Here is a 72,089-nt window from a genome sequence, read left to right on the forward strand (position 1 = left end):
TATGCCTTACTTTGCTTCAGCGCGAACTGCATTTCAAAAGTATGGCATGATAATTAAAATACAGAATACACAACCACCCTCTCTGCCTCGCTGTCTATTTATTTACTCATGTTACCCCTAAATGCCCTCACGGGGAGAGAATTGCCTGGTGGTGGTGGCGGGGGGTGGGGGGGGGGGCAGATGCAATCATATCGTACACAAATAACAAAATTCAGGGGCTTCAGTTTACAATACCATTCATTATTCGTACATAGGCTACAGACTAACAGTCTACACTTCTGCAGTGGAAACATTCTACAGTGGTCGCAGTTGCGAAACCAAGCATGCTTCCTACTGAATGTAAAGCTCTGCGATCTTTCTCTCGGTTCCACTCTATCTTCGTTAATGTTAATTTCGCAGCTGGAACGTGGGCTCACGATTCACTTTTAATATTTGACATCTATGAAACTTTCGCTTGTACCAAACGAGGCGCGTAAAGAATGAAGAAAGGAACACTGCCCAATGCAGAATGCAAGTTTCTAAGCTGCCCCGCGCCTTTTGCAGATCCGGGAGATTTTTTCGGCTAGTATAAGCATCGCCGCGTTCAAAAAAACCTGCTATCGCAGACGCTGTGCATCTTACTTGCCCTCGGCCCAACCTTTCTTCCGCTGCGTTCATACCGAGCACAGTTGAACTGTTCCAATTTAGCTCCTGTAAGGCAGCACAATGCACTCGCAGAGAAATTCCCGTCGCTGCTCTGCAGCGCCCTCTGCTTCTAAGGGTACCGCTTTTCGCTATACTACGGAGAGTAGGAGAGTAAGTAGGAGAAGCCAATGGGCGAAAACAAATTGGGCGTGGGGGCATGGAGAGATAAGGGATACGTGAGTGCTACGGCCCACCCTCGCAGCTAATAACTTATTTTCTCCTTTTCTGTTCTTTATACACTTAGCTCGCCCGTTAGCCGTGACACACTTTTGAAATATACTGCGCGTCTTAAGAAAATGGTCTGCAGCCAGGTCAGCTTCTGGCCAGGCGCCACTTGCAAGCACGTGATGGGGAGCCGGCATAGGAAACAAAAGATCTTAATTTTCTAGCGACATTACGCGCTAAACGCGAGTGCTGCAGGCATATAGTCCCGGCTTCAGTTTTGCTCATCGGGCTTTCCTTGAAACACTGTTCTCCGGGGATGCCAAGATTGGCCGCAGGGGCCGCGAAGAGAGCAAGAGGGTGCAATGGTATACATGGCTTCACGAAAGTTAGCACGTCCACTGGCTTGCTGAATCGCCGTTGCTAGGCTACCCGAGGTACAAAACAAGACAAACTAAATGTACGTGGAAAAACGAAAACTACCCAAAGTTGGAGCATAAGCATGGGCTTTTGGTTCGGTGAACCGGGTAACCGGTTCGCAAGCTCGCCTGTGGTCGGGCTACGCTGGTTGCTGCTTCCCTGGAAGCATCTACAATAACTGATGGGCCATGTATCTGCACTGGAGTATGGCTTCGCGCACTTTTGCGCCGAGGCTTAGAGCAAGCACGTAGGTGCGGGCGGATACATTTACGTTCTCGCTGCTGCTCCTAAACGACGAGTATCGTATAGGCTTGCAGGAATAACGCGGCGTTTTCTGCTGTCCTGAAGTTGAACAGAGTGCCCGAACGGAACGGCTGGAGCAATAAAAATTGATTGAAGCCTCCCAAGGGATATGGTGGGTGGCATCCCCCATTCGGTATCGCAAAGTAGTTTTGGTTGCAATCAGTGATTTAGTTTTGATGCTATTTTGGCAGAAAGGACTAAGCATAGCTTGTTCTGCTGTTTAGATGTCCGATTTCGACGGAATAAAGGAGGGAACGGGCTTCGCGCATGTGGCCCTTTCCGACACCATTTTACGGCTTATATATCCGCCAAACAGAGATAGCATGCGCAAGGCCCCATGTGCGTGCTTGCATGTTACGAACGGGCACACGATTGCGATTTTTTTTTTACCGATGTGCGCGGCAGCAGAGGACATGTTGAAACCCATATTGTGTTAGAGGCCACCCACAGCCCCATTAAGTGTGGTGGTGGCCCTCAAGAGAAAGCAGCACCGATACAGTTGTAGATAATGCCATTGTTTTCGGGATTAGCAAGCGGGCTACGACCAGAAGAAAAAAGCCACTTCAAGCCAACATTGCTGATCGCGGAGCGTTGACGAATAGGATACATTGAACATAAGCGAAGCACATCAGAATTCAAGAATGCAAAAATTCAAAAATTGTAGGAGTACGTTTATTTTTAATGATTTAGATTCGACTGTAGATGATATGAAGTGAATTAATGGGGAAAACTGACCCAGCACCTGCGCTAGTAGCGCCCTGAGCTGGATTACTTAAAGGGCCACTAATGAAAAATATTACCTGGAGCAAGATTGAAACATTACGGTTCAGTAATAAAAACATCGCTTTTGTATACGCGAGAAAATAACGAAAATGAAGAATAGGAGTGGTGCCCCCTGTTTTGGACTATGATATTTCTCATGTCGTGTCAGCACTGGCTTATTTCACGGAGAGTGTCATAGAGGGAGGGTGCTTTGGCATGGGTGCTTCAAAATGAGGAGTAGTAGCGATACGTTCGGTGGCAATTTTCAGCACAACAAAGGAATATATTGGCACACACAAAAAATTGATAGGCGAATAATCTATCCTTCTACCCCAAATTAATAGCTTCATTTAGTGTTCCTTTAACTGTGCCGGTACAGCTCAAACGGTAGGACGATACATGTGGGTTCAATGGCTACAACCATTTAAGTTACCATGCATGACGAGCACTTCACTTAACCATATTCGTACCGGGGTTACAAAGAGCAATCACCCAACAGGTACTCTTCAATATTTAGAATATATTTAAGCAGTTGTGAGCCTGCCTGTTAAGGTCTTGCTATCTTACCGCGTTCCCTAAAGATATTTTTTTTTGCATAAGTAGCTTATGTAGATGTGCTAACGCAGTTGAATGAAGATGTGAGGCCTGGTGTCTATATAGATAATCTGTGGATTTAGAAACTTTATTACCTAAAATACTGTCTGTGCACAATTTACACATTAATAATAATCAATAGAAATAGTCTATAGCTATTCGGGAGATATGTAAGATGAATCGGCTCACACTCTTTGTGTGTGTTTTTTTCTATGCAAATTTGCGTATCGGCAAAGTAGATGCTTCTATTACTTCGCTCGTTGCATGACTACCTGGTGTCACTGAAGTTTTAAGGTACTTGTGGAGGGCTTCGCTACCTCTAAGTTTAACATAGGCATGTATAGAATACATTGTACAGCAAGATAATGTTAGATCTTAGTGTTCGAGATCGTGCAGTTATCGGGGCCACAGGGATAGGACGCTGTCCCAAGGGCTGCTTCGAAAAGGGCCAGGTTGAGGCTGCATGCAATTTCTTGGTAAAGATGGAAATATACTTTTTTTTAAAATCAGGGGCTTTACGTGACAAAACCATGATCTGTTTACAAGGCACACAGTAGTGAGGGACACCGGAATAATTTTCAACCATCTGTGGTTCTTTAACATGCACTCAGTGCACGCTACGTTTCGCCCTGGTCTGAATGCGGCCGCCGGAAATCGAACCCACTACTTCGTGCTTAGCAGCTCAACACCACAGCCACTAAACCACCGTGGCAAGCGAAAGATGGAAACATATCCAGTATGCTTACAGGGACGCAGACAAGTGCTGCTGATCTCTAGCTGCTGCTCAGTGCTATAGAGCAAAGGCGAGACCGAGCAATCAGAGATGATGACGTAAGAAAGAGGTCGCGCGCATTCACAATGCAGTTCACGCGCCAGAGCGCCTCGTAATAACAGGCGCCGGCCCTCCAACATGCGTGTGTATAAGGTGGTAAGTATGCTTTATGCAAGTTTATCAGTAAACGTTATTTTAACTTCATTTAACTTACTTGAAGTTATTGTGCGAAAAAACGGTTCCTAAACGCCCGACTGGACAGCGTTGTTTTGAATTGGAAACATTAGACGAGTTTTCTTAAAGTTAGCGCGTTAAATTATTGAGAATGAGTTAGGTATTAACTTAGTTATTTAACTGAAGTACTTGTACGAGGAAAAAAATTCTGCTAGGAAAAAACAAAGCGAAAAGGTATTGACAGTTCCGAAAACAAAAGTTTGGTAAAGGAAGGAAAATCATTCACTTGCGGCTTTGCTGACGCAGCGTGCATAGTCACATTTCTGTAGAGCAAAATGTCATTCAAAAGGCTAATAAAAAACAACACGTCCAAATGCGTTTCAATAATCGGAACTGGTCACTCCTATAGAAGCGCTTTATAGCATGTATGCGTGCTCGTAACGTTCTCTTTCTCTCTCTTTTTGCATTTCCCAATAGTAATGTGACCGGCCTCCCTCGGTGCGGTAGAGAACCGGATTCAATTGCACCTAATATCTTGCGTGTGCGAGCAAGTTTTGTTCTTATTCTTTCTCTTCAAACCTTATACGCGAATCTGCTAAGAAAACTACATTTGTCGCGTAAATTGCGGAGGGAGGCTTTCCGAAATGCAACTCGTCCGCAGGAAGCAAACGGTATTAACACTGCAGTGTTCTATTTTGGCACTCATACGCGGTCAACCGGGGCCCAGCCTAAATGTGCTCGCTTCCGACGGTGCAGCACGCAGCATCTCGCCCAAGTAAATTGGCGGAACCAGTAGGCTTGGATTGCGCTAGGGGCATTGACCGCTGACTCGGATTGAGATGAAATCAAGCAAACAAGCCAACCTGCTATTCGTGGTGCGTGCAAAGAACGCACGCCGTCACTGTGCTCACACGGTATTTATATTTTCAACGTTCGATCGAAAAGCAGAGCGCCAGTAACAAACCATGCAGACACTAGATGAAAGCTTACTATATTCTCTCAGGGCTACATGGGCCTGTTCTCTTTCATTATTACTAGGGCTACCGCTATAGCTGCTGTTGCTCTTCAGAAACTGAAGAATAGACCAGCACATATTATATTCGCTCTCGGGGTCGAAGTTGGCAATTCAGCTACTATTTAGTGGGGTGCAATCTCTGTGGCGACTCGCTGGCTGCACTCAAAGAAATCGCCAACAAAGGGATATAAGATGACGTATCCGTGGCTACATTCGCGTGTAGCTGCCACTGGTAACGAAAGAGCACACGCTTTTGACAATCAAGCGCTTTCAAGGCAGCCAACAGCGTTGAATCCTGTGACTCGCCAAATTACTTGATGACAGACCGGTGAGTCAAGAATCCGCGGCTACTTTGAATCGCTTGTGACATCGCCACGCCAACCCTGTGTTGCAAAGGGACTATACGCACGGAAGACACCATGATATACAGTGTAAGAACAGAATATACCTGCACTCCGGTATGATCGTTGTTATAAGAGATGCGTTGCTTTTCTCTGCTGCACTGAGTGCGGCGAAGTAGGTGATACGGAGCACTTCATTTGGTCGTGCCAGCGTATCTGTATTGAAAGAAAGAAGGTTCTGGACAGCTTGAAAAGAAGGCTTTCTCGAACACGTGCAGAACGGCATCTTCCAGGAAGGGCTGCGGATAGCGCGCATGGAGGTGTCGCGCATTCCGCTCATATGTATACGTCGCGGACTCAGGGTGACGTAAATTTTTGACAAGGAAGGAGACGCTCTTGCGGAGCAGTTACCGGCCTCGTCTGCCTGTTTGCCGAGACCATCAGGTTTACTGCGGAAAGCAATAATATCCAGACTGAGTTTGAATGTAACGTTAGTAGCCTAAACATAAAGTGTAAAGCTGCTGTGTCATCTGTAGTGTAATGCATCACTCTCATGGGCAGGCTAAGAGCACTACAGGGATTAAATTTTGCAGTTTAGGCTACGAAGGCTTCTTAGTCGACTAGTTGGTGCACCATTAATTGGCGAAATCCACGGCTTGGTTTCGTCGTCTTCTTGCTCTGTGTGCATTATGTTATAACCACTGGATTTAACCACTCAACTGAAGTGTTCTAGTGTCATTCCGTCGTCGTTGCTGTCTAAGTGATGTCGTTGTCGTCTTGTGGAATGCCTTGCTCAGGAAATGGATAGCGGTTGCCAAGATGTCCGGGTCCTTTTTCGCATCTTAAAGCGTCTCCTATATGACTCATGAAAAAGAACTACACAATGGTTTGATAACTAAAGGTGTCGCCAGCAAATCAGAGATCGTATTGGTGACATTTCGCACACGATATCCGTTAATCACCAGCGTCCTGGGTGTGCACTTCGTCAGTAACTTTCAATGGGAGTAACTTTCACGAGAAGCGGCGCGTTTTCACGCTTGTGTGCACCTATACAAATTAACAGGTATGTAGGAGCAACACTCACTCGGTTCGCTGTAACATTGAGGGTGGTGGTTGCGGTGCTTCAGGCGAATTTCACCTGATAGCTCCTTCTGCTCCTGCTTCTTCTCGGAGTATATCGAGGCTTTGAAGCAGTAACCAGAACATAACCATCGTAGCGTTCTAACTTGCAAGTTACCGTAGAAGAGTATGAAAATGTGCGTCTTTAGAACGGTTATCGAGAAACGCGTGTCCATGACTGTGAAGACGAGAAACGACTGTGAACGGTTAGTATACGCACGAAAGGCTGCGTGAATTCAGCGTAATATCTGCTGATGGTAGCTGTAGCTTTCTCTGCACCGCACAGATTTAGCGATGTTTCGGATGTCTGGCTGAGTATATCAACAAATCGGCGCGCATATTTGCATCCTCCGCTTTCATGATGCCTCTTGTGCCGGCTGGTTATGCGAATGGACCCATATTTATTCAGCGCCTCCCATCTTTCCGAGCGACTCGCAAAAACTACCAGCGTATGATCGTAGTCTTGTTTTGCGCACGGGAATGAAAATCCGCGGATATTAATAAACATTACTGGCCATAAAATTTCGCTCTATCGCGTACCGGCTTCCGGTGACCAGACCGTATGTACTACATAATAATTGCCCATGAAATGCTTCTATCTCTGTGGTATAGGGAAAATAAATTTTGGTGGGAACGAATTATGAAAAAAAAAACTTACTTGCAGTGAGGCCTCTCCCCATATATTTGCAATGGTCTTCGCGTTCGATTGTGCCACACTTGTGTGATGAACTTTCAAATGCAGAATGTGCGCGCAGACGAGGAAATGCATTGGTGCCTGACTTCTCAACTTATGCTTGTCATAATGTGTACAACTCGCACAATTCCCACTTCAGCGCAATAACTGCAGCTGTCACTCGAATCCGTTGCCTTCAAAGATAAAGTCCCATCACCGCTACAGCGGCCATTTCGCTTCAAGCTTCGTGAACGCTTTCTTGCTTTCTTTTTTTTTTCCTTACTGAACTGACAGTCTTTGTGCGACTCGTGTTTTCGAAAATAACTTGTCAAACGTCTCTCGTCTTCCACTTTCCTTGCCTCGGCCGCCGAACGCCTTTTCTTTTCCCGTCCGGAACGCTTCGTGTCACGTCGTTCGGACGACAGTCCATTCTCCGTGAGAAATACTTGCGGCTTGGTATTACGCCTGATTGCCGAGAAAAGAGCACCAAGAGTGACTGCGAGGGGTTCTTCAAGAACACGAATAGGAGCGACCGACTGTGACAGCTGACAGCATTTCTCTCGACATTCCGGGCTGAGCTTTTTGTATCCACCTAGTTGTTTTGTTGTTGTTGTTGTCTTCTTTCCTTTTTCTTGTGCACTAGTTTATCAACCCCTCCTACAGCTCAAAGACAACCTGACTAGCTTCACCTTGTTGTGTAGTGTTTTATATACAAGTGAGGCGTGGACATGGCACAATTTGAACGGTTATATGTGATGCGTGTGATGCGTGTCACCTGACACTAATTGACCAGCTACATACATAGCGGATATTGCCATCCAATATATCGCTGAATTTCTCTACGGGAAATAGCGTGTCTTGGAGGATTAGGCTCCTTCAGGGTACCTCACCACCTGTGATGTTCACAATTTATGAGCGATCTCGTATTCATATATAAGCTCTCTCGTAAGTACTAAGATGATGTATTATGGGTGTTTCATGGCGATAACACATGACTACGACCAGTGCTATTGGGATTTCATTCCACTCTGTAAAGCGTCACATAGCGTCAGTGCTTATGAGTCTTGTCTAGAGTGTCCGTATACATGTGAATATCTGTTATGACATCGTACAAGTGCACAAGCAAAATGACACCGAAAATATACCTCCCTAAGCAGGCGGCGCTGCTTACTTTATGAAGCATGACTGTATTGTGGTACAATGAGATATATTCCTCCTGGGGATGCGAAAAGAGTACTTAGAGCTCTCTCTGTTCACCTTGCAGGCGGCGCTATAATAAATTACAAAGCTATGCATTTGTTCTTTAACGCACTTATCAAGCTCTTACAATTCGCCATCTTATTCTGGAATCTGTTCTTTTCTTTTCAGCATTTTTAACGCGTGCGAGAAGTGGTATATTTCTTAACGTACATGCACCTGTGGATCTCTGACGCTTGTAAAAAGTTAGTAACGATTATAGAGAGTAATTGTTGCGCTTACAAAATGCTTAGTATTTTTTTAATGAGAACACCTCGCCTTTAGGCAGCATTACGGATTTGTTTTTTTATAGTTAGGAGAAGCAATTTATTAATTGAGCAAGCTCACCGTGTTTGCATCACTTTAAAACAATGTGATAGTGTTACTTAGCTCCTTCAGAACACAGCACTCTGTAGTCGGAACTCTCGTAGTACTGTTTCTGTGTCTTATTACTGTTATCGTGATGGTGCTCCAAATACATTCACTTTTCGCTTGTTTCCTACTTATAAGCTCATGAGTTGATCGGACATCCAGTCCAATAATTGGCATGGAATGCATCAAATTATGTAAATAAGCCTTCTTTGATTTTATCAAACGGACTCCACACAACTTTGTTTAAAAATCAGAAAAAAAAAACTGGGCAATTCATTCGATATCCGAAGGTCGTTTTTCTCGAATGTTAGTATTCGATTCGATTCGGATATTTAACTATGCGAACACCCCTGGATTTAACCCTCGCACTTAAGTAAATGAGAAATCTCCGTAGCTGGAAAAAAAATTACTGCCGACAAAGAGGCCATCAGAAGCACGGTACTCCAAAATCAAACCCAGGCTATCCAGAGGGCCCAGGGAAGGGCGGAGCGTCACAGCGTTCTGTCCTCTATGTGGGTGCGGCCAGCGGCTACAAAGGCCTCCCGTTAGGAGGTCCTGACAGCAGCTCCTCAGGATTAAATAAAGTTCGTTGTCTGTCTATCTGCCGACAAAGAAACATTCCTTAAACTCTGCGTCGTAGTTCAAATCAAGATATGCACTTTAAGGTTTGAAGTGTTTCACACTGTACTGGAAACGGAAAGGTTTCGCGTGCTCTCAGCGTATTTCTTTCCTGGGAAAGAACAGGAACTCGACCACTATCAGCACGCTCGATCGTTATTCATTCAAACTTGCTTTATTGTGCCTTGGATCGGAAGGGCCTTGCGGATCGCGTCGTTTACTCCACAGCGTGGACTATGATTATGCGGATACGGCCAATATATCTGTAGTCTGTTGTGTATTGCGATCATGCTGCTTGCCTGACGTGAGTAATTCTGCTTCTTCCGATACCCACATTTCGCTGAGAAAAGCTTGCGCCAAGCTGTTTACGAGTATACTGCAAAGGGCTTTAAGGTTTTCAAGAAAGAAGGGGGAAAAAAAAGAAGAAGAGCAATTGATAAGATTCACCACATATATTTATGTCGTGTGCTTCTGTAAGTTCGGTCTATAGTGCTATGAAAGCCGTCAGTTCTTACTCTTTCAAATATATCTTACAGCGAAGCTGTTTATGGCTAGGTTCTTGCGGATTTTGTCTCCGTGGACATAGACCAACAATTTTTCATACGCGGGCCGATCCCGAAGATAGTGCAATGCCGGGCCGACCCGCGGCGGAGGTGCAGCTCGCCATTAAGGGGCCCACATTCACAGCTTCGCGAGCCATCCGTCTTCACAGAGTGGAAGGGCGCTGAGTTTTATATTTCTTTTACTCTATCGAAATGACATTTGGTCGGTATATAGACCGAAAGTTGTCCGTCGTGACTCTTAGTGCGCACCTGTACAGCAGCTCTTGACTTCCTCTGTTAAATTTTTGTAGTCGGTGCATGTAGCGAATCTCAGGGTCACGAGGCTGACGTATCTGCCTGTGTTATCTTTACTTTAATTAATGATAATAATCTGTTAAGCCGGGGCCAGTATACGACGACTGGCCTTAGTAGCCGGTATAGTTTCGCGATGATCAGTAGACACATCGTCGTTGTTTTGGAATTGTAAGAGAATTAGACTTCCTGCAGTTTCAGCACGCTTAAGTCTTCTGAAAAAGTCGAAGGGGGTGGTACACGCACTGAACGGCTTAATGGGACGGACCGAGGGTTTTTCGACGCGGAATATTTCGAAATCACGTGCTCTTATGGTATGGTTGTGTGCGAAATTGTTTGGGCGCTGGTAATCACTGCCTTTAACGCTGCCGCACAATACGCATACACTGCGAGATTTTAAATTATGAATAATAAGTTGCTGATATTTAATGATGCCTTTATGCATATACTTGGAAATTGTGTCGGACTGACTAGGAAGTATTTATGTGTTGTTCGCGCAGCTCCGATGCATTCCATATAATTCACCTTAAACTTTAGTTCCTTTCTTGTGTAATATATACTTCAAGATTATGAGACAAGCAGCAGCCAGCGTCGCATTCAATCGTCATCACGTCCTTGATCGTCTAGCAAAATGATGAAAACAATATCTGCAAAAAGTTTATTAAAATATGATACTCTGGCAGGGTACCATAAGCAAGGTGAATGGCATGTGATGTAAAAGTTGACAGATGATCAAAACGACGAGACAGAAAAAAAAATAATAATGAACGCCTCAATTAATAGCTCGTTTGGGTCGTCGGTCCTTTCTTAATTTTTGTCCACACTAACTATAGAACTACGATACTGTGATAGAGCGAGGAAGGGCGAGGAAGGGAGAGAAAGGTAATGTATAGAGAGGTCAAGGACACGCGCGTCTCGTTTCGCTACTCTACACAGTGGGAATGGCGCAAAGGGATGAAAGAGCAAAACGAGAGCGGGAGATGGAGCGTTATTGCTGAAGACACACGGATGTGTCCGTCATGCCGACAGTCGATCGCTGAAACCAGACGACTTCAGAAATTGCAGCAATGATTGCCTTGCCTTGTAGGCATGCGACGCAGGCTACTCGTCTACCTGCTGGTCTTTCTGTGTGGTCTCCTCCGAGGTCGAAGCGCCATAAATTTTGTTGGACAGGCTGCCTGATGATAAACTTCTTACGAGATCGCCCGGCTTATTTTTGTTGCCAACGACGACACGATATATGTAAAAACACCAAAAGAAAGTCGGTGAAAAAACAACTGGCTGCAGGTGGGATACGAACCCACGTTTTCGTATTACGCGGGCGATGCTCTTACCAATTGAAGAACCGCGGCGCCGTTTTACCATCCACTTTCTGGGATATCTATCTTTTTTACTACTAGAACTAACCCTGGGAGTGCTAGCCAGCGCCACCACTCACAAACCTTGGCGGCGGATGTGGAAAATCCTTTCTGCCGCAGGTGTCACCAGTTCGTGATCTACTTGAGTGACGGCAACTGGTCAATAAAGCCACACATGCTACTTGAAGGCATCAATGTTGCCGGATTCGAGACCCTCGTAATGAACGAGAAGAAAGGGAATAGAGGGGCCTGATTTTGATTAATCATAAGAAGCCAACAAACAAAGGCACCGTGGACAACAGAGGTGAAATTACTAATTACACACACACACACCCACCCACACACACACACACACACACACACATATATATATATATATATATATATATATATATATATATATATATATATATATATATATATATATATATATATATATATATATATATATATATATACTTCTGGCAGAGCTACAATCATAATCGTTCCTTTTATTAACAGATGAGCGGCACGAGAATTGATTTCCGTCATGATGCTTGCTAAGCCTAGGAACGATTGTGTTTCTGTCAGATATATATATATATATTTCTGGCAGAGCTACAATCGTTCCTTTTATTAACAGATGAGCGGCACGACAATTCATTCCTGTCATGATGCTTGCTAAGCCTAACACCCACTACCTTAACCCGCAGAACGTTTCGGTAGCGAGCATCCCAAACGTGCTCATGGGCCCCAGATAAATGAGTCGAACTCGACAGAACTCGAGTTTCAGGCACACATCTTCTCGCAGAAACGCTTACCGACTCCCGTTCTCCAGGACACCACGGTCATAACATGTCGGCGTCTAAGTAGTTAACCCGTGTACTTAGATTTAGGTACACATTAAAGAACCCCAGGTGGTCCAAATTTCCGGAGTCTCCCACTACGGCGTGCCTCATAAGCAGATTGTGGTTGTGGCACGTAAAACCCCGTAATGTAATTATTTTCTAAGTTGTTAGCCGTGGGTGGAACGTCCTCAGGATAATATCAATATTGAAAAGAGCCACGGTCCGGTTCATTACAATGTGCATGACAACATCGTGAGTTTTCTTCATTGCTGTAGAAACTAATGGCACCGCTAGCGTTGCACATCCTTGAAGCATGATAACAAATGTACATGCTACGTAGGACACTGCGGCGAAGTTGGCTCACGAAGCGAGCCTTCGCATTGCTCTTCAAGCATCAACCATTCGTGCTGAGCCGCTACCGTTTTTCCATGAAGCGAATGTCGAAGGTGCACTGGTTGATCCCTTGGTTTCTGGCAGAGCAAAAGAAGCATGTTGCTGGAGAAATACTTGCCTTCTTGTGAAGTGCGAAGAGCTCTTGTAGGAGGAGTCGATGATAACTTCTTGCAGCTCTGACTGGGATGAGGACGTGTAATTGACGTTCTTGCTGTCGCTTTCTGTATGCTCTTGCCTCTGCGTTCAACTTACACCGGAACTTCAGAATGTGCTCTCACTTCTGTTCAGGTCATCTTCACTGCCAACATTTTCGCACGAAGAGCTTCATTCAGTGCTGTTGCCTTGGTACTAGTTACTATAATCTATGCTACTATAAGTTTTGAGGTTTAACACTTTCAAGCATACACGCAGCATAGGCGCATATGCAGTGGCGTAGCCAGACTTTTTGTTTGGGGAGGGGGCTCACGTTGCAGCTCGGCCTCCTCCTTATGGAATTTGTCGAAGGATCAAATACATGAATAATAACTGCATTGCTATTGCCAAACATGCTGCAAACGGATTCTTGAATGCTACGCACTGTCCAGACTAGTAAAATATGGATTTTTTCATAAAAGAATATATTCGTACGTCTCAAAAATTGTGCCAGAATTAACTCTATCAATGCTTCCATGTTTACTGTGTATTTAATAAGTAAAGACAATATCACACGAACTTTACACTATATCAGTTCGAAACCAGCAAAGCAGTGCATGCCGCTGATATGAAAAGCGTAAGGGCCATGAAATGGACAAGTTGACGACAAATATTTCAATGAAACTTTGTCATTGAAGAACCTTCCTCACATTTTGGTACACAAGCAACGGCCAGGGAAAAACCTAAATGACGCTGTCCTTCGTTCCAATTTATTGCCCAGGAGCAGCTGTCACCGGTCGTGTATTGCGAGTAATTGCGCCGAAACTATAGTCGCAACAGAGAGCAGATATAAAAAGTAGAAGTTCTGCAAGATGTACATTAGAAATGCGAAGATACAATGGAATATACAAATGCGAAGATACAGCTTGATAAAGGGCAAGAAGTGTCACTGGAAACAAAGTTCACTACAGGTATAGACAAAACCTCGCAACAAGATATTTAAATATATGCAGAAGTCTCCAATAAATCTGCGCACCTAAGCAAAAGTCACTGTATGTAATGCGGCAAACCAGGCAAATAAATATGCTGCGCAATCAGATTCACAGATCACAGAATCCTAAGGCCCCTCCCTCCACTCCCTACGTTGCATCGCGCGGGGAGGAAGGAGGCGCGCTTCCTCCCGTCTTTTATTAGAATGTGAAGATATCTGTCCAGTGGTCGATTTAGGAATCACTGGCCTCCTTGAAGCCCTTGAGTTCAGAGAGAGCAGGGGGAAAGTAAACATGTCCGAAATAAAGATTAGTAAGAGGCGATTGAAAGATTGGTGGAAGAAATGTACGGAAACGACAAACAACGGAGGCGTACGAAAACAAAGTTCACAATTAGGGTTCAGAACGTTTGGTTATGTGAATTTATCGTTGTTTTTTCGTTTCTTTGTCTTTTAACATAGGTAGGACAGTAGGCAATATAATAACAAAGGTTTGGTGCCGCAACCCACCACCCCTTTCCGAAGGGGCGCTCATAGCATCCATCCATCCATCCATCCATCCGACCATTTCTCCTTTGCGCACACAAAACTGAGCCAACATCGTCGGCTAATCCATCCATCCTCCCCCCCCCCCCCCCACGCTTTCACTCGCACGTACCGAATGCGACGCTCGGTGACGATGTTATCGCCCTTGGACTTTATACGGAACGTGACGGCAACGGCGGGAATGCTATTGTAGTGTCCATGTAAAGGCTATCGCAATAACATAATAACAATGTCCGGCAATTGAAAAATCCGGTGGCCTATTACTTTCCGCAAAAGAAGCAAGAAAATTGAACTTGTTGTTGTTGTCCTGAGTGGCCGTGGCACATAACCACAGTGGGGGATTGGCCAAGAATCGGGTGGTTCAATTAGAGGCATAAAAATAATAATGATAACAAGGGAGTTAACTTGAGCCTTGGAGTTTAAAAGGAAACGTTTTGTGTTTGGAGAAAAAAAGGAAATAATCAGATGGAAACCGGGTATAAAATAATAATAATAATAATAATAATAATAATAATAATAATAATAATAATAATAATAATAATAATAATAATAATAATAATAATAATAATAATAATAATAATAATAATAATAATAATAATAATAATAATAATAGCTAAGAAATAACAGAAAGCTACGGTTGGGAGGGAGAACGATTAATCTAACATGGAAATCGGTTCGTTTCAATGAGGTAATTTTGGATTGCCAAGCAAACATTTCTGTGGCTGCACCCAATATTGGAGGCTCCAAAAGATAGGATCACAGGTACTGATAAAGTTAGACCAATAGAGCAAAGCGGGATTTCGAATAGTCGTTTTCTTATAATAGAAAAACGTCTGCAAGACAACAAGAAATGGTCTATTGTCTCCGCTTCGCCACAGAATGAGCATAATGGTTAGGGGACCAGACCAGACCTGTGGAGGTAGAAGTTCAATGCAGGTATACGGCAGCGCAGCCTCGTGATGGACACTTCAATTTTCCGTGTTCGGCAGAAATCTCTGTTCCAAGGGTGTAGGAGATGTCCCTAATCCACAGAGTTAGCAGTTGCGGAGCCTGATACAGTCTGTATAATGACACTCCTGCGAAATCTAGCAGCAGTAACATAAGCAGTCAAAGGGCAGCAAGGGAAAATCGGGCCACTTATCGATGCCTTGGCGAGAGAGTCTGCAATTTCATTTATGATTAGTCTTTTATGGCCAGGCACCCAAATCAAACGCACGCTTCTCAGGTAACCAGGTACCAATGAATGAAATGTCATCACGCGAGAATCACTAGAAGCAGTAAGGGATGAGCACAATGATAACTAATCAGTGAATATCACGGCTGACGTAATTGATGGTCCTAATTTGCGTAATGCCAGCACCATGGCCATGAATTCGGCTAAAAAGATCGGTATGAAGTCTGGCAGCCGAAGAGAAAATGTCTAATCGAGAATCGGGGAAAATATTCCTACACCTGGCTTTTCTTCACATTGTGAAGCCTCTGTAGCAATTACAACGTTTGTTTGAAGGTTTTTCAGATGATCTTGTAACATACCGTCTACAATACGGTGTGGAAGTAATTTTGCATTATTAGGAAAAATGTCATCGAATTGAATATCCGTTGCAACAGCTCTGTCGGGAATAGGAAGTACATCGCATATGCGCACGCCCAAAGAGTCAAGTAATTTTTGCACGAATATAATTTACGGAGTATGAAGTCGCGGCCAGATGACACCGGAAAATAATGTAGGTTGTGAAATAAAGATTGTTTGGGGATGACGCACCGGTGATTCATAAATCCTTAAGAACGTCTGCACCGTCAAAAGCCGGAACCTGTACGAAAGTGGAGGAACACGGGATTCTGGATAATGAATAGAATTTGCAACAAATTTAGGAAGACCTAAACACAGACGTAATGCTTCTCTTTCCAAGAGGATTAGAGGACGGGACATGTAGGCTGGAGCTCCAGAGAACAGCACGCAACCACATTCTAATACAGGGCGAACGTACATGCGATATATCATTAGGAGTGTATCTCTTCTGAATCCTGTTCGACAACTGCTCAGCCTACGCAATATGCCAATTGCGTGGTTACCTTTTCCAGTCACATGATCCATGTGTGGGTGCAGTTGAGAGAGGCGTTATAAATCATTCAAAGGTATTTAACAGACTCTACCTGTGGTATGTCTTGAAGGTGGTAAGACAACGAGATATACACTGTCATGTATCGGAAAAAACGAGAATAGCACATTTGCTGGCATTGCATATAAAGTGATTAACATCTAACTACCTCTCCAGAGCACAAAGGTAAGTTTGGAGTCGTTGGTATAGCGGGTGGATGTCGTTTGCAGATGCGCAAAACGCAACGTCGTCTGCATAAACACAAGTAGTTACTTCTTGATGATAGGGTAGTGTGCTCATGAGAATATTAAAGAAGCACCGGGAAAGGACTGAGCCTTGCGGTACGCCTCTCGTTTATTTGTACCTAGAACAAGAAAATCCGCTTTTGTAGCAATATAATTATCTTTCACCTAAAATTACTGGATCCACGCTACTATATACCCAGGAACACCACAGGATGTTAACCGATTTATCAATAGAGTGTGCTCCACGGTATCGTATGATTCAGCGATATCAAGCGTCACTAAGGCCGCATATTGCTTGTGACGTCGAGCGAGTTGTGTTCGGCTTTCTAAGTCTACGTAGGCATGCCAGATGGAGCAGTCGGCCCTGAAACCAATCCGACATGGACTAAGCATGGAATTATCATTACTAAATTTCATGATACGAAGGCGAAGAAGCCTCTGAATTAATTTTACCGCGTTTGATGTAAGCGCAATGGGCTTAACGTTCTCCAAAACATACCTTCCTTCTTCTTTCTTAAGCATCAATATTACTTTGGCGAGCTTCCAGTGCAACGGAATCCAAGCATATTTAATTGAATAATTCACCAGGTCTAAAAGAACGTTAGGCGATTCCTGTAACAATATGTTTTACATTGCATTTGTGACACCATCAGGGCAAGGGGCTGAATTCGGTAAACATAGTGCACTCTTATTTAGTTCAGCTAAGGAAATTGGAGTAAAGCCATCCCAAGGATCTAATGTAGAATGAATAGCCGGAAGCCTGGCCGTAAATTGTTTTTCTAAGCATTCGGCAATCTCTTCTAGGGAGGCGCTCAGTTCCTGCGGGGTCAAAACAATTGAGTCTAATGTTGAGGGTGTTGGTAGCACCTTCCTAGCACGAAGGAATGCAAATAAAGCACGCTTATTTTTTTAATTAGATAGGTAATCGTAATGTCTAATATCGTATTCTTCTTTGGCTCGATTAACAGTACGCTTAAATACACCAGCGTGAAACTGATAATTTTTCCAATTTGTTGGGCACTGATTATGAAGAAGCATTTTCCAAGCGGCCTTTTGTTTTCTATAGTCCCGCGTACACTCATTATTCCACCAACGACAAGCGGTGCCTTTAGCCGAAGGGATGAAAATTCAGCTTGCTTCCAGGAATCCTCTAGAATTGAGCAAATGGTTGAAGCGATGTCCTTATCATTGGCATTGGCAAGGTTCGAAACGGCAGAACGCAAGAACGTCTTAAATTTCGTAAGGTCCACAAATGTGCATGCCTGGTGTTCTACAGATGTTATTGGACAATTGATTTCAAATGACAGAGGAAGATAATAGCTATTGGTTGCTGAGTCAACCGCTACCCACGACAAAACCTTGATGCCAGCGCTACAAAATGTTAAATCTAACATTGAACGAAAGGGTCCTCTAGCAAACGTTACTTGTCCTGTGTTCTGACATGAAAGGTGACTATCAATAGTCCACTCCCAAAGTCGCTTACCACACAAACCTGTTTTTAGCCCCCACGACACGTGATGCGAATTAAAATCCCCTACAAACAAAATTTCTTTTCTACAGGCAGCCACAGCCCTATCAAGTTCACGGGTACTTTACACACCTGTAGGGAAATAAGCATTTATAATTGGAAATGAATGGTATCCTGGGAGACATAAATCTATGGCCAAAATTTCGCAGTCGCAGTCCATGACTTGAAAAGAAATTTTTGCCTTGTGACAAATTTTACTGGAAACAAGCATCATTAATCCTCCACCTCGCGAGTCTCGATCTAATCGGAAAGACTGAAAACCTTTTAAATGAAAATTTTTCTCTGGTGAAAGCCACGTTTCTTGAAGAAGTAAGATATCTGGATTGAATTGAATAGATAGGCAATATAAATCTGTTAAAGCTGAAAATATAGAACGACAGTTCCACTGCAGCACTTTCAACTGTCCAATGGTGTTGAACGCATAGCAGCGGCAACTGTCGCCTTTAGAATACTTTCTGTAAGCACAGGAGATGACTCTTTTTTTATTTTGGTTTCATAGCTTTTGAAATTGGGGACCCCATACGTTTGGGAGCTCGAGTGTCAAGTTCCATATCTATATGTCTGAATAAGAGGGCTCATCCTCGCGTAGTTCGACTAGCGAAGTAGTGTCTGTGGAATGTTCTGCAACTGTAGAAGACGTCAATATCTCGTTGCTACGCATTCGAGGTGTGGCGTTAGATACTGGGGTCTGCATTGGTGTCTTGGTGGTCTGCATTATTTGCATCATGTAACTCGAAATGATTTGCGCTAAGCAATCAGAGTGACTGGGTATCAATTTATCCATAGCTTTAGCCATTGCTTTTTCCACAGCAGAGTCAATTGCTTGAGAGATTAAGATCCATGCTTGGAGTGTTGCGCGCTGTAACACCAGAGTATCCGAAGGCCCTGTCTTTGATAACTGAAATTGCACCACTTCGGGAGCAGCGACGGCGTTCGATTATTTCAAGAATTTGTATTTCTTGAGCTGAGCAGTTCGAATAGTCTGCTGGGTGTTCTCCCCCACAGAGGCAGCACATTTGAGATTGAGTGGAGCATTCACTTGAATAATGACCAGCCCCACAGGTGCGGCAACGCAAGCTAGACTTACATCCTCCGGCGCTGTGCCGGAATGTCCAACAATTCTTACACTGGATTGGGCGTGACGGAAGTGGCTCTACACGGAACAAAAGAGGCCACACCTTTATTTCAGATGAACATGATGTGCCCACAAACGTTACAATTACAGATTCTGCCGGAACCCTCTCGTTATTTCCCATTCGATTGCAACAGTAGGTAGCAATGACGGCTGCTGCGGATAGCTTGTCCAGGGTTTCAGTAGGACTTAATCGGGAGTCTACGCCCCGTACGAGACCCTTGGTGCACGCAAGGTGAGGCGGAATGAAAGCACTCACAGAGGTGGGAGCGAGTGAAGTGCATTTCAAGAGGTCTTCTACACAGGTCTGGTCGGGTGAGCGACACACTATACCTCCCCGTCCGAACGCTCGCACATCAGTGATGGTCTGGAAGTGGTTGGACGTGGCCTTAAGTGCCTTCTGGACAGCCTGTGGATTCGTGATCCTGATGGAACCTCCATTGGTAGGCACAAGCGCCACAGGAATGGTGCTGGCGCCACTGCGAAAAAATAAATCTATGGGCAATTCATTAGGTGGCAGGGATGCTGACCAGGCGGATCGCGCCTGGCCAGGAGAACTAGTCGACATCAGCCCAAGACGGCTGACGCAAGGAATTCCAATCAACAAGGAACTAAAATAAAGTTATTGAGACACCTGAAACCACCCGATACTCAGCCAAAACACCACTGCAGGTCAACGAAACGGTCGCTCTGTCGAGGCCAGCAGAAACCAGGGAACCAACTGCTACTGCTGGTATGGTATGGTATGGTATGGTATTCCTTGTGCGATGGCGCACACCCACTATGGGGAATTGGCCAAGATTTAGACGAAATTAGGTAATCTTTATTAAATACTAAAACTGGTAAAGCTAACTGGAGGAAATGAACAAAAATAAAATGTTTAAGAATTCAAGACAATCTCTTTGTAGCAATTATAAATTCTTCCACGGTTGAGCAAATATCCCTGTGGCACTTTCCTAGAGAGGAGTCTCCTAGAGAAAGGATATTTAAAATTGAAAAGCTTAAACCAAGCTGTGTAAATCTTGATTCTAGAATATTTTTTTCATAAACAAGTAAAACAGCGGCAGAATATGAAAAAATGATCTATTGTTTCATCTTCTCCACAGACTGGGCACAGAGGGGAGGGCACCAGACCAGCCCTGTGATGATAGAAGTTTAATTTTGGTATTCGACAACGTAATTGGGTAAAGATGACTTCAGTTTTCCGGTGTGAAAGGAATTTTTGTGACAAGGGAATAGCAGGTGTAGATATTCTGAAAAATTAGCTACAGCTGGGTTCAAAAAGTCTTGAATAATTGTATATCTCCTGAATCTAGTAGTCGTTAGGTAAGCTATTGTAGGAAGTAATGGCAATACAGGGCCACTGAGGGCCGCTCTCGCGAGACTGTCAGCCATTTCGTTCATGACTAATCCTTTATGTCCATGCACCCAAGGAAGTCTAATTAAATTTATGTGGGCAGGCACTAGAAAATGAAATGTACGTAAAAGGTTAGTGACACCATTTGCTGTGAGCGAGGAACATAAGGATAAAGAATCTGTTATTATTACTACTGCCGATATTGACGAATTTAGTTTACGTAAGGCTAGAACTGCAGCTAGAAATTCAGCCAAAAATACGGAAAAGAGTCCGGAATCCTGATTGCAAATGACCAGTCTAAAGCGGGAGAGAAAATGCCAATTCCAGATTTTTCTTCACACTGTGAGGCGTCTGTCGCAATGACCGTACTTATAGATAAACTCAATAAATGGTCCCGTAATAAGCCGTTTAATATATTATAAGAGAGAAGTTTTGCATTATTTGGGTTGATGTCATCTTACATAATTTGTAGGTTCTCTCGCACATCAGAAATAGGCGGTACCTCCCAGAGACGTACATTTAAGGGATTGATCAATCTTTGTACGAAGACCACCTGTGGTGTATGAAAACGATGCCAGTGTACTCCGGAGAATAGTGCAGGCTGGGAAATGAATATGTACTCCAATCTTGTAATAAGGGATTCATACAATTTTAAGGCTGTTTGCACCGTCAGTAAACGAAATCTACACAATATTGAGGGCAACCTGACTTCTTGGTGCAGTATGTTATTCGCAACAGATTTCGGTAATCCGCAACACAGTCGTAGGGGTTCCCGCTCAAGTATAACAAGGGGACGTAATTCATAAGCTGGAGAACCAGAAAATAAAACACCTCCAAATTCTAAAATGGGCCGCACATACATTTTGCATATCATTAAAAGTGGATCTCTCCGCATTCCTGACCGACTGTTGCACAGCTTACGTAGCATACCAACTGCTCGCACTCCTTTTTTAACTATATGGTCAATATGGCCGAGTCAGCTGACGGAACCGTCATATACTGCACCTAAATATTTCACCGACTCCACTTGAGGTATAGTCTCGAGGCGATAGGATATCGATATGTTAACGGGATTGTTAAGAGGGAAAACCAATATCGAGCATTTTCTAACGTTAAGTGAAAGGCGAATTTTGTTTGACCAGGTTTCTATGGCGTTGAGGTAGTTCTGTAGTCGAATAATATAGATAGTGAATATCACTGTCTGATGCGAAGAAAGCAATGTCATGCGCGTATACGTATGTTTGTACATCTTGATGAAGAGGAATGGAACACATCAGAATATTAAATAGTAATGGTGAAGTAACAGCTCCTTGAGGAACACCTCGTGATTGATTATATATAGGCGAGGAAACGCCTCTTAGACAGCAGTAAAATGTTCTTCCATATAAAAATTCACCAATCCAGTTTTCGCAACATATCTAATAAAATTAAGTGTTCTACACTGTCGTAGGCTTTGGAAATGTCTAATGTCACAAGAGCACCTATTTGCCTCTGTCGCCGTGCAAATTTGATTCTACTTTCTAAGTCCACGTGAGCATGCCAAATTGAACATGATGGTCGGAATCCAATTTGGCAGGGGCTAAGCAAGTCTTTTTTCTGTATAAATTTAATCATACGGGCATATACAATTCTTTCAATTAATTTAACCACATTTGAAGTTAGCGTAGTTGGCCTAATGTTATCTATTGTATATCCTTCCCTGTGATTTTTAAGAATAGGGATGACTTTAGCAATTTTCCACGCAGACGGAATCCATGAGAACCGAATTGAGTAATTTACGATAGCTAAAAGGTCATCAGAAGCTTCCTTAAATAAAATTCTGATCATAGTAGATGTTACCCCATCCACGCCGGGAGCTGGATCTGGAAGTCGCTGCACAATTTCAGCCAATTCTAACAAGGAGATTTCTGTAAAATCATGTGATGCCCTTCGTAAGCGAGACCAACTTGGCAAGACAGAAGAAAATCTAATTTCTAATCCCCTCGCGATTTCTTCTAGTGATTGTTTCATTTCATCGCTACTTAAGATTATAGAGTTAATATTAATTTGACACGGAAGTACTTTTCTACCGCGGAGAAAACGGAACAATGCACGTTTATTTTTATTGTTAGACAAGAAATCAATATGCTTACAGTCGAATTCATCTTTGCCTTTAGAAACTGTATGTTTGAAGACAGCTCGAAAAAATTTATAGTCACTCCAATTTTTGGGGCTCTGGTTATGCAATAATTTTTTCCAAGCAGCCTTTCTCTTCCTGTAGTCTCGAGTGCATTCTCCATTCCACCAGGAACTGTAAGAATTTTTTTAATTCAATCTAATCTCAAATTGGAGACTTTTTTTTAGAACTTTCCAAAGCGGAACAGATAATCATGGTTTTTTGTTCTGTAGGCGCATCAGACATACATGAAAGAACATTTCGTAAGCATTTTTTTAAAATGTTGTAATTTACGAAAGTTCGAACCTGGTCACTCATAAATGTTACAGGACATGCAACGTCAAATACTATTGGAAGGTGATCACTGCTTGCCGAACAATCAATAATCGACCAAGAAGTTACGGAGAGACTCGGGCCACAGAATGTAAGATATAGTGAAGAGTAAGATCGGCCTCTCACAAGCGTAATAGATCCGGAGTTTACACACGTTAGTCGATTGTCCAACGACCAGTTCCACAATCGGGTGCCGCACAAATCTGTTCTTAAACCCCATGAGACATGGTGAGAATTGAAATCACCTGCGATTACAATGTCACGTCCACAAGAGTTAATAACACTATCCAGTGGGCTAGTGTCCTTTACGCCAGGTGGAAAATATGCATTAACTACGGTAAAGGGACAACATCCCGGGAGAATCATCTCTATCGCTAGGATTTCACACTCTAGAGTAGAAAGTTGAAATGAGATTTTAGCCTCATGGCAAATTTTAGATGAGATAAATGTAATTAATCCTCCACCTCTTGTAGGACGATCTAATCGAAATGATCTGTAGAATTTCATTTGAAAAGATTTCTCAGGATTTAGCCACGTTTCTTGTAACATAATTAAATCAGGATTAAGTTGAGAAATTGGACAAGTTAAATCTACTGAAGCAGAATATAAAGAGCGGCAGTGCCACTGAAGCACATTTAGTGATCCTATTTTTTGGAAAGTGCCGCAGTCGAAACTGCCTTCTGTAGAACGTTTTCCTTTAGCACAACACTGGAGTGACTTTTCTTAGCTTTTGAGTGAGGATCAGGGGAGGAGTCTTCATTAATAGATGACATGGTTCTTTTATATGCTCCAGCATTTTGTTCCACCTCTGTCATCTCCAAATCTGTATTAATCAGAGTACAAGTTGTAGGGCCCGCGGAAGAGGGAGTTGAAAGTTCAATATCATTATTGCAAGGATTGGCATTTGATCTTTTATGGTTAGTTTGGTGCTCAGGATCAACTCTTTGGTTTGTTACAGGAGCTGGGCAGGTAGTTTGCATCAAATGAGATAAATGACTAGAAACGGCTTGTGAGATACATTCACCAAGGCTCATTGCCAACCTTTCCATAGCTTTTGTAACTGCCTTTTCCACAGCGGCCTCTATAGTTGCAGTAAGTGATAGGTCCATGGTAAGATTTTGTCTGCCTATTATCCCCGCATAGCCAGATGCCCTTTATTTCACAATGTTTATGGCCTCCATCCTAGAGCAGCGCGTCGATCAATTATTTCAATCACCTGCAACTCTTGAGCCCTAACAGAACAGTTTGAATAATTGGCTGGATGATTTCCATCACAGAGACAGCATCGCTCTTCTTGGACACTACAATCACTTTGAGCGTGTTCTTCCCCACATGCGCAACAACGTTGTCTTGATTTACACCCTGCCATACTATGGCCGTATCGCCAGCAATTACGGCATTGAATCGGACGCGACGCCAGGGGTTCAACTCTGAACACAAGGGGCCACGCCTTTAGTTCTGATGAGCACGAAGTTCCAGCAAAAGGTGCAATCACCGATTCTGTTGGGACCCGCTTATTGTCTACCACTCGATTGCATCGGTAAACAGCAATTACTCCAGTCCCAGACAATCTCTCCAGTGTTTCAGCGGGAGAAAGATCAGCATCGACATCTCTGACTATTCCCTTAGTGCAGGCGAGGTGAGCAGGGATGTAGGCACTCACCGGTAATGACGCGAATGATGAGCAGTTGAGCGAATCCGCGACACAGGACTGGTCTGGCGATCGACACACGATACCTCCGCGGCCGAAGTGCCTCACTTCCGTGATGGTCTGGTATGAAGAGGTAGCAGCATGCAGATTTCTGGATCGCCTGGGCGTTGGTCAGACGTATAAAGCCTCCATTTGAAGGAACCAGAGCCACCGGGATGTTGCTCACACCACTGCGGATGAACAAATCTAGAGGTAATTCATCCGTTGGAATAGAGGCCGCCCATGGGGACAAACCCCTGCCTGGGGAGTTTTTAGACATCAGCCTAGGATGAAGCTGGCGTTAGAATCAGTGAGAGCTCAACAAATAAGATTAGGAAAGCCTAATATCACCCAAAACCTGGCCAAGTGACAGAAGCCGCAGCGAGCGCAAGATGGCTTCCTCCTGATGGCGTTCGAACGCGTCGCTTTCACAGGCAGCGGCCCTACGTTCTCGTTATTGTCCCTGACAGTGCCGCTTATCACTCTTCGTCTCACGGGACAATTCGCGGCGCTGCAACAATGTCTTTCTTTATTTTGTGGGGCGGGGGCACCGAAATGAAAAAAAAAAAACGAACAGGAAAAGGAAAAGGAAAGCATGTTGGCCACAATCGAATGGCTACTTTGGGCGCCTAATGTGGTTACCGAAGGAATATCGAAGAAAACGTGAGATGCTTGGTCCACAGAGAACCATACGCATACTGATCGGTATCCTGCACCGGGGAGACAAAGGACTTTCCGGAGAGGTTGCAATAACATCGAAGTGAAGACGATGCCCTCAAGCGAACGCGTTGCAATCAGTCGACTACCCAGAGTGATGGCGGCGAGCGACCATTGTTTCTTTTTCTCGTCTGCTAGCCAGAAGGTGTCCAAAGCTCTGCCAGGCGAAAATTCACTCGGCTGCAGACAAAAGTGAACGCGCACCGAAGTGCGCCGCGCGGTGTTCGGGGCAACACGAGAAAAACGCATGCGCTCTGGCAGCCCGCGCGGAAACAAAAATTAAAAATTAAATTATGAGGTTTTACATGCCAAAAGTACTTTGATTATGAGGCACGCTGTAGTGGAGGACTCCGGCAATTTCGACCACCTGGGGTTCTTTAACGTGCACCAAAATATAAGTATACGGGTGTTTTCGCATTTCATCCCCTTTGAAATGCGGCCGCTGTGGCCGGGATTCAATCTCGCGACCTCGTGCTCAGCAGCCCAACACCATAGCCACTGAGCAACCACGGCGGGTAGCCCGCGGGTAGCGAGAACAAGAAAATTAAAGAGACTCAATGTGTCCTCGCAAATAAAAGCCCCCCCCCCCCAAAGTACAAAAAAATAAATTAGAACGTAGTTACCATTGCTGGCTCTAGTGTCTTAACATGGATGCTTTGGCGCAGGCGAAAAACAATGTTGATATTCTTTTAAACGCTTAAATGATGCTCCTTGTCGAGTCGTGCGTTGATTAGTTGCTTGATAAACAATCCCACATTCTAGCACTTTGAAGCTGAAAATTGTCACTTAGCATCGTTAGCAGTGTTAATCACTTAGCAGCGTTACTGAAGCCAAGGGCCTGAATTTCAGTCGAGGAATGGCGCTGATTTGGGCTCAGCAGGGTCTATGAGGATACAGATTCGAGGCTCAACGCATGAATAAGGCCAGTTATCTTTAGTAACGTTCCTCGCTATCTGCCATCGCTATTCACGCTGTATGTATCGGCCAACCATTTTGGCATTTCCTAGAGAGAGAGAGAGAGAGAAAGAGAGAGAGAGAGAAGGATCCATGGAAAGGCAGGGAGGTTAAGCAGAGGTAGTTCCGGTTGGCTGCCCTGCATGGGGGGAAGGGTTAAGGGTGGTATAAAGAGAAAGAGAGTGGGAGGGGGAGATAGAGAGAAACAGAGACGAGCACGAGTAAACCGCGTACACCATGGAGCGGTAGGGGGCCGCGTTCTTAAAGTCTATCGTGAAGCCCCGTAGACTGCAGGAATCTTAATAACACGAGTAAGGCATTCATCTCTGATGTTCTTTGGGAGCACTGACCTAAAGTTTTGAGTTCTGATAGTGGAGGATTCTGCAACTGGTCCAGTACTTTGCACAGCACTCAATAGTCTATGGGCACTATATCGCTAGCAGACACAGATATGTGCGAGCGTCTCATCGCTGTTGCGTGTGTCGCATGTGGGGCTGTTGGCCATTCCAATACTGAAAGCATATGAGTTCGTAAATGCAACGCCTAGCCAGAGACGGTACAGCGTGGTCTGTTCACGTGGTGGTTGTGCAGGTGGTAGGTGCATCCACGTGTCTCGAGACAACGAACGCAAACGACACATAGTAAAAGCGTTCGAGTCCCACAGGGGCAAAGTACATTCACGAGAAATCAATCGCAGCGAAATCGTGAAAGCGGAATCAAGACACGTTGACCACTTTCATGGGCAGATCGGGCGGCTTCGTCGGGCGTGGTCATTTCCGCTGACGTTGCAATGTCCTGGAAGCCATTGAAAGATTATGTTGTGTCACTTCTCATGGCTGCGATGATATATCTGTCGAATTTCCGAGGCGAGTTGTTCATTGGGTCCGTGGCTCATCGGGCTTTGTATGCACTGAAGGGCTGCCTTGGAGTCACTAAAGATTGTCCATTGTTGTAGTGGTTCTTGATTAATGAAATCAAGTCCGTGCCGCAAGTTCTGCACCCGTCGATGCAGTCACACATGAATTTTTCAATTTGAGTTCTTCAGATTTTGTCGGGATGATGACTGCACCAGCGGAGCGATTGAGTTTTACTGTACCATCTGTGTAGACATCTTGCGGGAATCTGCGCACGTTGTGAATGTGTTCCAAAGTTGCTTGCTTCGAAGCTAGCAACGGCGATCCAGCTTTCTTTTTGATACCTGTAATTGTCAATTCCACTTGCGGCCGGTGTATACACCACAATGGGTCAGATAATCGTGTAGCAGGCCCAAATTATGATGGCAAGTAGAACTGATGTCTTCCAATGCTTTTGGCGAAATTTGAATGGGGCCTCTTTTCTGTCAACCAAGCAAGATGGTGTGAGGCAATCCGAATTAGGTATCAGATGAGTGCTCTCAGGACATCTGTATCAATGTAAACTGTCAAAGGAGCGTCTCTGGCAATGGCCACTGTTGCAATCGATGACGTAGTTTTGGAGAGACCGAGTTGCCGAGTTCTTGCGCTTGCGCACTCTGGAGTTTGCGGATACTTGTAGTGAAAGTATTTCCTAGTGCAGGTAAGCTGTGCCGCAGGTAGCCCCAAAACAGTGCTTTATATAGTTACAACATTGGTGGTACTGTTGCGCTCCAGGATTTCCCGCTGAGAAACGCAAGAAGGTCCACAATGGCGGCCAAACACCTTGTGATGTACGAGACGTGAGGGCTCCAAGACAAGTCTCTGTCAATGATGACGCCAAGAAATCGGTGCGTTCGGCTGTATCAGACAGTTTGGTCATTAATCCGCGAAGCATGCGGGGCCGTCGCTTTGCGAGTAAAAGCAACGAGTGCACATTTCTCAGGTGAAATCTTCAGGCCTTGCCTTCTTGGGTATTTTGACACGGCCGTTGAAGCCTTTTGAAGTCGTGCGCGGACTTGTACACGTGTCACTTCTGAAGCCCCATATGCAAATGCCGTCTGCATATACGAAGACCTGAACGATTTGCGGTAACGAATCTGCGAGACCAACGAGCACCAGGTTGAACCGGGTCGGGCTGATTACTCCGCCTTGCGGTACACCACGACTGGTATTGCTGGACGGCGTTGGTCCGTCTTCAGTCAAAATAAAGAAAGATCTTCCATTCAAATACCTGCTTATCCAGCGAAAGACGTATTCGCCTATCTCTACAGCTTCTGAGGCTTCCTAATTTTCACGCAGTATCCTTACGACCACTTCAACAGTCCATTGACAAAATTACATGCATGAAGAAATGCATGAAAAAAAAAACATAAAAGAAGAAATTAATTAACAACAACGTAAAAGTGAAACTAAAGCAAGGGAATTCCCGGCCCAGAGTGCCATGCTAAACACCTGAGTAGCAACGAAATCAGCATTACCCGGCTTCTTTCCAGTATTTTGTCTGAGTGATAGTCGCCAGTTCACATACATATGGTACTCAGTTAGCAACGTCCTCAATAAATAGCGCAGCAACATATTCTGTCAAGAAAGCAATGGATCGCACAGCCTTAAGCACGCTTTTAAATCAAGCGAGTTGAAAATGCGCGCGAAACATAAGATTTGCGTTAGACCGCATTAGAACAACATCCGACAAGATCTCGGATCAGTGAGCCGCAGCGATTTCGGGGCCTCGTTTCGCTTTTTCTTCGGATATCGCTTTTCCGTATGTCTGAGGCCGAATGCACTTGGGCAGCTCACCGTCGCCCATTACAATCGTACACCGCGCTATAGTCGCGTGAAAGCGTTTCTCGCAAAGCGCCGTTCTCCTCGGAATAGCCGTCGCGTTACAGGGGCTGCATAGAAGTGAATTTCTTGGCTCTCAGAATCCTCCTTAGCGTGGCTTCACGCTCATCGCAAGCTGCCACTGCTGTGAGACGCACTCGGATATACGCGCTGTTCGACGGTGTAATGTATGCACGTTTCTCCGAACGGCTGCCTCGGCGACGACTCCGACGACAGAGGAAGGCTTAGAGCTTCGCCCGCCAGCAGAGCCCTCACGCGAGGGAGTATAGAATTACGACGCTGGCTCGCTTTACTTGAATCTTTATTTTATTCTTCACTGTGAACCGGAAGGAAGCTGCGGTCGCGTTTAATATATGCGGATCCGGTGTTTTGCCGGGTCTTGAAGCGCCGCACCCACTGTATGCTTCGCGTAGTACGGCGCACTAGAGCGTTTTAGCTCCCGAGCGTGCGAATATGCTTGCGTCCATCTGTGACGTGTGAAGTAGCACTAGCTCGCTCGCCCTTTCTGCCGTCTCATCTCAATTTCAACTCTGTAGCGGTCATAGTCCTACTGAGCCGATATGAATTGAGTGAGCTGTGCGCTAAAGGGCACAGCTGCTAATTCTTCTTTTATCAAATTCAAAGAAAGAAAAAGAAAGAGAGAAGGAAAATTCGCAGAGTAAATCAGTGGTCGTATAACAGTGGTCTCGCAAATGAACGGACAGCTAGCAAGCGTGGCTTCAAAGGCGCTGCACGCAATTAGCCGGTTGGAGCATATAGCTCAGCTGAGGGCGGCAGGTGCTCAGACTGTCGGGCCTTAGGAAACCTCGCAGTGCTCTGTGCTCGTCCTTTAGGCTTTCATTAAGTTTAAGCTTGTTTTTTTTTTCATATTTTGCCTATGGTCGGATGGTCCGGCGTTGAACGTACTTCAACCGCGCCCGCAGAAATGCTTCAAATTACACTTTTAATGAACCGCGTGAGGGCGGTATACAAAATGGGGCAAACTTAATGTCGATGAACGATAAAGAAAAATGATTTCGCGGGCTGAGGCCTCATTATAAAGGCGAGGTTTAATAAATGTTTGCAATTTTTTTTCAAACGCGAAATAATGGAAACGAGTAGACGAAAGAACTTTCTTGAGTTTGGCACCGAAAAGATTCTTGAGTGTGACGGTGACATAATATAAAACGTCCTGAACGGAATATTATTTGAAAATTTGCAGCCGCGTAACTACAATATAAAGTACCGGAGGCATGATTCGTGCTCATTTATTTCTGCAATAATTGAACTTGAAATTTAACAACGTACGCACCAAGTTTTATAGAACGCTTCCATTTTAAGATTGCCCACGTACAGATGCTCCCGGAGTAAAAACGGTGGAAGAAATGTGTTCGACGACACAATTAATAAATTGCTGAATTGATCGATTGAAGGTCCTTTATTGGCAAAGTGCGAAAGCACAAGGCCTCCGTGGGGGAGGAGGGGTTGTTATCAGACTGCACTTCGTTTACTCGATTACTGTATGGCGTCATGGCGCTACAAGCATTGTTCTCGAGTTGCTAGCATAGCAAGCTTATGTTGTGACTGCGAAAACAGATTTCTTTTTGTGCGCAGCCTGAGTACGTGTGTGAGTAATAATAAATAAGACTTTTGTTGTTTTAGATGATGCCTATAGACTTTTGAATACGCGGTGAACACGCACTATATCACGAATGTGCTGCCTCTTCTTGTTGTATTGATTGTTTTGCATTATTGCGACTGAGTGTTGCTGTAGCTATGCTGTTTTCATTTTTTCTTGACGTCGAGTAAGGGGTTCAGAATGTTCAACAAACAAACAAACAAACAAACAAACAAACAAACAAACAAACAAACAAACAAACAAACAAATAAATAAATAAATAAAAATTAAACAAGCCTAAAAAAACTTGTCAGCAGGAATGTCAGTGAACCAACATTTTGTACACATCTCAAGTTACTGTCGAAACATTGTAGCTGACATAAAAAAATTAAATTATGGGGTTTTACGTGCCAGAAGCACGATCTGATTATGAGGCACGCCGTAGTGGGGGACTTCTGAAAGTTAGACCACCTGGGGTTCTTTAACGTGCACCTAAATCTAGGTACCACAGGCGTTCTTGCATTTCGCCCCCATTGAAATGCGTCGGCCGTGGCCGGGATTCGATCCCGCGACCTCGTGCTCAGCAGCACAACACCATAGCCACTAAGCAACCACGGCGGATAATAGCTGACATAAAACAATCTGTGAAGTACTTGTAAAAGATAATATATCAGGGTATAAGTGTGTGTTAACCTTGACTATAGCCTTTTGCATCTCGTTCGCTCTCAAAAGCGAAGAGGCGCGTAATATAATAATAATAATAATAATAATAATAATAATAATAATAATAATAATAATAATAATAATAATAATCAGCCTGGTTACGCCCACTGCAGGGCAATGGCCTCTCCCATACTTCTCCAACTACCTCAGTCATGTACTAATTGTGGCGATGTCGTCCCTGCAAACTTCTTTATTTCATCCGCCCACCTAACTTTCTGCCGACCCCTGCTACGCTTCCCTTCCCTAGGAATCCAGTCCGTAACCTTTAATGACCATCGTTTATCTTCCCTCCTCATTACATGTCCTGCCCATGCCCATTTCTTTTTCTTGATTTCAACTTTCTACTAAGATATCGTTAACTCGCGTTTGTTCCCTCACCCAATCTGCTCTTTCCTTATCCCTTAACGTAATATATATATATATATATATATATATATATATATATATATATATATATATATATATATATATATATATATATAACACACATTGCTCGCCGTAATATTATGGGAACAATTTATTGCTGTTATAGCGTGCTCAAGCGACAGCAGCGAGGTCAACGTTGCCCCCTCTGTCCTCCCCCCCACCCCTAATGAGCTTAAAAGCTAGAAGCGGCGCCCCTTCTTATTTTCGTCAGGTTACACGGTGGAAAGGAGCGCACACATATAAATACACTCTAAGGATAACAAGGTTGCGCTAGCAACCATAGATCTACCGCCGGAACCCTCGTCCGAGGCACTACCCCAGGGACGAGTTCGATTCGCTATAGGGTCATTCCATGCCAAACGTCCCGACCCCAAAAGTGACCATCGCTGAAGTTCCTGAAAAAATTTGGGCTAGATGACTTTTGTGTGAATAAGCATTCGCCAAAGCATTTTCGTCTAAAAAAATTTTTTGATCACGTGATCGCTCTTTGAAATTTCCGGGAAGAAGCAAAAGTTGGTTGAAGGTAATTTTTGTTTATTCAAGCCTGAAAGTAGGTACAATAACAAAGTATATTTTAGAACACTGTAATGGCATCCTTCTTTCATATTACGTTATAATTGAATGAATTTTAGAATTTTCCGAATTTATTTGGCTCAGTAAAAAAGCAAAAAAAGTTGCGTTTTCAGACATTTCTTGCATAAAATGCGTTGACTTTTGAGCTGCAATAATTTTTCTGACTTTTTGCCTTTTGCTATATTGTATGTTAAAAATAGTTCCCACTTATTAAGAAATATATTTTTTGAAAAAAATACCTCCAAAGTTGGAAAAAAATGACTTTTTGGCGAGATTCAGGCCACATTTAAGCATTAAGGCCCTCCAGATAAAAATATGTCAGATAGGTCAATATACGCACCGGCCTCTTAGCTTGTGATATAGAAAGTTTCATTCGAGTAAATTTTGTTTGAAGCGAAAAAAAAATTTTTAAAGTCAGCAATCCATGTCATTAGTAGACACTGCTGAGCTCGGTCTCACTGCACGATGCGTATGAGCCACGAGAGAGTTTTTGGGCTCACATATGCACTCCGGCTCTTTGGCGAGCGAACGTTGACTGTGTCGGCTATGTCGCTTCACGTCAGTCTAAACACATCGTAAATGGCCTGTTTTTGTCAGTTCACCTCTTGTCATTTTTGTGGCTCGGGGAAGTCAGGTTGGCGAACACGGCATCGATGTGGATGTCTTGCAAGAATAGTTAATGGCTAACTTTGCCTCCTGCAGAGCGGGAGGCAACACGGCCGCTTCTTTTCTGCTGTTCCGCACCAGAATGAAGACGGCTGTTGACCGGGCCACCGACGCTCACAGCTGGAGATTAGAGCCTCATTCAACTTGTCGGTTGCTTTCAGTTTTTTCGTTCACTCATGTTCAACTCTTCACACATGAACCTTTACAGGCAAATGAAAGACTCCACAGTATTCATGCCCGCTTCTTTACTTCAACTTCTTCGGTATTTGAGTATGAGGTGATACCAACCCGAAGAGTTGAAACCGTCACTGGTTTGAAGTGGTGGAATAATCGCGTTCCTTTAACACCGGTTGCTGTGCTGAATCTCAAACCAAGCTCTGTTCTTTTTCCTTGTATTTTGCAATTAGGTACCCACATTACTGTAATTCCCTTGATATTAGTTTTGGCCCAGTCAAACAGATCCTCTGGAGATTGAATCTGGCTGTGATATGGCCGCTGCAAGCTTGCTCTTGCTGCCAGACGTTTGAGTGTGCCGCCGACACCATCGCATGCACTTTTGCCATGTGAAGTGGCGAAGAAATTCCATTCTGCCGATAGATTAAAGTCCTGTTCATGGTAGCAAAGATTCAAAAAGTTCTTTTTGTTCTTATATTGTGATGAAGCTCCATCAGAGAAATAATGAATTTTTTTTACTTCAGGCAGATATTGTTTTACTACCTCGAGCACTGCACTCTGAAATGTGTGTACTGCGACTGTATCATGCTCTAGGCAGTCAGAAACAATAGCGAAACACAACGCAGAAACCTCTCCAGGGTCGCTTTGCGCCTTCCGAAAATAGACAACTACGGGATGTATTGTAGCTTGGGTGTTAACCCAGTGGTACGACTGTGGTGCGTCCTGAAGTATAAAACTGTAATTTTCCGCGAAATCCAACACCATTACGACCTCGTGTTGGCTTAGGTTAAACTTCAGTTCTCGAAAGTAGCGAGCTTGCTGCTTACTGATAAAATGGTGGATCTTAAGTTGGTTCAACATGTCTGTGAACTTTTCGGAAAACTCTTCCGATGTCAAAACCATGGTTTCGAGTCTACAGCGGACTCCACTTATCCATTGCCGGACAAGGATGTTGTCTCTGCTCTCTGCGACATGGGCAAGACTTTGTCGAAGCAGATTCTCAGCGTGCTTTATGCCAGGGCAGGATGCGCATTTGCCGAAAATGCAATCTTGGTTATCAAGTCGACATACAAGTGTAGCCAGGAGCTCTTCAGTTGTCTCCTTGAGCCCACTAGAATGAAGCATTAGTTTAAAGTTCTGATGGCTCATGCAGACACACACTGTGTGTGTGCCACTTCCACCAGCCAAAACACAGTGGGGAGGACGCAAAGCGGCGAACGTTGAAAAGCCACACTTTAAATTGTAAGTCTTCTTCCATTCTTCATACATTTCCTTCAGGTTCATCAACAATAGTCGCTTTTGATGGCCTTTCAGAGTGTCCTTTTTTCCTGGTAGGCAATAAGATACAGAGTCATCCTCGTAGAAAGCTCTGACCGATGACTTCACTTCCTCACTAATTGGACGACCACGTCTTGTTTGCGGCCTGCCTAGAATCCCACTGTTAGACTTGACTTTCATTGCCTCGCGAACTTGTCGTTCCGATGCACCAAAGAACTCCATCATTTTTTCACGAGACCAAGATTGGGGGGCTAAAGTGAGGTACTGTATTTTTTTTTCTCGGCTATGTTCTTGGGAAAACTTGTTTTTCAAGTCTTGCATCAAGCAGAAATAATCATTCAGGAGGAGCTCACCTCCCTCGCGTTTGTCAAGGGCCAATGGTTGGCACATTTCCGTGGACGTAGCCGTTATTCCCTTCGCGTTTTCTCGCATTGTTTCCACTTTCTTTTTAGCGTGCGTCTGTCTTCCGCGCTGCAGTTTCCTTTTTACGCTGCTGCCAACATCTCTTTCTAAGGCCTCCTTTTCTGTTCCTGTACCACTTGATTCAGGCTCACTTTCACTACCTCCGACCAGAACGTCAAGTTGCTCTTCCGGCAACACCAAATTTGCCATTCTTTTAGTACTATACAAGTGCCGCTTGCAAGCTTCACAGATTCGATTACCTGGAACCAGGCCTAGAGAAGGGTGGGCATCAACGATGGCCAGTGTGATGACGGTCGACCCCCGGCAATGCTTCGCATGTCTGAAGAATGGGTCTGAGCACAACTTCGAAGCGACTTTAGAAGTGTATCGATGAAGGTAAAGTTGTTTGTGGTGCATACAAATGGTCGCATCGTCACCCAGGCTTCTTCTTGAGCGCAGCGCAAGAAGACGCCGATCTATGTCAGTCAAACTAACTACAGTTGTCAGCCGCTGCTCGCCGCAGTAAGTTGTTTTGTGGCAGTTCTTTGGGCCGAAAGAGCATGGCGGAAGTTCGCTTCCTGAAAAATAGTGCCAAGCGTACCAGTAAGCCTCCAGAAATAAGCTCGTTTTAGCTGCACTGCATTCTGTTGGTCTCATTGTCTAAGATTTTGGCTTTTTTGACATACCTCAAAACATGCCGCACTGTAAATGGGCTGATTAGATAACCTCAGTCTGTTCACGAAAATATCGCGCAATTGATATAGCAAGCATCGTTTTAGATGATGCCTTGAATTATTATTCTCGTGGAAAAGTCTGATTTAGTTCAGGCGCTCTAGGTGAACTGCGCAAAGATTTCAAATCGCAAGTCAATGCTCGAGACATTTTCTTACCTTTTGCATTGCAAGAAATTGATGCTGGAAGGCATGATACTGAAGTTTGGATTTCGCATCCATTCTGAACGTGTTGGACCGAGTTATGTGCCATATTCTTCCCGATGTTCTTTTGTTGCGACAACGTTTGTACGCATTCCCTTAAGATTCACTCACACGAAGCCTCGTCTGCCGCCTTGTGCGTCTGTTAGCTGATCACACCATTTTTATCGGAGAAACACATGAATACAGAGGTAAGGGTAAACAAACATCCCCAGAAGGATGTAAAGCCGTTTTCCTTGTGTTTTCTTAAGCACCGAAAGAGCAAAAACCAAAATAACGTCAAAAATTTTAATCTGCAGTAACTATATATACTAGCCGCCGTCTGCTGGGCGGCAGACAAGGAGGAGAAAGCAGACGACGATACGGAGACAAGGAGAGCGGCGGCACGTATGCAGTGTCTACTAATGACATGGATTGCTGACTTTAAAAATTTTTTTTTCGCTTCAAACAAAATTTACTCGAATGAAACTTTCTATATCACAAGCTAAGAGGCCGGTGCGTATATTGACCTATCTGACATATTTTTATCTGGAGGGCCTTAATGCTTAAATGTGGCCTGAATCTCGCCAAAAAGTCATTTTTTTCCAACTTTGGAGGTATTTTTTTCAAAAAATATATTTCTTAATAAGTGGGAACTATTTTTAACATACAATATAGCAAAAGGCAAAAAGTCAGAAAAATTATTGCAGCTCAAAAGTCAACGCATTTTATGCAAGAAATGTCTGAAAACGCAACTTTTTTTGCTTTTTTACTGAGCCAAATAAATTCGGAAAATTCTAAAATTCATTCAGTTATAACGTAATATGAAAGAAGGATGCCAGTACAGTGTTCTAAAGTAAACTTTATTATTGTACCTACTTTCAGGCTTGAATAAAAAAAAATTACCTTCAACCAACTTTTGCTTCTTCCCGGAAATTTCAAAGAGCGATCACGTGATCACAAATTTTTTTTCGACGAAAATATTTTGGCGAATGCTTATTCACACAAAAGTCATCTATCCCAAATTTTTTCAGGAACTTCAGCGATGGTCACTTTTGGGGTTGGGACGTTTGGCATGGAATGACCCTATACCGTATGCTTTCCCGTAGCACCACTGAAGTCACCACTTTCCTTGCTGCAAAAAATGAAAGCAATCACATTAGAAAGGTCATCATCATCATCAGCAGCAGCCTATTTTATGTCCGCTGCAGGACGAAGACCTCTTCCCTGCGATCTCCAATTACCCCTGTACTACGCCAACCGATTCCAGCTAGCGCCTGCGAATTTCTTAATTTAATTTCTTAATGAAGCGGTTATATAACCTACGCATTACATGACCTGAATTATAATATCGGCTATCCCGGTTCGCTCTCTTATCCACACCACTCTCTTCCTGTTCCTTAACGTTATGCCTAACATCCTTCGTTCCATCGCTCTTTGCGCGGTCGTTAATTTGTTTTCGAGCTTCTTTGTCTGTCTCCAAGTTCCTGCCCCATATGTCAGCACTGGTAGAATGCGTTGATTGTACACCTTTCTTTTTGATGATAATGGTAAGCTTCCAGTCAGGATCTGAGAATGTCTGCAGAATGCGCTCCAACCCATTTTTACTCTTCTGTAAATTTCCTTCTCGTGTCCTATGTCCCCTGTGAGCAATTGACCTAGGTAAACGTACTCCTTCACAGACTCTAGAGGCTGACTGGCGATCCTGAGCTCTTGTTCCCTTGCCCGGCTATTCATGATTATCTTTTGAAGATTAGAAAGGTGATACTGTATAATTCCGAATGGGCACAACAAGGCGCAAGCGCACACGCACGCATGCGCGCATCAAAGGTTCATTTCAATGGAAACACGCACGCAGGATATCTCTGACAGGTCAGCGCAATTCTGCCACATTAGCTGTATTATTTAATCGCTAAGCTGACAGAAATTATTTGAGATCGTTATTTCTCCCGCTCAAAAGTGCCCTAATGGTATCAGAGAAAAGTTTCATAAGCTTGAGTTATGCTTATCAAAATAAATCATTCAATTTCTGGGCTTGATACTACACCTCATACGGATGAAAGTTTACTAATATTCTAAATTCATGCAAAATTTAGGTCGCTACAAGCGCTTGAATACGAATGAGGTGTTAAACCTAAACGTGGCTGTCTCTCTTCAGAATAGACTAATTGTTCCTCGCGCTGTACTCTCTGCCGCCTTCCTTGCTGCCTTTCTCTTTCAATACACGCACCCTCGATGTTTGCCTTTCTTCTGTGTTGGTGTGTCCTACTTTCCTTCTCTCACTTTTGTTACTTAGTTGACAATGAAAAGGCAAATTAGGGCGAAAAGGCAAAAGACGCGAGGTCAATTCGGCGGTAGAGCATTACTAACGCAAGGCTTGTCTCCCCATAGAAGCTAATTGGTTTCTCTCCTCAAGCGGCAACAGGAGAAGTGGAGCCATATTGCTGCTACAGTTCTGTACGCGCATTTCATGTGGAGAGAAGAAATAAGAGAGTAAGGGAGTCTTGAAGTGCTCGTACGCCCCAGTTTTTCTTTTTTGTTGCTTTGAGGTTGAGTAGTTGACCGAAGAGTTCAACCCTGCAGTGATTTCACAGCCGGGTGTTAACGATGGAAAGATAAAAACCAACAGTAAAAGAGTCTGTAACACCACCAGCCACGTATTGGTCATGTTATTGGTGGTTATGCGTAATAATAGCTGTGACTTTTATGGCGAAAGCATGAAAACAAACCCTAAATGAGGTTGGTCGAGCGCAGTGCGCAGCCTTGAACAAATAAACGAAAGGAAAAAATGTGTATGCATATTAAAAAAAATTATTGTGAAAACAAATTTCACGCTTATATTAGACTTTATTCAGTGACGCTTGAAATCGCAGTTGCTTTCTAACCGTGTAGTTGCAAATGGTATGCCACATTGGAAAGTTTTTGCAGTCGTTGAGTGTAAAACTCATACAGTACAAAGCGGAAATGGTAGGCCAATGGGACCACCACAGCCCACACTACCATAACGATCATCATTATCATCATTCCAGCCCATGGCGTTTCTATGCAACGAACGGCGCTCTGTATTTTGCAACTTAATACACTTTTGCAATTTACGATGTGATGCAATGGCAGATATATCACCACAATATTGGCTGAATTTTCTTTTGAGTTCTTCTGGCCAACCTCAAGTCATGTATAGACTTTGTAGGCTTGTATTTTCGCTCTGCACGGCGACGAATTGCACGAAGCTTCTCCAGCTCAATGTTGTATCCGATGCATGTAGACATTATCGAAATCGAATGCGAGGCAGCCTCTAGGCAGCCTTTACGGTGTCCTCTAGGCTAAAGGGCAAGTCATCACGACAGCCGTCTTCGACAATTAATTTGAACATCGACCAGTCGATACCATGAGCGACGTCGGCTAACTTGGAGCCAGTCAACCCTTCAATCATAAGACAAGTGGGTAGGTGGTCGCTTCCCCGCGTTTCAATATTCGGAAACCACCTGACCTTTCTAGTGAATGAGCGTGAAACCAAGGTGGGGTCCAGGCATGCTACAGTAGACAGTTAGATGCAGAAAGGTGGGCCTTCCGTCATTTAACACAGTTCTTGTTCGGAGGCAAATAAAACTAATCTTCTCCCTCTCGAGTTTATCTTAGAACTTCCCTAGAGATAATGGTGGGCATTAACATCTCCAGTCATCACCAAAGACTGAGGAGTCGCTGTCGTGATTCGCCGTAACCGCTCGCAGTTTAGCCGACTTGAGGACGATATGCAGGCTCCAACTACTGTGAAAGTGAGCTGGCCTTTCTTCACTGTCAGACATACGTACTGGTTTTCTTGGTCAGGTGGCACTGGACAATGGACATACGTAAGCTCACGTATGAAAACGATGATCTTGCGTTATTCTCCATGGGAGGCAGACAAGAAGCACTAATAGCCGGACAATCTGGTGTTAGCTGATGGGGGCTCGCAGACGACGATGATGGGGAACTGATTCATGAACACAAACTGTCGAAAGTCCCACATGCGGGACTTAAGCCCTCTGGCGTTCCACTGAAATATCGACGCGTTCCGGACCTCGTCACAAAACGACGGCTTTTGGAGAGCCATGATTTCAATGAAGTGCTTCAAGTACTGGAATCAAAGTGTCCAGCACCTGTAGGGCGCTTTGTGGAGACGAAGATTTCATGTTGTTAAGTATAACGCCAGTGGCATTTATGAGCGACCGCAGAATGTTGATGACCTGGAGATCATCAGCCCGTGTCGCTTTAACAGTTGCCGAAGCCGTCGTGGTCGGTGCTTTGTGAGGTAACTTGGCAGGGCGTTGTGCCCTCGGTAGCCTAGGCCATTCTTCAGGATGGGCGAGTCTTTCCGCTTTGTTTGCATTCCTTGTATCCGTCTTGGTGTCGCTATGTGTTGATGCGGCAATCCTTCTTACGGATAATGGCGTGCCACTATCTGCAGCTGCGTTATTTCTTGAACATTTTCGGTGTCGATGCCGACGTCGCCGAAGAGCGGCTGTAGACTCTCGATGCGTTGAATTGTACCGCACCATCGGCTTTAGGATCGCGCACTCCTTCCGCACCGGCGGGAAATTCTTTGATGAGGCCTTGGGCGGTCCACTGCAGTTAGGACACTTTAGAACATCTGTGCTGCAGGCGTCTTCCGAATGATAACTCAGTGCACCGCGGGTACACGACGTTGTTGACACACTTTACGTGGCCAATCTTGCAACACTTGAAGCGCTGGAGAGGCTTCGGCACGAATGGTCGTACTAGATTGCGGACACGTCATACATTGACGTGGAAAGGAACGCTGTCTCCTTCAAACAAAACTTTCGCACAGCGTGTGTTTCCAGTCTAAAAATCCTCGTAATGAAAGGGCCTTCTGTCGTTGGTTTGATCAGTATCGGCAAGTCGGCATTTGGGATGGCAACGTCCACGTCATAAATGACGCCCGCAGTACCATCGCCGCCTGTAGGGATCACTGATCGCAGCTTTACATTGTCGATCTCAGCTATATTACCTTGGCCTTGCAGGGCACTGGGATGTAAAACGCCAACTGCGAGGACATTTTGCGCGAGCTTATTCTTACGTCTTTATTCTCATTTGGTGCGATTTTCTCGAGCAACAAAGAAGGGACCTACCTGTTTAGGAGCCGCAAATTGGTCGCCGGATCCACGGGCATGAAGAGCACCGTGTGCAGCCAGCGCTGTGGTGCACTCTTCATGGAAGAAGCACTTGCCGACGAAGATGCCTGCAGTAGTCTTGCCCTTTTTGCTGTTTTACTCATCACTACTTTGAAGTCATCGTTCAACGAGTAGTAGCTCTCCTAGCATAACTCTGGCCTCGCTGCCTGTATCGTTTGACGCGCTTCCACGTTTCCTGGACGTTATCTGACCTGATGGCTGCGCACCAGGCAGATCCTCGGAGTTCTCTTCATTCGTTGCCACAAGGAGGGAGTGGCAGCTCCCAGAAATGCAGGGGAAAGAAAGCAAGAAAAGGGGAGACAAAGGTGCAAGCGTTCTATCAAAAAATCACTTCGTGTTCCTCCAACAAAAGGCAGAGAATCAAGGTTCCTACCTTGCTTGACCAGGATTAATATTCGTAGTAATGGTCCGTCTCCTTCGAAACCAGTCATTAATCGTGATAAACTGTTAAGTATCGTTGTTTTAGTATTTGATGCGGGCTCTCGCTACCCCAGCGTCGTTAGTTAAGCTAACTGGATCTTGAGGCTTAGATAGCAGCGTTTTTGCGATTATACATATATTTCTCATAATTACGAAACCACAGTCCCTTCCTTCTTGGAACTAAGCTGAATTATACAAATTACCTCACTCATTAACTTTTTTCTAGGAACGTCTACATGACTGCGTCATTTATTCTATAGCCTTAGTGATAAAACACATGCGACATACCAAAGTAGCCAAAAACTGTGTTTCACTGCGGTTCCAAAAATTGTATTCTATACGTCCCCTTGTTTTTCTCGCTAATAGAAGGGCTAAATTGTTACTCACGATGACAAAAAATAAGCCCCTTAACCTCCCTGCCTTTCTCTCATTTACATCTCTCTTTTTTAGTCTCTGTAAGCACTGAACACCAATTACAGCTTGCCAGAAACGACCAACAGCAAGACCCACGGTGTCTTCAAACACGACCAGTCATCAACTGTTTGTGACGCTTTCCATTTATTATGTTAGTTATCTTTATCCTTATTTTTTTTCTACTGGCTTCTATTTATGGACGTATCGGCTCCCCTTTTCTGACGTATGTCGAAGAAAAGTGCTCGCTTCGGGAACAGAAGAGCCTGGAAGAATTGCTTCATCCAACATTTGTGCTGATCACAGCGAACGCGGTTCTGCCATACCTCCTACCTAAAGCTCCTGTCCGACCGCCTGATAAAGCCCAGTTTATTTTCCTGCCTTTCCTTTTCTGTCTCCGTTTCTCTCATACTCCGATTTACTTCTTAATTCTGCATTCTTTATCCTAACGCATCCATTTCTCAGAAGCAGGATTATCAGGATGATTTCTTATCGTTTCGTGATTTCGTATTTTGCTCACTGGTTTCCTTAGTCTCGCGTATTGCGACTGATAACTGTTTTTGTGCGATGCGGTTCCTTTCAGCTTGCACGCATGTGTTTCGGATACAGCGACGGCCGCGAGTCGCAAACAGCAGCGGAAATAAATAGGGCTAAAATAATATAGCCACACTGAAGGCGTCGCGAGAAAGCGGAGCATCGAGGGGAAGCAGCGAGTAGCATCGAGGATCGCGTGAAAGATTGAGCACGCATCGGGTGGGCGCGCAATGCAGCATCGGCTCTCGCCGTTGAATAAGGCAAGCAGGTGGCACTCTGTCTGACGAGGGGAGCTGGCGTGACGCACGAGATTTCGTTCCCATGGCCAGAAAGGTCGCCAGAGCACGCCAGTCAAGCGCTCCGTTCAGTGTCTTGTCTACGGTGTGCCTTCTCGCTATAGTATATCTGTGAAAAGAGACCGAACACGTGTGTTCCCAGGGGGACAATCCATACAACGTTTTCATATGACAATGATATACGACTGTAGGTTCCACGCGGCGTACTGGCAAATGGGCCTCATCAATAGATGGAGCAGACGAAAGAGGCTTTGTCCAGAAAAACAAAAGTAATACTCTACGATGCAACGTTGTCATGAAAGAAACCCACGCCCGTTCAAGATTCTCCTGAGCACATCTGCTAGGGTGTCTTGTACTTCACCCCTGCAGAAAAGCGCGCGTTCTCACTTTTATCACTAAACTCTTGCCATGCGACGCGACTCACGTGCCAAGCGTCTCAAAGCGCACGATCGAAGCTGGTAGGGTTGTTATGTAGGATTTCTATGCGTGCGTTCGTGGCGTAATGGGCAGAGCATCGGGCTGCTGGTAGGAAGAAGCCAGGTTTAAAGGTAGCCGTCGGGCATATAATTTTCTTCTTTTGTTTCGCTCGCGAGAGCGACGTTTGAGGGGCTAGATAGAAGAAAGCAGCACGCCAATGTGCGGGGAAGTAGGCTAAGAATGCTAATCACAATTAAAGAACTGAAATTTCTGGGATTCTGATGTCACTTATGGAGTTCACCTTCCACGAATAATTGTACAGCTTCAGTTCTGCATTCTCCACCAAGGTTGTTAAAAACATTTGTCGCATGCGCTTTTTCATTTCTCATTTCTATTCATTTTATGTCGAGGAATAAAGCTACTGATATGCGCTTGAAGTACTTTATCTCTTGGACTGACGTAACAAGGTTGATGACGTTGCCAATTCACAGTTTCGTGCTTATTACTAATAGAGATAGCTGGCTCCCGAATATACGACCTCTGCGACTGTGAGGAGACCATCGAGTACACGAAGGCAACTTCGTTGTCCTTGCCGACGCGCCACCTGATCCGCTTATGTCTTAGTGACATCTTACGTTTGGCCCTGCTGGTTACCTTCGCTCTGGAAATGAAGTTTTCACTCAACGTGCTCGCCACAGTAATGACAGTTGGGCGAGACACACGAACTGGAATGAATGAATGAATGAATGAATGAATGAATGAATGAATGAATGAATGAATGAATGAATCATTTTGGCGCTGGACCCGCAGTAAAAGCAGCAACGCCTTTGCTACAGATACGACTTACAATAACGAAAAGAGTTTTGCCAATGGAGCGGGATTTTCATCCATAGCTAACCATGCCAATTGGCCACTATTGTTGAAAAGTACGGAGATTGGCAACAAAGCCTTGGTTCTTTTTAAACCCCCTCCCCTCCCTTCCTTCTTTCGTGCGCGCGCACAATCTTGTCAAATTGGCAACTTATTCTTATTTCGGTTTAGAGCTCTATTAAGTATCTGTCTTGAGGGGAACCTAACGTCAATTACACTTTTCGCCTGTTATGTGCACTTGCTCCCAAAAATTACAAGTACACAAGTGCCTCGTACACCCATTTCTCCGTCAGATCGTACTGCCCACCCGCAGCATGATAAAGACAGGCTGCCTGTCCTATAGGCAGGGTAAGTAGAACATTCGGTTCATTTGAATACATTTTTGTTATTTAAACATACTTTGAAGGTTTTCAAGCTTCTATTCGCAGATTGATGGGGTCATTACGTTTCGACTATACTGGCTAACAATTTGCACGTTCAGAGGGGTCAAAAGAAAATGCTTCCTCCAAGTTGGGGCCATAATTGGGCGAAATGCTGTTCTCGCAAGTCGAAGAGCGCTTCCGGACCTTGTGCGGAACTGGCGACGCTCATTCAGTTTCCAGCACACTTTCAAGAAGGGTAAAAGCGGTGCACTCCTCTAGGCCCTTACTTTCCAGCCTTCAGGAGGGGGACAGGTACCAGAGTGCCTGCATTTGAACACGCGGCATCAAGCGATAAAACTGCTCCTTGCTGCGCAACGAATACAGCTACTGCTGCAGGTAATAGGGCCCGTGTGACGATAGGCGGCAGCCTTCCCTTCGCATCGTTCTGTTTACTGCGCTGTACGCGTTTGCTGTAGCTTAAAGGAGGCATCGTATAAGTGATGTCCAAGCATATAGAAAGGCCGCTTCCAAGGTCGCCTGGTTTACGCGCTGCTCAGAACCATGTTGTTCTGGCGACCGTCCCGCCACTGTTACGATTTGCCCGTGAGCGAAAGTTTCGCTATATTTTTTAGTATGTGTATATGCCAAAGCACCCTTCTCACACACGATGACTCGGCCTTCGGGGGCGCAAAATTCGAGGGCGCAGCAATTTCGACTCGTTCTGAAAGGACTTCTCCGATGCCAGAGGCAGGCAGACACGACAGCAAGCAGATGGGTGCATCTCCGTGCATACGCGGCTCGTGGATTCCCGGTAAGCGCTGATACATTATTCACACACCTCTTAAGTGCTGTTTGTGATGTTATTGGGGCCGGATTACTCCATAAAAAGGGAGAAGCAGCACGCGAAAGCACAAACACACATCGGACTTGTATTGACGTACACGACACAGATAACGGCACACACACGTGACAATTTCCCAAAATGCCTCATAGGCGACATGCACTATCTCTATGGATCGGTGAATTATGATTGGCCTACAGTTCCGGCGGAAGCGTGTGTCGCCTTGTCTGAGACCTCGTGGAACTGATGCTGGCCAGCGGGGTCGGACAGCAGTGTCGGCATCATCATCATCGACACCAATTTGGGAGCGTCGGCAGTGGCGCTTCGAAAAGCGTGGCGGTGATGATGAGGATGATGATGATGATGACTCTCTTGCGGGTATTCGCACAGAGTCGCTGTCATCTTCTCCACCGCACGGCGCACTGTCTTTGTATGTTTTCTTTATGTTATTATTTTTTTTTCTTTTTCTCCCTTTATATTTGCCCCACTTTAACGTATGTCTTTGTATGTTTATACTTTCCACTCCCGCGTACCATATATTATGACACTGTTAAAGTTCAATGATATACATCGTGTACTTAGCCGCGTTCTTGGCCGCTGTTACCACGCTGTTAGAACCATTGAGAACTTGGAGAGCTTGGAGACGAAGCGGTATCGTGATAGAATAAAACTCTTCTATTTACAGTATTATAACCAATTGGGAATACATAAGAATTTATACTTTCAACCAGTACAGCGACGGCAAACTCTATCCTTCCACTCCAGGAAAGTCGGTGAATATTTTGGTAAAACGAATGCTTTTAAATACTCGTTCTTCCCGCGTGCAATCCGTAACTGGAATGACCTGCCCGCTGAGGAGGTCGAAAGCCCCACTATTTCGTCTTTCATGTATGCGCTTGAGCGTTTGCGATAAGTATTTACCTTCTATTTCTCAAGCCTTCTTTTTTTTTTCATGCGTTTTCATTGATGTGCGTTCGTTCTGAGCTGAGATATCGAACGCTCACTTTGTTATGCACAGTGTCGAGTGCTGTCACGCGCAACGTTAGGATGCTGTTGATAAGGAATTTTTGTACCCTTGCATTGATAATCTATTCTTGTATTGTTTCATATATACCCACTCCTGCCCAAGGCCTGACACTCAGGCCGGCAGTATGTACCAAATAAATAAATACTAGCGTGTTTTCAGGCGTGTAGAATCCTCTGGAATTCTCCGACATAAGGTGGCCTCACAGCCTGCCGGGTTATGTGGCTGAGCTAGCTTGGATGCTCGGCCTCAACCACCAAACCCTCCCGCACTAACACACGCATCATTAGTACGGCCGAGCAGTGGGAGACATTGCTGCTCAGCTTGGACCCAGAGGAGCAGCTCTGGGCCGTCCGGATGGCCGAAGACGCCGCCAGAAAGCAAGGACTGGCCGCCGTCTGAGGAAGGGGGGGATTGGGGGTTAGTCTCCCGACCCCCGCCACCCCTTAAACCCATCAAGGACATAATAAAGTTTTATCTCTCTCTCTCTCGGTTGTCATAGTCAGAAGTTCGAATCCTCGCGCTTTTCCTTTCTTTCTTTAATCTGAAGGTGGGAAGCTCGCATTCACCTCCTCCAGTATACTACATCTCCAAGTTTGGAGTGGGTGCGCCTGACACCGGCAAAAATGGCGAGAGCCAGTGGGGCTATACTAATCCAGGTACAACTAAGTAGGAAGACCCACAAGCTTCAACAAAAGACACTCCCTAACCAGAACAGGAAGTGGCCTCCCTGGTGCAGTATACGGCCACCGTCTCTTAATTGACTCACCTGATCAACAAATGGACCTCAGTCCCCAGCAGCTGCGGAGCACTTGACCAAGGCGCTGGTCAGATCTGCAACTCAGCAGAGGCTGCTAAGAATCTCTGGACCCACACAGGCCGCCAATGGAGAATGACCCTGGCTACGTTTAACACCCGAACTCTCTCGAGTGAAGCTAGCCTAGAAGGAGTCTTTGAGGAACTGTCAGGCATTGTTTTGGATGTCATTGGTCTTAGTGAGGTGAGAGGAACTGGTGAGACTTATAGAGTGCTGACAGATGACCACGTCCTCTGCTATAGAGGACTTCCAGATGAGAAGCAGTAGCGAATAGGATTCCTAATTCACAAGGACATAGCGGGCAACATTGACGAATTCTACAGCATTAATGAGAGGATAGCAGTAGTCATAATAAAACTTAATAAGAGGTGTAGAATAAAAGTAGTACAAGCCTGCGCTCCAACCTCCAGTCATGATGATGATGAAATAGATCAGTTTTCTGAAGATGCTGAATTAGCGGTGAAAAAGTGCGAACTCAGTATACTGTAGTAATGGGAGACTTCAATGCAAAAGTGGGGACATAGCAGGCTGGTGAACAAGCAATTAGCAACTAAGGCGTTGATTCTAGGGACGGTAGAGCAGAGATGCTGGTAGAATTAGCAGAAAGGAATAAGCTTCGAATAATGAACACCTTTTTCAGGAAACGTAGCAATCGAAAGTGGATCTGGAAAAGCCCTAATGCTGAAACAAGAAATGAAATTGATTTCATACTTTCTGCTGATCCCAGCATACTGCACCATGTAGAAGTGTTACGTATGGTAAAGTGCAGTGATTATAGGTTTCTGAGGGCTAGGATTCACCTCGATGTGAAGGGAAAAAGAGTAAAATTGGTCAAGAAGAAACAGGTCAACCTAGAGGCAGTAAGGGTAAAAGCAGACAAATTCAGGCTGGTACTTGCAAACAAATATGCAGCCTTAGAACAGGGAGATGAAGATGACGTAGAGGTCATTAATGACCTCTCCGTCATTGCCACGTCATAGCCAGCCTAGTTTCATGAATGAAACTAGGCTGGCTTCAGAGGCAGCAATTGAAGTGGGAGGTAAGGCACCAAGGCAATCACTAGGCAAGCTCTCCCAAGTAACTAAGGACCTAATAAAGAAAGACAAAGAATGAAAGGGTCCAACTCAAGAGATAAGATAAAATTCGGAGAACTGTCAAAACTGATCAACAAGGCGAAAATAAGTGATCTTTGTAATTATAACGTGAGACAGACTGAAGAAGCCGTAAAAAAATGGGCACAGCCTGAAATCAGTGAGAACGAAACTTCGCATAGGACAAGCTAAGATGTATGCACTGAAAGATAAGCAGGGTAATATCATCAGCAATCTCGAAGGTACAGTAAAAGCAGCGGAAGAATTCGATACTGACCTGTACAGTACCCAGATTAGTCTGGATACCTCAATTAGAAACAGTAATGAACAGGATATAGTAACTCCTCCTATAGCTAGCGATGAGGTCAGAGGGGCCTTGCAAGACATGAAACGAGGAAGAGCGCCAGGAGAAGATGGAAGAACAGTCGATTTAATCAAAGAGGGAGGATACATAATGCTTGGAAAATTGGCGGCTCTTTATACGAAGTGTCTATCGACTGCAAGGGTCCCAGAAAACTGGAAGCATGCAAACATTATACTAATCCACAAAACGGGAGACGTTAAGAAATTAAAAAATTATAGGCCCATTAACTTACTCCCAGTATTACATAAAATATTCACCAAGATAATTTTCAATAGAATATGGAAAACACTGGACTTAATCACCTAAGGGAACAGGTTGGCTTCAGGAAGGGATACTCTACAATGGATCACATCCATGTCATTAATCAGGTAATCGAGAAATCTGCAGAGTACAATCAGCCTCTCTATATGACTTTCATAGATTACGAAAAGGCATTTGACTCAATAGAGATACTAGCACACATAGAGGCATTACGTAATCAAGAAATACAGGATGCTTACGTAAATATATTCGAAAATATTTACAGAGATTCCACAGCTACCTTAATTCTCCACGAGAAAAGTAAGAAGATGCATATAAAGAAAGGGGTCAGACAAGGAGACACAATCTCTCCAATGGTATTCACTGCGTGCTTCAAAGAAGTATTCAAGCTGTTAAACCGGGAATACTTAGGAGTGAAGATCAACGGCGAATATGTCAGCAACATTCTATTTGCAGATGACATTGTCCTGTACAGCAACACTGAGGATGAGTTACAAGAAAGGAATGAGGACCTTAACAGGGAGAGTGTAAGAGTGGTGTTGAAGATTAATATTCAGACAAAGATAATGATCAGCAGTCGAGCAAGGGAACAAGAATTCAGGATCAGCAGTCAGCCTCGAGAGCCTGTGAAGTAGTACGTTTACCTAGGTCAGTTACTCACAGGGGACCTGGATCATGAGAAGGAAATTCACAAAAGTATAAAATGTGCTGGAGGACATACGGCAGACATGGTCAGATCCTGACTGGAAGCTTACCATTATCATTGAAAAGAAAGAAGTACAATCAATGCATTCTACCGGTGCTAACATATGGGGGAGAAACTTGGAGGCTTACAAAAAAGCTCGAAAACAAGTTAAAGGCCGCGCAAAGAGCCATGGAACGAGGAATGTTAGGCGTAACGTTAAGAGACAGGAGGAGAGCGGTGTGGATCAGAGAGCAAACGGGGATAGCCGATATTCTAATTGACATTACCAGAAAAAAATGGAGCTGGGCAGTTCATGTAATGCGTAGGTTAGATAACCGGTGGAGCATTAGGGTTGCAGAATGGCTGCCAAGAGAAGGGAATCGCAGTCGAGGACGGCAGAAGACTATATAGGTGGGGTGATGAAATTAACAAATTTGCAGGTGCAAGTTGGAATCGCTTGGCACAGGACAGAGGTAATTGGAGATCGCAGGGAGATGCCCTCGTTCTTGAGTGGCGATAAAAAAGGATGATGATGATGATGATGATGATGATGTTTCTGTTGTTGATGATGATGACTATCAAACTAAAAACAAAAATAAAAGAAACTGACACACATGTACATTTCGCACCATGGCGGAGACAAAGGCTCGTGGGATTGAGGATAAGAGCAAGCTTATAGCAAGATGCACTGAAAAGCGATAGGTGCGAACACTATCGTCCAGCTCCTCTGGTACTCTTGGCAGAGCCGCAAGCTGCCAAACCGAACCAGGGCTGTAATTCTGTGCCCTCTCTTATTACGCTATATTGTTGAATTCTTCCATCTTGGCGTTTCGAGCCAGCGAGGGATATCGTGGAAGCCATGTAAGCGAATCATAACTGTCTAGATAATGAATTCGGCAATGTGGAGGAATTGGTACAATGCCTAGAAAAACACCGCGGGTGTCCACATTTAGATCGTGCAGACTCGTGCACAGGTTGCCCATCGGTTAAGTGAGCTGTCGTGCTAGACGCTACTGTGCGCTGTAGCGATAGCACCACCGAAAGTGATTGATCTGAAAAACGGTTCCAGCAGCCTCCGGACTAAACGAAGAAAACGCGAGCCGGAGCGCACCGCTCCCGCGCTCTCAAGCGGGGCGAGAGTTGTGCGCCTTTGGTTTAACGTGGCACAGCGGGGCACTATAGAGAATCTGCCACTGGGTCGTTTCAGCGCGCTATGGCAGCGCTCCGGTGGACACGCATGACGGGGCCATGATTCATTGCGACAATAATTAAGCGTATTCCGTTAATTGAGGCCATCTCATCCTTGCGATGCAGCTGGAATGCTGCCTTGCGCCGCACATATACTTATCGACCAGTGGAAATTTGCCGAGGTCGCGGCAACCTGATTTGGATGTCTATCATGTTAATATAAATTGTGCGTCTCGGAGGTTGTCGTACTAATGGAACGCGTTCTATTTATATCGACTCTTGGAAGTTAGCGCTATTTCACTGTCGGCCTTTCCCTTATTCTTGTAAGTCTGTGCGCGCTGCGAACACTATCGAAATGTACCGTTACGAACTCGTCCAAGCGTTCACACTTGCATGTTGTATGAGATCCCGTTCGCAAATAATTTCGGCGCAGGCCATACGTGTGTGATTCTGGCGCATTAGGCAGATACCCGTCTGCAACCACCCACGTACGCTGCGCGCTAGTGCGTGCGTACGTAGCGAAGCGCGCGCCCACGAAGAAGCGTGGCCGGACGCATAATTTGAGATGTGAATCTCTCACTGGCATTTGCGGGATGCGGTCACGTGCTGCTCAGCGCCGCCATACTCCAGCTTCAGAAACTGCTGTAGCCAACTCACGCGCCTTCCTTCCTTCGGAGAAATCTAGCAAAATGTGCTCTCGTGGGCACGCGGGTATACGTCACGCAGAGCCCGCAGCGTCCTTTGCGCTGCGCCTTTAAAGCTGCGCGCACGCGCCAGACGCCTGGCATGCTGCTGCGTACTGCGCATGCGCACTTTCATCTCCTAGATTTTCCTGCGTGCGCAGAGCTCTTGCGGACGCCCAACTAAAATTGTATATTATCAGAAAACACCGTACGTCAAAGCAAGAGAAGTGAGATAGAAATTTAAGGAGACATAACACATGCACTCATGTGTACTACAAATATGTAAATCAATACAAAAGTGATATGTTGCATTTAGAGTGCGTATATGTTATACCTATATATTACATATACAAGATTATCAGAGATATGTTTAACTGCTTATAGGAGGCATATGGTGAAAAACGCTAAATCATCTTGAGACAAGGAGTAGGCGGCGCCGTAATCAGGGGCCATCTTCTTATCATCCTCTTAGTAATAATAATTATAAAACAGATTTCTAGAAATGCAAAGAAGTTAAACAGAATTAGTTCTGGTTGACACTTCATATTAACCAAATCAGCTAGAACAGTGAAAGAGAGAAATTAAGAATAGTGACTAAATCTAACGTGGAACCAGACATTAAATATAGCGCGCGCATTTTTAGAGTCTTATCAGGCTGAGATAAGCAACAGATTGCAATTCGCTCCTCTGCAACGTGTCAGCGCTGCACCCGTACATAGTAGTTCTTTTATCAGAGTAAAGAGGTTTCAGATGGTAGGAAGCAGCCATAAATAAAAAAAACAAAAAAACATCCGAACAACTACGTTCACGCGAAAATTTACATGTCTTGTGCATTTAAATTGCCGATTACAGAGCATATACGCTTTACATACGTGCAGCGCATTAGTTCTTCATAAAGGGAAGTTCAATATTGTAGACCGTCGGCGGGTCGTCTTGCTGCGCAATTTAATGCAGTAGTGAGGTTTAGCGAAAGGGGATTCGTTCGCGTTGGCGGTGTTGTCGTTCCTTTCGCGCTGAAGAGGGTTATAATTATATCGTTAAGGACACCCGCGTTATAGATGAAATATGCACTTAATTAAACACAGTGTCATCCTATCTTGCGCATATACTTTGGGCTTTATAAGGTACTCCGAAAAATGGCGTACAGTTACACGTGTCCGATGGGAGAGTTTTCTTACAGCAACACCATGAGGGGGAGGGGAAGGGGGTGGTATCGTTCCGTTTTAAGTTTTGCAGATCAAGCGCAGAATTATTCATATGGTATGCAGCAACAAACATAAGTCTATAGGAGTAGCGTCTACGGCTGTCTTTCTGTTCATTCCGTACTTGATGTCATGTCAGCTTAACGACTGGGGGGCTCCGACCACCCTCCTTAAGATATCTTCTTGTCATATATATATATATATATATATATATATATATATATATATATATATTGTGACAGATACGAAAGGCACAGACAAGAAGAGAAGGGAGAGAAGACGAAGCGAACGAGGAGTTTGAGAGGCCGGGCTGCGATACGATCACGCTACCATCATCGTCCAATTCTCCTGTAAATAAAACCATTCCTCCGCAACTCCTCGTAACAGTTGTGGTGGAGGTGCCGGGGTAATCGGCACCCGAAGACGGAGGCTGAACCACAAGTTCTTCGACGGAGCCGTCGCCTTGCTGGACTCCCACCGAATTCACCGGAGCTGAACATGTCCCACGACGCAGACGAACAACGGCCCATTCCAACTGCTGCCCCGCCAAGTTCTGTTCTGCAACTGAGAGATGCGCGTCCCTTCGCCGGAAGAGCGGACGAAGACGTCGAGGAATGGCTCATCCATTATCACCGGGTGAGTGCCGCCAACAGGTGGAACAGCGCTTCTCAGCTTGCTAACGTCGTGTTCTTTCTAACGGATACTGGATACTGCGTTGGTATGGTTCGACAACCACGAGGAAACATTCACTACATGGGGAAGATTTGTTTCGGAAATCAAAGAGCGATTCGGCGACTCCGCGACGAAAAAGAAAAGGGCAGAACAGACGCTACTGCAACGTGCGCAAGTACCAGGCGAAACCTGCACGACCTACATTGAGGCAGTAATCAAACTGTGTAGGATGGTGGACTCCGTAATGTCCGAGGAGGACAAAGTCGGGCACATCCTAAAAGGAATTGCCGAGGATGTTTACAATTTCCTCATTGCAAAAGACAGCCTGGCTTCCGTCGCTGACATCATTCGGCACTGTCGTACTTTCGAGCAACTGAAGACGAGGCGCATCACGCCGAAGTTTGGCAGGCTAGCCAATGTGACCACAGTTGCAAGCGTGGACAGCAACCAGCCCCTCGATCTGGCATCAACGATACGACAAATAGTTCGGGAAGAGCTCAGCCTGCACGCGCAAGTGACACATCCAAGCACTCCTAGCTTCCGCCTACCACCAGATTTTGAGTCAAACGTGGCATCCTTCTCCCCGTATCCTGCGGCAAGGGGCACTGAGGATTATGAACTCGCGCCCCGACAGCAGCCACGTCTCTACGACAGAGGCCCTACTTATGACGCTCGGCCACAACGAGAGCAGCCGCGTTTTTACCCCCGAGGCCCTGCGTCTTCTGTCAGGCCGCGACAAGAACAGCACCGACCCTACTACCACGACGCGACTTATGAAAGATATACCGGATTTCAGCAAGCAGCACAGACACGTTATCCACATAACCACCCCTTCATTTCCCGCCGTCCCGCGCTCGTCACAATAGATACCGGCTCAGCACACCCCATCCGCCAGAAGCCCTACCGAGTGTCATCGTCCGAACGCAAAGTTATTGCCGAGCAAGTCAAGGAGATGATGAACAAAGGTGTCATTCAAGAATCATCTAGTCCATGGGCAGCCCCAGTAATCCTGGTCCGAAAAAAAGATGGCTCCTGGAGATTCTGCGTGGATTACAGACATCTAAACGCAGTGACGAAGAAGGATGTCTATCCACTACCGCGAATAGATGACGTCATTGATTGCTTACACGCTGTTTCTTACTTCTCAACACTTGATTTGCGATCAGGGTATTGGCAAATACCTATGGACCCTGCCGACAAGGAAAAGACCGCTTTCGTGACTCCAGATGGCCTATTCGAATTTAATGTTATGCCTTTTGGCCTTTGCAATGCTCCTGCCACCTTTGAAAGATTCATGGACACAGTACTACGTGACCTAAAGTGGGAGATATGCATGTGTTACCTAGATGATGTTGTAATCTTTGGCTGCACGTTTGAAGAACATAACGAACGCCTCAGCGTCGTTCTCGACTGCATTGAGGAAGCTGGACTGGTCCTAAACTCAAAAAAGTGTCGGTTCGGCGAACGTCAAACACTGGTCCTGGGACACTTAGTCGACAAGGATGGCGTCAGACCCGATCCTCGTAAGATTGAAGCAGTGAGCTCCTTCAAGCCACCGCAGTCAGCACGAGAACTCCGCTCATTCGTTGGCCTATGTTCGTGTTTTCGTCGTTTTGTTCCCCGGTTTGCCGACATCGTTTATCCGTTGACAAGTATTTTGCGACAAAATGCATCCTTCAATTGGACACCAGACTGTGACGCATCATTCTCTCAACTGAAGTTTATACTAACGTCAGCACCCCTCTTGCGTCACTTCGATCCATCTTGCCCGACTGAAGTTCACACTGATGCTAGTGGAATCGGGATAGGAGCGGTGCTTGTACAACGTCACAGTGGCGCCGAACATGTTGTCGCATATGCCAGCCGTTGTCTGAGCAAATCTGAACGCAATTATACGGTCACGGAACAGGAATGCCTGGCAGCCGTTTTTGCCGTACAAAAGTTTCGATGTTATCTCTACGGTAGACCATTCAAGATTATCACCGACCATCATTCTTTATGCTGGCTGGTCGGTTTGCGTGATCCCTCTGGCCGCCTCGCACGTTGGGCACTGCGCCTCCAGCAATACGACTTTGTGGTATCGTACAAGAGTGGCCGTCGTCACGCTGACGCAGACTGCCTCTCTCGGATTCCTCTTGCGACTACCGACTGCGATGCTGAGCATTTTGACGACTGTCTCGCTGCTGTTACTCCTACGTTCCCTGACGCGGCAGACTTTGAGCGAGAACAACGGGATGATGTTACCCTTGATCCGCTTTTTGTCGCCGCCCGTACTTCTAAAGGCAGCGGTCGCTTTACTGTCCGTGATAAATTGCTGTACAAAACTAATTACTCCGGGCATGGAGCGCGTTTTCTGCTGGTTGTCCCCGAGAGTCTCCGTTCCGACGTTCTACGCGCCATGCATGACGATGTGACATCCGGCCATTTCGGCTTCGTACGAACGCTGCACCGCACGCAAGAGCGCTTTTACTGGCCCAAGATGTACGAAACAACCAAGCGCTATGTCGCTAGTTGTGAAACGTGCCAACGTCACAAGCGACCGACCACCGCAGCCCCGGGTCCCCTTCGGCCATCGACACCGCCCAGTACGCCGTTCGAGCAAGTAGGCATTGACCTTTTGGGTCCATTCCCGTTATCCAACAACAAGAACCGCTGGATAATTGTCTGCGTATACCATCTTACACGGTATGCAGAAACTGCAGCCATACGTTACCGCCACCGCCACTGCTGCTTGCGTGGCGGTGTTGCTGCTCCGTTCCGTGGTCCTTCGTCATGGCCCACCACGTGTCATCATCTGCGACCGTGGTCGCCAGTTCACGGCTGGTGCCATTGACGAGTTGCTTCGTTTGTGCACTTCACAGTTTCGTCATTCCACGCCGTATCATCCACAGACCAATGACCTCGTTGAAAGGACAAACAGAACGCTGACTAACATGCTTGCCATGTACGTCTCCTCCAATCATAAGAACTGGGACGACGTGCTGCCTTTCATCACCTATGCGTACAACAAGGCGAAGCACGAAACCACGAACTATAGCCCATTTTATCTCCTGTATGTAAGGTTACCGCGAAGCCCTCTGGACACTTCTTTAGCCTTCGTTCTGCACAGTGATGATTCTGTATCGGAGACTTTGTGTCTCGCCGAAGAAGCGCGTCGAATAGCTCGTCTTCGTACTCTGGCCTCGCAAAGTCGTTCGAAAGAGCGATACGACGACCGTCACGTACAAGTATCGCTGCAAAAAGGTGACTTAGTCCTTCTTTGGACACCGCAACGCAAGCGTGGATTGTGCCAAAAGTTCCTGTCACAATATTCAGGCCCATATGTAGTTGTGGACCGCCTGAGCGAACTCACTTACGTCATAGCTCGCCTACTGTGCAATGGTCGGCGATCAAGCAGAACTCAGCTGACTCATATTGCTCGCCTGAAGCCTTTCTACCCTCCTTGTCCATCCTGACTCGCCCCACGGGCTTCGTCTGCTTGCGGGGAAATGTAACAGATACGAAAGGCACGGACAAGAAGAGGAGGGAGAGAAGACGAAGAGAACGAGGAGTTTGAGAGGCCGGGCTGCGCTACGATCACGCTACCATCATCGTCCAATTCTCCTGTAAATAAAACCATTCCTCCGCAACTCCTCGTAACAATATATATATATATATATATATATATATATATATATATATATATATATATATATATATATATATATATATATATATATATATATATATATATATATATATATATATATAAACAACCAGTAAATGAATAAATTCAGTGCTCGGCTTGTTAATCCTCCACTGTAGGTACAGAAATGGGACAGACAGATTCGAAAGCAAAGGAAATGAAATATGGCACTAAATCGCATTTAGAGCTCAAACGCGGACCAATAGCTCGTACCTTCATGCTCCTGTGTGTAACTTATCATAGCGGGACCTGGCTTACGGTCTTTGGCTATCTTCCTCCCTGTCTTTCCCATGCAATTTTTGTCTCTCTATCTTTCTCTTAGGGCTTGATTTCCGAGCTTGTGATGTTTATCCTTATCTTTTATTATTTCTTTGTATTACTGCTATGTGAAATGCAATAGCCACCATTATTATAAAGAGGCTAAATGTATTTCTCTTACTAAAAAATGAGAATATGAAATAAGAAAAAGAACATCCGAGGCAGCGTGCTGACTTCCAGCTGCATGAAGGTCTATGACAAAAGAAACGGCAGCTTTAAAGGGGGCACCATGACAATATGACTTCTTTCAAGCAATCGATTCGTTTACATGAATTAATAGGAGTAGATATTCAATAAACGGTGTATTGTGCTTGAAAGCTATATTTGCATTTAAACCTTTGGCCGACCATTCTGGCTTCTTCCGATATCTTATTTGCATCTTCTATGTGCGAATTTAATACGGCTACAACACCAGCAATTTATTTGTTTTTTTTTCTTTGTACAGATGTGTTCCACTCATGCTATAGCCCCAAACGTGGTTGGAGTATATGTAAATAATAATAAGGCATCACGTAAACGTTTATTTGTTTTTTCTACGTACAACTTTTCTCGCGGCCTTTTCTGGCTCCCAACGAGGCCGTCCCAAATACCGGTTACAGAAAATGCGCGAAAACCGATGCTTCTTAGTGTTTCGATTTGCTTAGCTACGCTTGCTTCAGAACTGCTTTTTATAGCAGTCCCAAGGAGGTTCTACAGAAAAAGAAAGAAATATCTGGAGTACATGTATTAGTGATCTGAGCCGCGCGCCAGGACAATTCCGTCTCTGGTTATAAAACACATTCTTCATTATGTGAAATAAAGCGGAATTAAATTAATTAACTTGTGCTGTTTTTCACCTCACATTCTCGGATCACCCAGACAAAGGGAAGCGGAAAAGCGAAGTTTCGAAATACCTCCGCTTTTTGGTCAAGTATGCTGAGATTCAAGTCGCCGGTTTAGCCGCTGGCTCTAAGCACGCCGAAGAAAACAAAAGCAAGTGCTCGATGCCAACAAACTCAGACAGGCTTGTTCCGGGCATCTGTGACGTCGAGCACAAGTGGCACGCACCAGAATGAAGTCAAGCAATGACGAAACAAGGCGGGATCAGGAGACAGCTGCCGGAAGGAAACTTGAAATGACGTACGTATTATCAGGCGTGCATGGCAAGGTCACGTGATGTTAAGAAGCCGGATACACTAACAAAAACCACCAGTCGAACATGCATGGTATTAGTAAGCACCGACGGGCCAAGCGGTAGGCCTCATTAGCGCTTATACCCACGAGAATGTGGCATAAAAACGGCTTTCTGATTGTCTTACACAGTAATAAGGTACGACTGTAGTCCGTGCTGAAAAACGAGCAAGGGCTGCCTTGCTGTCAGGTCTAATCGCCTCCCTGCGGTGTTTATTGAAAACATCGCGATGGCACGACACCTGCGACTTTTCTTGCGTTTTCCCTGACCTAAGTGAGTGCAGGCCTGTTTAAATACTGTTCGCGTCATCTTTTTACTCCTCTATCCCCCGACGGTTAGCCAACCGGCACCTCTTCTGGCTTACCTCTCTGCCATTCTGTGCTTTTCTTAGCCCCTATCTGACGCATTCAATATTTCATGTTGCAAATGGGGAAAAAGAAATAGAAAAATATCTTTCTTCAAGAAAAACCTAGACAGTTGTTGCATGGGCAGCATCCTGGATCACATCCATTCTCGGCAAATTGGAGGCAGGAAATGTAAACAAAACACGTGAGAAGAACGGTAAAGAAAGGCGTGTTCTCCGGTTCCTCGTCAAAGCAAAATTTTGGCAATGGTTCCCGTGCATAAAAAAACCATAAACCAAAAGAACTAGATGCTGTCTAGCAGTGACTCGACCAAAGCCACGTCTCAAAATCTGAGCACGTTTTGCAGGGAGCGCACGCCCGACAGCTGCAGCGACTGTGCAGATGTCGTGTTCGCAGTGTTTGGCGCTCTTCATTCTCGGTTTTCTTCTGCCTCTATTAAAGTTTCCCACCCTGCACATTCTGACTTTACTTTTAGTCCCTTGTTAGACTACACCAAAATCGAGCAAATATAAAGGAAGCCAACAAAAAGCAACTACTCGAAAAACTCCATGTCGATTTTTCTTGTTCGGTGCGCGTTCACGTCCCATATACCACTCTTTGCTTCGTTACTGACTGCCCTGATTCGCCCTCGTATAAAGTACTTTCGTACAAGCACAAACTCGCTTCCTTGTTCATAGGTGCCATTGCGCCATCATTCTCAGGTGAAAGCCAAGTGTTTGCGGCTGTTTTGTCTTGGTGCTTTTGGTACCTACAATACTTAATTATTATTGTTTTTTTTAATTCTTCGTACTGTTTCTCTGCGTTAGCGAAACCCTTAAGTTTTGTTCTTCTTGGCGGGCACTGTGTGTAAGATATGTTACGGCGTGAACTCCAACTACATTTCCCGGCTTATGTCTGTTTGTGGGTATAATGGTGATGGAGGAGGGGGAGGAAAAGGGGGAGGTCAGTTTTTGCTCCGCCTTTGGCTAAACCCAGTCTGCAAGCGGGGCACGTCGAATTTTCGGTTGAGGCTTTGTGCGTCCAGGCCCGGCCATATTGCATTTCCTGCAGGGCGTTCCGCAAAGCTCAGGCTCAGTGCTCTAAATGATTTCAGCCGTTGCGATGACAGCATTTCAAAAAAGGGTTTGCGCATGAATTGTATATAAGTCTATAGGTAATTTAAGTTTCCCTCGTCCGCGGCCATATTCCGGCGCCCGCTGCTATGGCGCGTGTAATCGCCTTAACAAGCTGATACAAATCAGAGTTTTCAACTGCGCTCTGGAAAAGATAGCCAAATATAACATTTACCCTAAGGATACTATGGGTCGGAACATACTGGGTTTTTGCGACGCCTATGCTTGTTCAAAATACGGTTCACCTGTTTTGTGACACATTATTTCGCAGAAGTGGCGATCGCCGTATGCCAAAACTATGGAGCCAGACAAATCCCTGTGCTTTGAAGCATAATAGTTTGTAATTTCCTCAAAGCCATTGCTCAACTGACACTCCTGCAGAGCTTTGCAACGTTTTTTGTTCTGTTTTTCCTGGATTTTGGTGAGGGGATGGCTGGACAACGCTGTACCATCTCTATTCCTGGCCTGTTTTGCTACCCTCAGCACAGAAAATCGCAGTGTACAGTCATGTCTAAAATCATTTCACCTGGGGCCCTATAACGTAAAACTATTCGAATATGTTTTTATTCCAATCTCCTGACGTCAAATTTGCGTAACCGCCGACGCAAGCATCGGGCGGTCACCCACAGGGTTGTCTCAACAGAGCAATCAAACGCTCAGCTCGTTCATATGAGGTCACTTTTGTTTGCTTTAAAAACGAATAACATTGCCTACACTGAGCAGCTTGTCTCATCTAATTGGCTCACAAGAGGCGAGGAGCACGCTCAAGTGGAGAGGAATTCGATGGTGCTGAGCCACTGCACTGAAAATCGATAACCGGATGAAGAGGGTAGTGCCGGCGTCTGTCATTGGTCCGCTTTCTCTTATTGAGCTTACTGTGGCTCATCGACAATCGCGGCGGCATGCAACGAAAGCTTAAAAATGATGCTAAAACGGATCCTCAGCAAAGAAGAGTTGGCAGAACGAGGTCGTAAACATGTCGAAAGGACTGGAAAACGTTACACGGCCACGCAAAAAGTTTTATAACACGCAAATAAACCCATGCTCTCTGGCAGGTGCGAGTAGCCAGTGCCTGAGCGATCGGCGGCAGACATATTTTACACCTTTCGGAACGGGGCAACTTGCGGCTATTCAGAAGAAAATTCAGTTTTGTTCGGCATATTAATGCATCTTTAACGCGTACACGTCACATTGACGTGGTGAGTTCTTGCGGTTTTGTGACGTCGCGCGACAGGCAGATGAAGTGGGTGCAGCCTGAAAAATTTTGACGAATAGCCGAGTGTTAACGGCGAAAAGGCGTCGAACCAGAAATAACTATTTTTCTTTTGTTCGGTCAAATCATGCATAATCAGTGTGTACACATCATATCAGATGGTGAGGTATCGCGGTTTTCGTGACGTCGCGTGACAGACAGATGAAGTGGGAGTGGTCCAAAAACATTTTTCACCAATCGCGGAGGGCTGATTGCAGAATTGATATAGAAAACTTTGCAATAGTTTTACGTTATAGCACCCATGCTTCCGACATTACCTGCAATAGGATTTTGCATTATTTTGAGGTAGCGGGAATCCGCTTGACGCAATTTGTAAGCCACTTTTGGTGGTTTCCTGACTACCGTGGTATCATTATGCAGCACGAAGTAGCGATGCTGGCGGTGACGTATACTCCGGCGCTGTGTTCAACCAGAACACGTCAGAAATATTATTTTGTAAGTAAATCTATGTAAGCAGATGTTGGAGCTCCATAGAGCCGCCTGCCACACCTCTGCTCAGACGTGCAACAGAAACACTGCAAAGAGTGAGGTCGTAGTGATTTTTGCAAACAGTTCACAAGTCGAAGCTACCGCGCCAAGACACCATAAACATTATGCTGCGCTACTATTTCTGGCGAGAATGTGTAAAAGTGGATGTTCCGAAAAAGAGCCTTACTGCCTAAAATTGCGCTCTAGCGCAAGTTTATATCTGTCTTAGTCCAACACAACCGCAGGAGATTGACGTGTTGCCCGTTCCCTATTTCTATTCGATTTTTGTCGCGGTAGAGGGTACATCTATGCGTCGTAGTTCCATGGAGAGTGCGACTCGCTCGAATATTGGTGAGTGTATTTGATCAGTGGCGGGAACTTGTATTGTACAGTGGCATGCATTCACTCCAAATGCGCTCGATTGTCTCTGTGTGAGTCAGATTCGTGTGTAAAAAAAGCGTCATTTTATCCACAGAGGATGCGAAGGTTGTGGGATTGTTCCCCATCTGCGGCAAGTTGTTCTTTCATCCACTTTCATTTCCAATAATTTATCGTTTCTTTATTTCATTTATTGTGCCTCCGTGTGTGCGTGTTATTTTTTAACGTTTTCCCCTCTCTCCTCCTTCTAACCCTTATTTCCCATCCCCAGTGTAGGGTAGCAAACCGGAGACTGATATCTGGTTAACCTCCCTGCCTTTTCCCTTTATCTCTCTCTCTCTCTCTATTTCATTTATTAAGTACAAGTAATTTCCCCTATGTTGTCCTTGGTATCAGTGCTTGTTAGCTTCTTGTGATATGACTAATAAAAATCGGGCCCCTCGGTTAACCCCCTTTCTTCCCACAAAGGTTAAGAGATACAAGATGGGTGACGCAAAGGGCACATGTTCTGCATTCAGTCGATGCTCCATTGTATTCACGAAGGGTCGAACGTAGTGTAAAGTGTAGTGTTTTCTGCGTAAACGGCCCGCGCCGTTTACGCAGAAAATTAGGCGGTTTCGTGCGGCACTCTACAAGGGAACTCTTTGAAAGACTATGCTGGTACTCATAGACAAGGAACCGTTCTCGGCGTCTAACGAAATGATGTACTGAACTTGAAATCGATGCACGAAGTGAACAAAGGTGCCGATTTCAGGTATAGATTTCCCACCACGTGACTGAACGTCGCTGCTCCACGCGTAGCATGCTTTTGAGCGTGGTCAGTGCACCCTTATAGAGACAAATTTAGACAGTCTCAGGGTGTCTACCAACCGGGAAAACCGGGAAAACCGGGAATTCTCAGGGATTTTGAGTAGTCTGGAAAAAGTCAGGGAAAACTCAGGGAATTTTGGCCTCTATCAGGGAACATTAGCGCCAATTTTATTGAAAGGGGCGAAAGTCGCGGTAATGGTGACTCGAGCAACAGACAGGAATCGTAATGAATCATCTTTGACGCGCTGTCGTCGGCTCGAGGAGTTGCCAGTGTGCAGTCAACGACTGACTTTCCGGATTCCCGATAATTTGGATGGCTTCGCGGCACCGCCACGTAACCGATAGAGTCAACGTATCAGAACGTGTGAAATTTCGGACGCAAGAACTCTTCGCCGACCGATTTTCCGGACGTTGTGCCGTGACCGCGGGTACGAAACGGCAATAATCAAAGGCACCACCGCTGCCGTTTTGATTACTTCGCCACCTCGAACCGGCACTCTCGCACGCAGATCCGCTGGCAGCCGTTGCCACCACTGCGGCAACGCTAGGCCTAGCTGCTTCGACGTTCGCTATGAAGCTTCTTGCCGTTGGGTGCCGAGTTTTTTATTGAAAGAATTAGCTGCTGTCAGCGATGGCACGAACTCCGAATTTGTGGTCCTCGTGATTGGCTTAGGAACTTAGAAAACACGGTGCGTTGCATAATGCCGGTTCCCGAATGTCAGCTTCGCCTGTGTACAGAAGTGTTAGATGGTGAAGCATACGCAAAAGTATTGCAGTGAAGCATAACAAGCGTGGGAAGGGGCTATTGGCACGGAACACAGTATGCATTCCTTAATTATACACGTGTGCACCCTGTATTTCCTGTCACAGTACAAGCGCCGATATGCCTAATATGTGTACCGACAGGCCTTCAGAGCGTTTTCGAACGTGCCTGTCGCGGTTTGAGCCCCTAAGGGCAGTAAATGACACGCATTTATTTTTTTCCAACTGGCCGATTTTTCGAACGTTTTCCCGACCCCTAGGGAGTTCTAAAGATCGGTCGTGGACTGTGCAACTGGCCAAGATGCTTCAAATGGTTTTTGGGGTGAACGAGTGGCAGAAGGAGGACAAGAACAGAAATGATGTATGCATTGAGGAATAAATGGGAAAGGAAGCTTGCTGCTGCCATTTTGAAGAAGTTTGAGCACAAAAAACAAAATTTTGGCTGATGCCGAGATGCAGGTGTCCCTCATCCAAACCAAAATAAACTCTTTAAAGCAGTGAAACACAACACTCAGACGTCGTGCATGGGCTGAGAGTATGTCAGGACAGTTGAGGTTGACTTACGAGCGGTTTAGATCGAATCTCAATTGTGACAGAGTTCAAGCCTCATACCACTGAGCTTGCTATCAGTTGATAGAAATAGCTCATATTCGGATATATTTGCTTCTATGTGCATCTCCTTTTTATTCGTATTTGTGAATGTCCGACTTCATTTGCAATTTTTTTCGAAGATACTTTATTTGCTGTGCATTTTACTAACCCCTGCCTTCTATTCTCTTTTTGAATAACATAAACACTACTCCTTAGTATTCAAATTAAATTAAGTCGCTTTTTTATATTTTTCATGTGCTTACTAGAGAGTGACAGCATCAGGCGATATGGTTTCAGCCCGTCTTGACATAAAACATAGTTATGAATCACTGAGGGAAGTGTGCAACGGCACTCAGGGAAAACCTGGAAAACTCAGGGAATTTGGAAATGTCAACTTGGTAGACACCCTGCAGTCTGTAGACTGACTATGGCCTTCTTTCAAACCAATTTAACTTATTATAGCATTTTTAATAAATTTACCTAATGTATACTTACTGTAGTTACACAAAAAAAAAGACTTCTTCAATCAGTTCTGTACATTGACTTGCGAACGAGTTGTACGCAAGATGGCTACAAATATTAGCTGAGAAAAAGATCAAAGCTATCAGTGCATATGTTGTTTGTAGACAGCTGTGTATGGACTTCAAAGGAAGACGTTCATGCAACTTCTATAGACTGTATAAATAAAATTTATTCAGGCCAGTTGGATACCGTGCAGTAAGTCCTCGCTTCGGGATTCGGTGTTGTTTGTCCTCGCATCAGATACTGCCGCAATGTTCGAGGTTTGAGGAGCGATAGATTGGGGGCCCTTAGAGGGTGCTGGCCTGCTTGCGCCCTATCTGGATCGTTACTCCTTGTCTCAGCGGAAATGCAAAACTTCTGCTTGTTGTTTGCTTGTGTACACAAGGAACATACAATTTTGTGCGCCTATTGAAAAGTACGTGCAACAATCTATAGTAAGGTTGTTGTTGGCAACGCGCTGTTTTTCGCTTTCCCGTCGTTTCTGAGGCACTCAATTTGTTCCTTGCTCCACTATACGCGTTTAACTGGAATAAGTGCAGCCTGACTCACAACGTTTGGCGTCTGTAGATGATGGTCACCTTCACTCCTCTCGACACGAAACATGTCCGAGTAGGGCATTTGGACGCGCGTGGGATGTCGGGCATTGACTGAACCATTATCATGCGAGTCTGCCTCGCTTCATGACACTGCCTATGCTAAATGACCCGTGTTTACCGCTGATCAGACAGCACTGGTCGAATCAGGCTTCCTGTCAGATAAATAGGACGCTTGAGTTTCTTTTTCATGCTCTTTCTTTTTTAGTTCTTTGTTTTCTTTTCCCCGCTGAGCACATGTCCTCGTGGACAACGCCTCGTGACGCCTCGCCGCCATCTAGCCCTACTGTGAGCGCTATGGAGGTTCCGTGTGTTGCATTATTTTCTTTTGCCTCAGCTCATTTGAACGCGTATGTTCGTGCATTTCCACGTGTGTTGCTTCCTTTACATCTGTGCCAGGCGTCCTCTAAAGAAAGATCATTGTGTTTCTGTAGGGACAGAAAGTTGAATAAATGAGGTACACTCTGAACGTGACCTATAAAGGGGGCAGACGCACGTGAGGGTCACTCTCGCTCTTCTCGCTTCCGTGGTATATCATATATATAATCCAACCCCATAACCTCCGCATGACGCGTGCATTGCTCTACCAATCGGGCTACGTACGGCGGCACTTGTACGGCCATCCAATTTCTTGTGTACGTCTACTAAATGCATCAGGGAGAGTGTTAGCCAGCAGCACTGAACGGCACTCACAGCTAAGTCGGCGGATGTGAAATATGCTTTCAGCCACAGACGTCACCGCATATATTAGTCATGGTCAACCAGATGATAATCTATGCTGCCTCAAGGCATCAAGTCCGCCAGAATGGAAGTCTTACCTACGCAATGCTTGAGAAGTATCAGATCAAGAATCGGGCGCCGTGATCCGTTCTTCTATCATCTTCTGTACTGTGGTTGCGATCCACTGTACTTGATGCCTTCATTCGTCGGTTTGTATGTCCTGACATACGTGTCCTCCGCTGCCCCTGTCATAGACCTCATCCTTAGTTCCATCCTTGCTTTCCACACGGGAATCCCCGTTTCGTACTTCGTCGGGTGCACGGGAAATAGATTTTCACTGAGGATAGGAATTGTTAAAGTATAACGTCTTAGCTTTCACGTTGACACTAGCCTGCTGCGTCAATTTTATGCAGCAGGATTTTATGGCACCTGCAGTAAACAATCGAAATGCGCAGGACTACATACTAATATTTTTCAACCACATTGGCCATCTAAAAGCTTTTGAAACGAACGACATTTATCGGTGCTCGTAGATCGGCAAAATAAACAGAACTAACTCACAAAATATATTTTTTAAAGTGATAGCTTTCTTTGGCTCTGAACAGCTATACCGCTTTTTCATGCGAAGCATTCTTTGCCTCCTTCCAGCCATTTTCGGTGCATATATAGGTAGCTTCCTGTCTCGCCTCACTTCGGGCCTAATACAATGAAAAAGGAATACGTGACGAATAGTAGAATCGAACCTCTTTTTTCCATTAATCAGCCCGATGATGTAATCATTTAGCCATGATCGTACACATACTTCTATTGTGCCAAAATCAAATAGATGTTTGAGGCATTTGGCGTGTGTGTCACGCGCCAGTTTTCTTCGCACTGTTCCTTCATGGCAGCTGGCAATTTAAAACACTGTTCTAGACTGCAGAGACTTCGGGATCAGCACACGCTCCTTAGTCGTTTCCTCGCAACAGGTGTGCGCCATCGTACGGCCTTCGTCATAGGCACAGTTCTGACAGGTTTTAACGTACAAATGACATTGTTGTTTTAACATAGACCACACGGCATATACGTAGGTACGTATACAAATGTATAGCAGTTTATCGCAGATGACGTCACAATTCGTGTTTCTTTAGATTAGGCCCAGTTCACTATCTATGCGGAGCTCAACAATCGACATGTCTTACACCCGCCTCAAACGACCGGAGTAGAAACTTAGCCGTTGCCTTCAAACGATCGTCGCCACCGGCGTCGTCGCCTTGATGCTCTCGTGACACACAAACTCGCGTCATACGCACACAACGGCTCACCTATACGTTAGCCTACCTGGTAACGCTTTGCGAAGCCCCTAACGATGCTGGATAGCGAGCCACCTGCAAAATGTATTGCATAACATTGATTCCCACAGTGTGTAGGACCTGCATAATCTTTTTCTCATTCTCTCTCTTTTTTCGAGGAACGCGAATAGCCACCGACTCTCGCACCGCCCTCTTGACAATTCTATCGAATACCTTTGCATTGAATACCTTGAATTCCTACATTCTGCCTCGCACAACCATGAACCGACAGTCCACTTGACTTCAGCAAAGATACTGGAGGGTCGGCCTCCCATAAACTCTTTCAGCGGTCCAAACAAATGTTAGTCACTTGGAGCGAGGTCGGAACTGTATGGTGGAAGCAGCAGCATACTTCCCAACCAAAATCCCGCAAAGTGTACATTGTGCGACGCGCTGTGTGCTAGGCCGCATTGTCCTAGCTGAAGAGAACGGCCGTAATAACCAAGATAGGTCATATCTTCCTGAGTACACTGTGTGCATGTTGGAAGACCTCACATCAGTACTCGTTTTTTATGGTCTGATCAGTGGGGCGGAAATCAACATAAATGATGCCGCAGTCATATAAAAATACTTATGCCATGCGTTTCGTTGCCGACGAGCTGCCTTGTGCGGCATCGTCTTCCACTGACATCCCGCAGTCTGAAGAGTGTTTGCACCACTCAAATATTGTACTGTGGCTTAGCATCGCGTCGGCATGCTGAGCTTGAAGTCTAGCGTGATTTGAAACAGGTTTTTGGCCTTCAGTGGTGAGGGTTTCAGTGAAAGTTGTTCTTCCACAACTGCGATAACAGGCTCCCCCGCCTTCTTGTTCAACATGTAACTTTTGGTGCAAAAGGACATTAGCGCATCATAATGTAATAGCCGACAAATGTCTCGTCAAAGCATGGCAAACAAGTGGTGCTAGTGTGTATGTGCATGTGAATACTACGAAAACTCAGCTAGGATTTGACTTGAGCCACCCTCGAATTTTTTCCTGTACCTATTTGATCTCAGCTTGGGCGAGAGCTTTCTTTACCGGCGCATGTCCACTTTATAAGCCGTTTTACTCTGGCACAGATTGTCCGATGATACGTAAAATGATTTTGTTGTTCGCAACACCACACAGACAAAGGCCAAGCATAGATAACACAACGCATGCGCTGAATTATCCTCATCTTTGTCTCCGTCTGCGTTGTCCGGCTAATAATGAATAACTGCGAAGACACCCAAAGCGAGCCATAGTGTCAAAGGCATTTTGGAACCGTCTATACTGAAGCGTTCACAAAAATTAATTTCAGGGACGCCCTTTATACCCGCAATTTTATAAAATGATCTACGCACACCTCTGTCTTCCCTGTTCCGTATCACTTTTTCTTTCTTTAACCTTTTCTTTCTCGGCCTCCCTGTTCCTTCCAGACGCCACCATCTAACAGAGAGAAGCCAGGGCTTATCAGCTTTTCGAGGTTTTCATAAATATATCCTTTCCATCTAAAGCACCGGCTTCGCTTAATGTTATGCACGTTGAGATTTGCATACGGGGAACATAAGTGTCTTTTATCGAAGAAAACTAAAGCTTCAGCTGCCCCTGACCAAAGTGCAAGACAAGAGAGGTCAAACGCTCAGACATACACGATGAATAAGCTGAGTTTGTGCTGTTCTGTTCATCCCTCTGGGACAGACCCTTCCATCACATTCTCAGATGCCAAACTGAGCTGACCCGTAAGCTGGGCCGGCGTTCTCATGCATTCCATTTCGATTTACTGGCTATTGCTTCATCCGCACCGGCGTCCGACTTCTCACGGGGCACGTCTGGAAGTGCTCGTCCATGGCACGGACGGGTGAGGTTGGAGCGCGGAGAAAGGTGAGACAGCGTCAAGGCTATTCCGCAGGGAAGGCCAGCCTTAGCGGACAGGGTGTAGTAGCGACCCGTTCGCCGGCTTCGGTGCCCAACAAAATCAAGACGAATAACCCGAGGGAAGCTCTTCAGTGGAGGTGCTTTTGCTGCAATAGCAGCCTCTTTGATCTGCATTCACCGTAGGAAAAGACAAAGATAGTTCAAATGGCTATATGCCATTGGGTTTGTTTGCTCGTTTGGTTTGGGAAGGACACCTTACCTGAAAGAAGGCTGCTATGTGCCCATGGCGCAGAAGACCAAGTCAACCTGTCCGTTAGCCTTATACAGCTGTCAATTTCAGTGCGAGTTCGAGGCGTTGGGTTTCAGCTTCTGCATTGTTCTTTGAGTGCATTTGTACCAGGAGCCTCCAGTGCCATCTTGTCCTTAATTCTTTCACGGCGAAGCTGTTAACCAGTCGCTGGTTAGCATTTTTCGTGCCGTCGTCCTGTAGGCAAAAATATGTGCCGATCCCAGAGTTAGTGCAATACCAAGCCGACCGGCGGCGGAGGTGAAGCAGGCTTCAAGCACTCAGCATAATGAAGCGAAAAGTGCATACATTCCTTGGAATCACGCATAGAACATACAGAATAGCTTTTCATTCGATAAAAATAAGCACAAAACAAGGATCCGAATCACATAATTGACGATTAGGTGCTCTAGATAACAATGCGAAGGAGGTGGCGCTCCCTGCATTCGTTTACCGGTAAAGATTACTGCTGCGCAATCTGCCGCGGCGATGCAGCCTGTGACGTGGGGAGTGATGTCATTAGCCTTTCGTATATAAAAGAACCAGCCTAGCAATTGATCTCATTGTTGTTGTAGCACCCCCATGGGTAGGCAACGCATAGTTAGGACACCTGAAGTACAGCGTGAATACGAGGGGTGCCCAAGGTAAAAAGAAACGTCAATACGACCAGCTGCGGCGTGCTATCAAAATTACAGTTACTCCCATTACTCTAAATTACCATTAATACCATTAATATAAAGCAATAAAGCATTGCATACTCCCCTAATCAGTTGTAGTGGTGGTTTTCAAGAGCTTCGCTGGACATTCCCTTTCGCAAGGCCGAGATGGCGAGTCAATTCTTTTTATTGTTATTATTAGCCGACAAGCGTGAAAATAGGCACCTTTTTTCTGTTGTTATACTGGTGACGACATCTCGGACCAGTTGCCAGCAAATATTTTTGCTCGTGCCAGCAGTCAGCGTGGGAGTTGAGGCATTTACCTGCCGTTCGGCTCATTACTCTAGGTTCGGGCTCAGTTGTATTAAATCTCACTCAGTAGTTACGTATAAGTCTATACTCTGAAGGGCGTGCAAGAACATTTGAAAGCTATTACGTGTATGGACTCGGTTACAGATTGCCTCAATATCCTTGACAGTGTAGGGATATGAGTATCAGTAAAGTACAGAGTTTTTCATTACTGTTGCATTATTGGCCTTCTGGCGCTTATTCGTAAATCAGCCCCCGAATGAAACCTTCTACAACATTTCTTTCTGTTGCGAAACGAAAATGCGCTGCATAACTTTATTGAATTTATTGCATGGTTACTGCGAACTTACATTAAGCTTATTTGCCCACATATGGTGATATAGCTACCGTATACACCTACATCTTGGGCGGGAAACATACTCTTTTCTGAAAAGATTAGCATAGATATGAATTGAAAATTATTGAAATGTTTGTGCTGCCACATATCACTTTATATTTTTTTCAAGGAAACGCCTTTTCGTGATCCACTAAAGTTCTGAGACATATAAATGAAACAATTCGGCGCAGCAAAATACGTGGGGACACCTTCGCTTCCTGTAACATGTTTAGGGTGACCTTTGTTGTAGGATGCTGGAAGAGGTTAGAAGGAACCTGTTTCGCGTCAATTCATTTCGCTTTTGTACGGAAACTGAAGTCTTTACATACATAGCATGTACGAAAAGCATGTATCATGTGTAGCTAAGAGATGTCGATACTGTGGAAGGAGAACGTACAAAGAGAGACGTCAGAACAATGTGTAAAGAAATCACTGCTCAAGCACTCCGTACACATGGTTAACCAGCAAAGCTGAAACATGCGGTCCGCTGTTTATCACTTGGTTAATCCCGACGGTTCATTAAACGACGGCTTGGTGGGCTGTCGGATTCTAGGTACGCAGTTGCTGCTTGCGCTGGACTGCACGAGCCTGTTCTTTTGCCCAGGCAGCAGCATCGGCACGGCGTAGACGAGCTCGTTCCCGATTCTGCTCGCAGCGTTGCTGATCGAAAGCTGCCTGCTCCTCAGGAGTGCGTATGACGCGTGGCCTACCCATTTCAGAGCCGGAGAGAAACTGCTGCGCGGGCGCTCGGCAGCGACGGAGAGCAACGACATCCCTACTGGCGCAGCCAATCGCGCGCCTCTCTTTTTCTTTTGTTTTTCACGCATGCGCATGGGGTTGCGCTGGGGCAGTTTTCGGCGTACAGGCGACAGACGGACATACGGACGAATCGGCTAACCATATACAGCTTTGCTGTCAAATTGAATGACCAACGACAGTTAATATCTCAAATATACGACGCAGTCTTGATAGAGAGAGCGAGAGAAATAAAGATGAATGATTCCTGGATGGGTTAGCTTATAGCGACAGGCTTGACTTCCTACTCTAGGTTTAATAGATGATGAGGGATAAAGCATGATGAGTTCCACCCACGCTTACGCGGAAATGAGTGTTAAGCGAAGCTTCTTTTGACGCTTGCGCAAATGGTTCAATTTGCATTTG

Source organism: Dermacentor variabilis, chromosome 1 (genome assembly GCF_050947875.1).
Source record: "Dermacentor variabilis isolate Ectoservices chromosome 1, ASM5094787v1, whole genome shotgun sequence".
Taxonomy (NCBI): Eukaryota; Metazoa; Arthropoda; class Arachnida; order Ixodida; family Ixodidae; genus Dermacentor; species Dermacentor variabilis.